Below are 72089 nucleotides of genomic sequence, written 5' to 3' on the forward strand. Positions count from 1 at the left end.
GTCGAACCCAATCGCATCATCGATCCGAGACGACGAATTAATCCAAAAGGACTTAATGAGTCAGCAGAGTTTTACGAATACAGACGTCGGATATCGAGCCTAGGGCGTCGAGACCGAGCGTCGCAAAATCACAAAGCGACAAATATGAACATAACCCTAGCACCACACTGGCCTAGCCATGTGGATGCTAGGCTAGTTCGAGTTAGCATGCACCTAGCATGGCTAGGCGCAAGCCTAAGCACACTAGGTGTGCTAGGCGCACCATCGCAACCCATCGCAGCCCAAGCAGCATCTCTAGGCGCACCATGCGTGCCCTAAGATGGCTGGGCACCATCGCAGCCTAGGCGCACTATCGCAAGCCCTAGCATCATGCCTAGGCGCTTTCGCAACCCTAGCATGATGCTTGGGCACCATCGCTGATCAGCACATGGCAGGGCCACACACACACACCAAGCACAGCCATCGCAGTGCTAGGCACTTGCGTGCATGTGCGTGTGTGTGCCTCGCACCAAGCACAGCCATAGCAGTGCTAGGCACTGGCGTGTGCTAGTGCAAGGATACTTGGCAGCATCGCCCAACACACATGCTAGGCCCTTGCGTGCGTAGGCTTGGCTAGCAATGCGTGTGGCGCATGTGCGTGGGGTGCAAGGCTGGTGCGTGTGCGAGAGGTGCAGCGAGGGATGCGAGTGCGATGCGTGGTGCGTGGGTACAAGGCTAGTGCATGGTGCGAGGCTGGTGCATGCTATGCGAGGCATATGCACCAGCCAGTGTGTGCGATAGCAAGGCAGCAGCACCACGCATGCATGTGCGTGTGTGTGCGATAGCAAGGCAACAACGCCCAACGCCCAGCACAAGGCGTGGCTCGCTGGCAGCACGCAAGTGCTGGGGTGGGTGATGCGTGCTGTGCGTGTTGTGCTAGCTAGGCATGCTAGGGTGGCTGTGCTTGCTGGCCAGCAAGGCAAGCAGCTAGCTCACCCAATTGCATTGTGGCGGTTACCCATTCATGATCCTCACCTAACCTTCTTTCCCTTTGACACTTATTGCATTGTGATTGAATTTAATTATTGATTTATTTTAAAAATAAATTAATTGGTGAATTATTCATTCTCCCACATTGGTTGGGGAATGATGTTCAAGGGATCATTTCCTTATAAATACCAAGCTTGGGTATTGGGAAATGAACAACCTTGAATGGAATTAAAAAAGCAACTCTAAGTAAGAGTAAACCTTTGATTCGTAAAACTCATAGTTATTTTATCCGAGTCTTGACTAACCTTCAAGACTTAGGACACTCGGGTCGGGTCGAGGGTACGATCCGTCGGAGATCTCATGTTTTCGGGATTTTGATGTAAGAGCTCTTTGGGAGCGAAGCACGCGACAAAGGTATAATTCTTGTTCTTAATCTTGTTTGATTAAGTTTAATATGCTTGTTAATTGTTTTAATTAAGGGGCGGGTCTTGGTGGGTTTCCTTCCGCGTAGTGTCGGGTCACTACGAAACCCTACAATATCATGATGCACATTATTGTAAATGAATAATAAAATAACGTAAAAAATATCACTATTATGCATTAGCTTAATTTTGGTTTTGATTTTGTAAAATATAATATTTGAAGTATCAAAGCACTGGTACTATACTAGTGTAATATGAAAAAACAGTAAAGCCGAGAGTGAGGGATAACTCAAGTGGTTAGAGCTTTCTCAATTTCAGGAGATCCTGGGATCGATTCTCATCACCCTCGCCTTGTAGCTCTCTAAACACCCACAAAAAAGAAAAAAAAACAAATTGAAAAAGTCATTAAACCCAAAATAAGTCAAAAGTTTCACCTATTGTAAAAGTGGGGTTAGTAAGTTTCACTGATTTACCCCACTTTGTTCTTTGGCCAACATCGACTTGTCCTCCTCTTTCTCACTCTCAGTCCCCATTGAAGCGCATTCCACGTTTTCCACTGAGGCGACGTCTGATATTTCTATCCTCTATTAAAGCAGCTTTTGAGGTGAGATGTTTCTTTTTGTAATTATCGAATATAAATTTACAATCTAGGGTTTATAGCATAATTGTCTATCAATTTAGTGTTCTTCTACAGTGGATTATTAAACTATTGTTTATAATTACTAAGGTTATAAAAAATCATAACCAACGATTTAATTGCTAATAAATAAAAAATTATGTGATTTTTCAAACTTAGTTTGATACTTGAATTTAATTTCCCTTGTATTTTGGGATAGAACTATGAAATTAATCTTACTTGAACCTGGTTTTCAGCATAAATTTATAGGGATGAATACTATCTTTGATTTTCTTTGTTGGGTATATAATTATATATAACAAAATTTCATGAAAATAGACTATGAAGTAGTTGATCTTTATGAGAATGAAAAGATACAAGTACAAAATTTCATGACTGAGGTGGAGGACAAGGGGAATGCGTGGGGTATTATATTGTCTTATAATGGAAGTTGAGATTTCAATGTGGGGACAAAAGAATAGAAAAGAGTGAAGTTGCCAAACAAAGCAACTATAAATTAAAATAATATTGCGATTTAATTATAATTATATCCTTAGGAGACTTTTTAACCTAATGCAGGATCATAAGAATCATAAACATTTTGATGGAATACATTGTTTAAGCTTTATTGATATCTTTAAGAGTAGCTTTATTGATATCATAAGTAAAGTTTGAATATTATGCTCTGTTACAGTATACTTTATTAAGGTAATTGTGATAAAATTGTGTATATCGTTTTAAAAAATTTAATAAATCAATTGGGTAAAAACATTCTAAAACCAACAAATAAATCCTCTCCCTCACCTTTCTTAAGAGCACTTTCAAAATTAAAACAACAAGATAAAAGTTTCTCATCATCCATTGAAAGCAATTTATCAGAATTGAACAAAAAGCCAAAGATATTCTCATACGATTCATATTGTTCTTCTAAATGATGCCTTAGGAGATAATAGTGTTTCATCACCATCTATTTCATCAAATTGTCTTTGAGGAAATATAATTTTTAAAAAAGGAAATTAGTACTTTAATCTCACTAATGGAATATCAATTAGCATATCCTGGGATTGTAATTGTTTACTAACAAAGTTTACAGCAAGTAAAAATTCAAAACTACCAAGCTCATTATTTGCTACTTTATGGTCATTGTCAGCATTAGCTACTTCCATTATCATATCCTTGTCCCTGATATCATCTATGTCAAGATCATGAGCTATTAACACATTTTCTAACACTTAAAAACAGTCCTAGACCGGTATATCATTAACTTTATAAGAATTTGAACATTTATCGACACACCTTAAAATTAAAGTCATCAGGTGTAGAATCCAACATCACAAAAGAATTTGAACATTGATTTTAGAAGCAAGTAAGAGTACCAATTCATTCTGATGAATAATTCCATTCTCAATACGATGACCAAGCTCAATAATTACAGGATCAAGACTCAGCCAACATTTCAATCAAACCTAAAACTACCCTCCATGAGGACCAATCAGTGTGTGACACAGTAAGCGTCGAATCAAAAGTCTTCACCAATGACAAAAGCGTCGATTGTTCAACTTCTGCTCTCACCCACAAGATTCAACAAAAAAAGTTAATAAAAATCAGAAAAATGCACTTAAATTAAACAACAGGAAAAAATTCGACATACCCAGATATTAAAATTTAACAAAAAGTCGTATCCAGTGTTGAATCCGAAGAGGTTTGTGATGAACTTTTTTCCGATTACTAGCTATAGCCTATACTCACAATACTTGCAAAGAATTTTGGAATAAAGATTATCTTAAAGATTACTTTTTATTTGTAAAATTGAAAGAGTGAATAAAATGCATATATAGGAAAATTTGGGAGATTAACAATGGTTTAATAATTAATTTCATCTTAAAATTGAAGATTTTAACGGTTGAAATTATGAATTAATATAGGAAAAATAATTTTGGCAGATGAAAAAATTTGAAAATTAATTGAATAATTGAAGAAAATGAAGATAATAATAAAAAGTAAATAAGAAAATATAGAGTTTTGGAAGATATAGAGTTTTTTTTGGGAATTAGAATGGTAGATTGAAAAAATTTTGGGAAGAAAGATATCTGAATTTTGGGAATTAGAATGGGTTTGCTGGTTTGGGCGGATGTTTCTAGAGGGTAGATACATTCAGGGGGCGTTTGGTTGGGGGTCTTAAGGAAAGGGAAAGGGAATGAAAATACCCCATTCTCTTCGATGTTGTTTGGTTCTCATTTTCAATGATTTCCTTTCCCCCATTTAAGTTTTAGGTTTACCCAAATGGTAAACCTCATTCCACACCTCCCCCGTCACTTTGCCATTCCATTCCCTCCCTCATTCAGCAACCTCTCCTCTCCAAACCCTACTAGCATACTGCCGCCATCGTTGTCATCTCCTTCCATTCCTCGCGCCTCGTTCATCACCCTCAAGTTCTCATCTCTTCCTCGCGCGTCCTTCCTCCTGCTGCTGCGCCATTTTTCTCACTCTCGATTTTGCTGCCGCCATTGTCAAATGTAAGTTACTTGCTGATTTGAATCTCCTTTCTCTTCACTCCTTTTCCTAATTTCTGCTACTATTGTGATGGATTGGAAATCGGATTCGTGTTCTTGTTGATTCTCTGTTGTACCGCCATTTTTTGATTTTGAATTTCTGTTCAATCTCTGTTCAATTTCTGTTCAATCTAGTTGATTCTCTGTTGAATCAGATTCGTGTTCTTGGGATTTAATGTTGGGTTGTACGCGTGAAAAGAATATCAGAAAGTAGCATTTTTGAACCAAAGTTTTGAAATCTGGGTTTTTGGATTTGCTTTGGATTTGGTTTTCATCTTTTGTATTTGTTGTTGTGATAATGTATGCTATTTGTTTTTGGATTTGGGTTTTTTTGTATGCTGTTTGTTTGGTTTTCAAGAATACATGGAAACAAGCTACTTGGTACTTCTTTGATGTTCTTATTGATGTTCATTTCTACAGAAAATTGCTAGCATTGATACTTCTTTAAAAAGGAAGAGAAATTGGGACTGTATTCGGTTCATAATTACTAAGATTAATTGTGTTGTGTTGCTACATTTGATGTTCTACTGGATGAGAAAAACTATATACGATTCCCATTATCTTAAGCTTGATAAAAAAACTAGGAGAAAAATGAGATTGCACAACTTGAATAGAATGATTAAAGAAAGTGACACTTTGTGTAGGAACTATCTTCGTATAAATCGATACACATTTGGTGTACTTTTAGAGATGGTTAGAGATATTGGTGGATTAAATGAAACAAGAAACACATGTTTGGAAGAGATGGTTGCGGGTTTATTATACACATTAGCTCACCATAAGAAAAATAGAATGATGGGTGCACATTTTTATAGAAGTGGTGAAACTATTAGTAGACAATTTGATTGAGAGATGTGATTGAGAGATGCTTTGGATTACTCAAGGGAAGATGGGGGATTCTTAGAAGTCCTTCTTGGTTTAGTTTACAAACACATGGTCGAATTGTACTTGCTTGTGCTTTATTACATAATTTGGTAAAGAGATACATGCTTGCAGAATTTGATGATGAGGACTTGTTTGGGGAAAATGATAGTGATGATAATGATGGTGATGATAATGAGGAAGATGATGTGGAGTACATAACCTCCATTGCTGTAATCGATCCATGGACGAATTTTCGAAATACAATGGCCCAATATATGTTCAATGATTGGACTTGTATTGAATATTTCTTTGTTTACTTGTATTGAATATTTCTTGGTTCATTCCATTTTTATATACATGCAATTTTGTTTACTATGATCAGTATGGTTCAATTTTGTTTACTTGTATTGAATGTTATAGAGGATGGATGAAAGTAGTGCTAGTGGAGGTGGAAGGGGAAAAAACATACGATTTTAGACTACCCAAGAAGATAAGGCTCTTGTGGAAGCATTGTCAGAGTTAGCTGTTGATCCTCACTAGAGGTGTGAAAATGGATTTAGAAGCGGCTACATGGTTCGCTTAGAGGAGCTCATAGGTAAGGCTCTTCCTGGTTGTGGTTTGAAGGCTCTGCCACACATTGATTCTCGACTTAAGACACTTGTAGCCAAGTTTAGGGCTATTTCTCAAATGTTAAATACAAGTGGATTCGTCTGGGATGATGAAAAAAAAATGATTTCTGTGGATCGGGCTGTTTATGACGAGTTTTGCAAGGTATGACAACCTTTGTAGGGTCATGCTGATGAAAAAAGATGAAGACTGAAAAAACTTCTAAAAGAAGTAAGAGAGGAAATGCTGGTGAAGGTAGTTCTAATGAATTGGCTAGCTTACAAGCATTCATGAAAGACATGAATGTTCATCTTTCAACTATGGCAAATGTGATGGCCCGCACTGATGATCGTGAGCAAAAAATAGTTGAACAGACTGAAAAAGTGTTAGAGGAACTACTCTCTTTTAATTTAGAAGGTTTAACTCCTAAGCAAGTTTTTGAAGTGGCTAACATTCTAACCTCACAACCAAACAAACTCCTGATATTTTCAAGTGTCCCGACGCTTTGAAATGTGCTTATGTTAAGAGTCTTCTTGAAGGAAATAGTAATGCTTAGATCTAATGTTGTGGTTCCATGAATGATTTTGAAAGGACTAGAACACTTTTCGTATGTATTTTGATCTACAAACAAGTGATTATATGTAATTAATCGAGCTACGTTGTTATTATTTAGAGTTATGTTTTTTTAAAAAATAAGTTTTTCAAGTTTATCATATAACAACTACTTATTTTTGGAAAAAATATAAAAGAATTTAAAAATTCAAATTTTGATTCTTTAACTTGAACCAAACAGTCACAAAGGGAATCATTGAGCAGTTCATTCCGTTTCCTGAACACAACCAAACGACTAGGCTAAATTAGGGTAATCCATCCCTTTCTCCTTCATTCCCTTTCCTCATTCCATTCTGATTCCCTTGTGCGAACCAAACGCCCCCTCAATATATTTGGAGGTTTCTAGAGGAATGGTACATTCAATGCTAGCTGTCAACTCTCAAAAAATTAAAAAATCGTATCAAGCATGGCTCGAACCCAAGATCTTGTATACACAGTATACTTCCCCTAACCACAAACTGTAATTTCATAATATTATACCAAATTACATATATCTAGCTTTTGGGGCCCCTCAAATTTAAGGGCCCTGTTCTGTCGACCACCTTGCTCCGGCCCAGAATCGCCCCTGATTTAAGTATTAAAGTAGAAGGTATAGATATAGTGATGGTTGTGGTTTCTAATTTTATAACTATATGATTATATCTAAAAAAAATACATGGTTAATCTTTTGGTTTAATTTTTCATTTGTTGTGTTTTAGGCTAGAAACATAACAAAGGGATCCAAAAATTCTCAAATGTAAATTAGTTTTAAAAAGCGCGCCTTAGGCGCAAGGCACAGTGAGCCTCGAGGGTTGGCGCCTTAGCTCTTTGAGGCTCAAAGACCTACAGAAGGCGCGCACCTTTGCGCCTTTTCTAGGCTGCTTCTTGTGTCTTTGTGAATTATTTTCCGCTTTATGTTTTAAAGCATCAATAGCTATTGTGTAAGCTTATTTTTCCTAAAGTATACCATGAGACTTTGTTATGGGCAGGTTTTCTTCAATTCTAGTGGAGAGGGAAATCTCATATCATGTAATTCGATATGAAGAATTCTTGTTATTGATCACATGGCCCTTTCACCTTTTATCATAATTTCATTTTTACACTTACTTAATAGAAATTATTATTTCTTTTCTATATGAATAAAGTGCGCCTCACCTACAAAATTTCACGCGCCTTTGCCTTGCGCCTAGGCTCCATGGACTTTTTGCGCCTTGCGCGGTTGCGCACTTTAAAATTAAGAATGTAATGGAGTTTTATGACTATAACTTTTCATAAAGAGAAAGTTGAGAAAGGCTTTTCAGTGGGCATTCAGTAATTGTAAAAACCAACTCACAAAATGTAATTCCCCAATATTGCAAGGCTCATTAATAAAAAAGAGCTCTAGTTGTTTTTAATAACCCTCTACGTTTTCTTCTCACCATACTGAAACAGCCCAAACCAGCGTAAACAATATATTATTATTGTCTACAAAGCACAGCGGAAGACTTATAGAAGTCTGGGCTGAATCCGACCTGTGGTTCGATAACCACAGCAACCAATATCAGAGTATTTAAAAACTTTACATAACTGTAATACAATTACTTACAACCCAGTTATAAACTAAATTAATACATTATAAAATATCTATTTTTTTTTATTAAAAGACATGGTTTGTCAAAATATCATTATAAGTTAACCTTCCGAAAACGATGTCCTCGCAATCGCAACACATGACACATAAACGAACAGCACATCCATCCGCACTAAAGATGGCAACCTGAAAGTGGATCTATCCCCTGTAAGAGATAGGTCCTAAAAAAAAAAAACTGTCAACAATTACATTGTTGAGTAATCCAACAAACTACTACATTTGTATACAAGTCATTAACAAACATTTCCAATCAAATTCATTTTTCACTTGGTAATCATTTATAATCAATATTTTATCCAAATCAAAACTCTTTCAAAAGTCCGTTTGGTATCGACATAAATACGGTTATGAACCTTTAGTTCATAACAAATCAAAACGCGGCTATAACTTTACAAGTTAATAGCGTAAATCAAAAGGCGGCTACTACTTTTCAAGTCAATAGCCAAACAATACGGCAAATGACAAATATGATATCATTTGCGAAACAAACAAAACTTTATGTACCAAACGTATTTATTCAAAACTCATATTAAATCAATAAATTTCACAGCACTTTAAAACGTGGGAATATATGGACCGTCAGGAAGTAGGCTTGATCTAAATCCTGAGAACACGGGTGATCGTCATCACCGAAAATACGGTTCTTGCAAGAACGAAACGGGATCGGGGGCTCGAGACCGATCCGAATAACCATTACCTATTATCAAGCTATAGGATTTCACAATAATCCGAATATAAATATCCGTTGCCAATTCCCAAAAACGGACATTTTTCAATGTCGAACATTTCAATATAACACAAAACAATAATTCAATTGATTTTCTTTGAAATCAACAATCATACCTCCTTTTCATAATACAATATTTCAAGACTCGTATTTTATAAATTAGTAACATACAAAACATGCTTTTGTAATCTCATTAAATAAATACAATATTTAAAAGCTCATATATAAAAACATTTGAACATTCAAATACTTGAATTTAATTTTAAAAGATAGGATAGTAGTTTGCTTGTGGATTACCTTCCTACACCATGAATAACAGTCACTAATTAAAATACCAATCAATTCATATGTTCCCAAATTTATACTTGAACCAAACACTCATATTATTCAATTAAGATCCATAACCCAACAATACCAATCCATAAAGGGAAAACAATAAACCTAAGTTAATCTCAATTACTCAATAAATAACCTTAAACCTCCAATTTAATTTATACTTCCTAATTCCACATAATAAATTCCATTTTAGTACCATAACAGTACACTTGTTAGTAATTTGATCATAACTCTCTCATACGAACTCATCTTGGGGTGATTCAAGTGCCTACGTGATCGCGACTCGAAGCTCTACAAATATCATGCAGACAACAGAACCCAAAAACAATCAAAACTATCCCAAAATAACCAAAACAGAAGGTTCTCATTGATTTCATGACAGCTTGCTGGTATGTCATTGTTTTGAACATAACTCTCTCACACAAACTCATTTTGGAGCGATTCAAGTGCCCACGTGTTCGCGACTCGAAGCTCTACAAATCTCATGAAGACACCACAACCCCAAAACGACTCTATTTCAAAAACAGCAATACAAATTCGGACAGAACAAACGGAACCTCATTGTCGATTTTATGACAGTCTACTAGTATTTTGAACATAACTTCCTCATACGAAATCATCTCGAGGCGATTCAAGTGCCCACACGACCGCGACTCAAAGCTCTACAAATCTCAAGCAGACATAAGAACCCAAAAACAATCACAACTAACTCGAAAATGGCCAAAACAGAATGCTCAGTTTTTGAGCTGAAATTTCAATATCCAATACTAAATTTTTATACTAGAAACCATATAACCCACATAACCAATTCTAATCAATACTAAACACAACTAAATTACTAATTAAACTCATATACTCTAATTAAATTCAAGTTCATACCCAAATTGAATCCACATACCAAATTGAATCCACATACCAAACTACTTTAAAACATTCAATTAATACTTAAATAGAGTAGTTTGTGGATTACCTCAATCACCATTGAAGGACCCTTCAACTTTCAATCTTGATGAACTTCAATTTGAGTCACAAAATTCCCAAATCAATTTACAAAATCCTAACATTTAAATTTGAAAACAAAACAACAAAAGAAGGAAAAGTGGTTACCAACAATAAAGGAAGGAGGAGAAGTAGTTGCTGTTGGTGGTGGAGCTCGTGGCTGAGCTTGGTTGTGCCGCCGCTGTGGGTGAGGGGAGTGGAACGTGAGAGAAGAGGGAAGGAGGCAGTGTTGAGAGATTGAAGGAATAAAAGATGAGGATGAAGAAAGAAATGGGGAAGGGGTGTAAGGTGTACTGATTTGGTGTTGTTTTAATATGAGGGAGTAAGGGTATGTCGGTTAGTTTGTGGTAAAATGGTTTTATTTTTAGCTTTGACCTATTAAATTCTATTAAAGTTGTCTCGTCGTAAGACAATTTTATATAAGACATGCTGTAAGGGTACAATAGACGATTTATGAAATAAGTAATTGGTAGTATAAATAAAGATTACATTTAGGAATTTATTTTTCAATACTTTATTTAAATTTATTTTTATAAAGATAAGATAGTAATCAATTAATAAATATAATCAAAATACACTTTTATCGAAGTATTCTTTGTACGAATCTTATACATTAAATAAAATATACCTCTTTCTTGAAAATGTTAACAAATGAAATACTCGAGTCAAGATTATCAAAATAATAATATTATTACTCGAATTAACATACTTAATAACCTCAATCAGCTTAATCACTTATAATTAAGCTTTATTAAATGTAGCCTATTTCATTCTCCCCAACTTAAAATAATTTCGTCCCCGAAATTATACATACACTTCTGATCATCCTTAGTCATAACATATAACTCAAATTTCGTGAAATGAGAACCAAATAAACTTTAGTTACTCCCTAGCTTTGATTCAAGACTTACTATATCTATAAATTTTCGATCATATGAGATGAATTACATATTGGTAACACAACTAACCTCAATTGAATTACTTCAAACCTTTAAATTTGAAACTTCAACCTCGATTTACTTTACGTGATCGTTCACATGTACTTTAAATCAACCACCTTATTTCAAAATCTTTTATACCTTTAATTACATATTTTGTCATTTCAACCTTTGAGATATTGAATCATCAACTTACTTGTTGTTTCCCAATTACAATTAAATTTCTTATTAAAACTCTTATAACTCCCGAGATACTTTGAGATGAATACCTAAAGTTATTTATTGAATCTCGTATTCATTAAAGATATCCACAATCATTTTTCTATCAACTTTTAATAACTAAAAACTCGATCATTGTCAACTTACTTCGAATTATAACATTTATAACCATACTCTTCATTTAACGCTTAAAACTTCAAATTCCATAACAAATTCATCCGAAATAACTTCAATAACCTTTTGACATTCAATTTCGTATTATTTATTTTTTCTAAACCATTATCCTATTATACTCACGTTTTACCATTAATAGTTTGATACAATCCCAAATTTTTTTCTTTAACCTTTAATAATCAAACATTTCCTCACTTACAAAGTCAAAGTTCTCACAATTTAAGTATTCTTTAAACTTCCAATTGATCACTTTTTCCTTAATTCACATTTTATCATCAATAAAACCTTTATAGAGTCCCAAAGTTATCATTCATTCATTAAAAACTGTTGAAAGCTTTCTCAATCATATCCTCAATACGTATAGGCCATTCAATCAAACTTACTACAACATAACTTTAAGTTACTATTAATTGCATTAACATTTGCTTCCTTTCGAAACTTTCTTTAATTAAAATATCTCATCCCATAATTGAACATGTCACAAATACTTTTTCTACATTCTTTATTCCTTTATAGATTTTCAGTCTTAACACACAATTAACGCATAACTTTCAATATTCCCAAAATGTTTCTTTTAAACTCTTTGCATCGAATCATTCTTGCACAATATCATCGCAACTCTCGATAAGTTTGGTCCTCAACTCCTTTTGCCAGTTATCCGAGTAAATATAATATCTTTTGTAAAACAATTTCAAGAATACTTGACTCGAGTATATATATATATATCAAGTTGAAATTTTGAGATCTTTTAAAAACAACTATTTTTTTTTAAACATGACATGTAAATAATCACACAATATTTCACATAAAATCAAGTAAATCCACCAATCAAGATTCAAACGAAAAATTCCTAGATTAACTTTAATATCCTTTAAAACTCCTTTCACCAAACTTCAAAGTTCTAAATTCATAATTCGGACTTAACTCTTGACCTTCGGCATGATTCTTACTAAAAAAGGATTCACAACACGTAAAGAAACTTCAAGATTTCCTTAGCCCATAAAAACGCTACACATCACACATATAACACATAGTCACATTAATACCATTTGATTCTCAAAAGATATACCCTAAGACACGACTACCGCACTCTCTCGAATTTTCGAATTTTCTTTTTTTTTTTTTTTTTTTTCCTTTTTAAAGTTTTGTACTCGAATATGAGGATTCGAGTACTCCAGAAACAACCAAGCTCTGATACCAATTGAAACAGCCCAAACCAGCGTAAACAATATATTATTATTGTCTACAAAGCACAGCGGAAGACTTATAGAAGTCTGGGCTGAATCCGACCTGTGGTTCGATAACCACAGCAACCAATATCAGAGTATTTAAAAACTTTACATAACTGTAATACAATTACTTACAACCCAGTTATAAACTAAATTAATACATTATAAAATATCTATTTTTTTTATTAAAAGACATGGTTTGTCAAAATATCATTATAAGTTAACCTTCCGAAAACGATGTCCTCGCAATCGCAACACATGACACATAAACGAGCAGCACATCCATCCGCACTAAAGATGGCAACCTGAAAGTGGATCTATCCCCTGTAAGAGATAGGTCCTAAAAAAAAACTGTCAACAATTGCATTGTTGAGTAATCCAACAAACTACTACATTTGTATACAAGTCATTAACAAACATTTCCAATCAAATTACTTTTTCACTTGGTAATCATTTATAATCAATATTTTATCCAAATCAAAACTCTTTCAAAAGTCCGTTTGGTATCGACATAAATACGGTTATGAACCTTTAGTTCATAACAAATCAAAACGCGGCTATAACTTTACAAGTTAATAGCGTAAATCAAAAGGCGGCTACTACTTTTCAAGTCAATAGCCAAACAATACGGCAAATGACAAATATGATATCATTTGCGAAACAAACAAAACTTTATGTACCAAACGTATTTATTCAAAACTCATATTAAATCAATAAATTTCACAGCACTTTAAAACGTGGGAATATATGGACCGTCAGGAAGTAGGCTTGATCTAAATCCTGAGAACACGGGTGATCGTCATCACCGAAAATACGGTTCTTGCAAGAACGAAACGGGATCGGGGGCTCGAGACCGATCCGAATAACCATTACCTATTATCAAGCTATAGGATTTCACAATAATCCGAATATAAATATCCGTTGCCAATTCCCAAAAACGGACATTTTTCAATGTCGAACATTTCAATATAACACAAAACAATAATTCAATTGATTTTCTTTGAAATCAACAATCATACCTCCTTTTCATAATACAATATTTCAAGACTCGTATTTTATAAATTAGTAACATACAAAACATGCTTTTGTAATCTCATTAAATAAATACAATATTTAAAAGCTCATATATAAAAACGTATGAACATTCAAATACTTGAATTTAATTTTAAAAGATAGGATAGTAGTTTGCTTGTGGATTACCTTCCTACACCATGAATAACAGTCACTAATTAAAATACCAATCAATTCATATGTTCCCAAATTTATACTTGAACCAAACACTCATATTATTCAATTAAGATCCATAACCCAACAATACCAATCCATAAAGAGAAAACAATAAACCTAAGTTAATCTCAATTACTCAATAAATAACCTTAAACCTCTAATTTAATTTATACTTCCTAATTCCACATAATAAATTCCATTTTAGTACCATAACAGGACACTTGTTAGTAATTTGATCATAACTCTCTCATACGAACTCATCTTGGGGTGATTCAAGTGCCTACGTGATCGCGACTCGAAGCTCTACAAATATCATGCAGACAACAGAACCCAAAAACAATCAAAACTATCCCAAAATAACCAAAACAGAAGGTTCTCATTGATTTCATGACAGCTTGCTGGTATGTCATTGTTTTGAACATAACTCTACACAAACTCATTTTGGAGCGATTCAAGTGCCCACGTGATCGCGACTCGAAGCTCTACAAATCTCATGAAGACACCACAACCCCAAAACGACTCTAACTATTTCAAAAACAGCAATACAAATTCGGACAGAACAAACGGAACCTCATTGTCGATTTTATGACAGTCTACTAGTATTTTGAACATAACTTCCTCATACAAAATCATCTCGAGGCGATTCAAGTGCCCACACGACCGCGACTCAAAGCTCTACAAATCTCAAGCAGACATAAGAACCCAAAAACAATCACAACTAACTCGAAAATGGCCAAAACAGAATGCTCAGTTTTTGAGCTGAAATTTCAATATCCAATACTAAATTTTTATACTAGAAACCATATAACCCACATAACCAATTCTAATCAATACTAAACACAACTCAATTACTAATTAAACTCATATACTCTAATTAAATTCAAGTTCATACCCAAATTGAATCCACATACCAAACTACTTTAAAACATTCAATTAATACTTAAATAGAGTAGTTTGTGGATTACCTCAATCACCATTGAAGGACCCTTCAACTTTCAATCTTGATGAACTTCAATTTGAGTCACAAAATTCCCAAATCAATTTACAAAATCCTAACATTTAAATTTGAAAACAAAACAACAAAAGAAGGAAAAGTGGTTACCAACAATAAAGGAAGGAGGAGAAGTAGTTGCTGTTGGTGGTGGAGCTCGTGGCTGAGCTTGGTTGTGCCGCCGCTGTGGGTGAGGGGAGTGGAACGTGAGAGAAGAGGGAAGGAGGCAGTGTTGAGAGATTGAAGGAATAAAAGATGAGGATGAAGAAAGAAATGGGGAAGGGGTGTAAGGTGTACTGATTTGGTGTTGTTTTAATATGAGGGAGTAAGGGTATGTCGGTTAGTTTGTGGTAAAATGGTTTTATTTTTAGCTTTGAACTATTAAATTCTATTAAAGTCGTCTCGTCGTAATACAATTTTATATAAGACATGCTGTAAGGGTACAATAGACGATTTATGAAATAAGTAATTGGTAGTATAAATAAAGATTACATTTAGGAATTTATTTTTCAATACTTTATTTAAATTTATTTTTATAAAGATAAGATAGTAATCAATTAATAAATATAATCAAAATACACTTTTATCGAAGTATTCTTTGTACGAATCTTATACATTAAATAAAATATACCTCTTTCTTGAAAATGTTAACAAATGAAATACTCGAGTCAAGATTATCAAAATAATAATATTATTACTCGAATTAACATACTTAATAACCTCAATCAGCTTAATCACTTATAATTAAACTTTATTAAATGTAGCCTATTTCACATACTGTTCTAATTTGATATATAAGGCTTTTGGCTAGAAAAAACTTTTATATTTCCTATCTCTTTTGCTTTAGCTGTTTTCACAACTTATGTTAACATAACCTTGGCTTGTATTATATTAACTGAACCCATGTGGTTTTGGCTAATTCATCAACAGTTGTAGTGAAAATTTTACATTAATCATGAGCAACATGCTTGTAGGTCCCAAAACTTCTATCTTCAACAATTGAAAAGGTCTTAAGTTTTAATAGAATTATAAGGAGAAAGTTTTGGTTTGTATAGAAATTTAACATATTCAGCAGTCATTTATTCATATAGGCAATAGGATTTGAGAATGAATTTCCAACCTTTAGGGTATGTGAACAAGTCTTAAATGCCAAAATTTGTTTCACGGTTTTAGTTAAGTTATGGTTGGTTCTGAAACAGCTTGTTAGTGGACAGTTATGAAAGTTGTTCCTCTTTTTCTATATTTATTAGTCTTGACTAAGCTTTCTTCTTGATGATTATGACACAAGGCTTTGTGCATAAAGTCCTATTTAAGGCAATCATATGCCTTCTCAAGGCCAATTTTTATGGCATTTAACCTTTCTTCCCCTTCTTATTTTTAATGAATGATGGATTTTAGAGGCCACACCATAATTACTAAGCTGTGTAGGCAAGAATTTTGGAGATGATCTTTTAAATGGAAGTGCAAAGACTATTTGCTTTGAATTGATTGATGGTGTAAGAAAACTTTTTTTTAAAAAAAAAATGAGTTTGATAATGGAGAAGGGTGATCTTATAGGTCCTCCTTATTGGTGTTCTAGTTTTATTTATTTTTTTTTTTATTTTTTAGAATAAAACTATGGAAACCATCCTAGCCAAGGCCTTTGAAAGGGCCTATGAAAAAGTTAGCCCTAGAAGGGCCTAAAAGAAATTTTAATCGAAAATTTTGGAGCTTATTTTACAATTTAGAGGTGAATAGGGTGGAGGAGGTAGTTAAGAAGGATTCACCTATTTTAGATAGGTGAATCAACTTTAGATGATTTTAAAGTGAACAATTTTGAGTTTTCATCTCCCCTCTTGCATGCAACTTTCCAACTAATAAAGCTCCTTTGGGATAAAATTGAGATATAGACTCCTCCAATCCCAAAGATATTGATTCTTCGGAATTCAATGTGGTTTGGAGGCAGTTTATTTTAGCTTTCAAAGATATTGTATTCTAGTAATCAACCTCTTCCTTTTTTGGAAAGATGTTTGAAGAAAAGTCTTTAGCTCATTGAGAGATATTAGAACCCAAATTGGATAATTTGATGTAGAAAGGGTTGGTGGAGGAGGCCTAACTATAGGACACCAAAGAGTGGAAGGAGTTAAGGTTTTAATTTGAAAGATTTTAGAAGAGAGGGAAGGATACGGCAATGGTCCTAAGAGGCCCTAAGAAGATTAGTGACATTAGTGTGAGGCCAAGATTTATCAAAGTGAATTTAATTTATTTAATTTTAAAATTCCACATCAACTAAAACCCTATTTATATTAGAGTACATGAAGCAAAGGTAATACATCAATGAGCTTTTATCAGAATACCACCAAACTTATGATCAAGATTTAAGTAAAATCTTTATTACTGACATACAATCAAATAATGCATGAAGATCTTCCCACATAGGACGCCTACTATGGAAATTAGTGCCAGCATAAATACCTGAAAAGAAATATCCGTTAATGGCATAAAAATGCTTGATGTGCAAGGAAAAATCAACCCTTGCTAAATCCCATAAGAAAACTAGGTATAAGAAGTTTTCCCCTTTTTTCTAGGATATTCTTCATATCTAGTGATAGCCATGGAGCTCTATATAGGTCTCATTTATTTTCTAGCAAAAGGGGGTTACATCCTGACTAAGAAGTTAGGCATTAAGGCTTGAATTTCCACTCTAATCTTTTTATAGATTGATAATTTGACTTGGTATTTCTGCTTTAATGATGTAATTGAGTAAAGATTCAATCAATCAATCAAAGCCTTAATCCCATAAGTGGGGTTGGCTACATGAACCAAATTTGATTATTCCATGTAATCATCAACACAGATCTTCCTCCTCCATCCCTTACGATCCAATGCCTCCTCCTCATGTAAATTCAAATACTTCATATCCTTCCTAACTCCTTCCAACCAAGTCATTTTCGGTCTCCCTCTTCCTCGTTTAACTCCTCCACGATCCTATTCCTCCACTTTTCTTACCAGTGCACCCTCTGGTCTCTGTCTTACCTGCGCAAACCAACGCAAAAGATTCTTCCTTAGTTTGTCTGCAATGCCTGCTACACCTACCTTCTTGCGAATAACCTTATTTTTGATTCTATCTCCCAATAATGATTAAAGTTTGATATTATATAAAACTTGCTAATGGTTTTTTTATTTATAGAAGTTAGTAGGTTTAGCCTACAAATCTCTAATTAGTGACTCGGGGTCACAACTCCCTAATTAGTGACTCGGGGTCACAATTCCCTAATTAGTGACTCGAGGTTACAACTCCCTAATTAGTGACTCCGGGTCACAACTCTCTAATTGTTACATGGACTCAGATAGAAGGATCTGACACTGGTACGGATCCTTGTCGGACACATTAATCTCGAAATTTTAGGACAAGGGGACGAGTTTTAGTGTCTGACACATTAATCTCGAAATTTTAGGACACGGGGACGAGTTTTGGATACGGGTATGGGGAGATGACATTAATGTATAATAACTTATAATTTTAATTTTTTTAGTGAAGGAAATTTAACAAAACATATTTAATTAGTTAACTAAAAATGAAATACTCTTACTTATATGATATATTACTTTGTAGTGTAATCCGACACAAGGAATACAAGTATTACAATAAGACTACATTAAAAATAGAAATTTGAAATGAGATATCGGAGTGTGGGTCCACACAATAAAAAAAAGAAAAAAAAAGTTATTTGGGGTCTAGTGTCAATTTGTCAAACATTTAATTTCGGCCATAATATTTTTATTCCTCTCTCCTATACCCCCTCTTTTCTCTTATAAAATTTGAACGGTCTTCATCTTCAAGCTGCTTCACTCTCTGCCATTTTTGATGCTTCAAGAACTTGAAGCTCAAGTTGTCAATTAAAACTGGAATACCCCGTATTTTATACGTATTTCTAATTTAAATAGAGTATTTCCTAAAGTATTTAAATAATTTTAAATGAATTATTTACGATTTTCATGAACTTAAAAAGAATGATTTTGATAAAAAGTATATTTTAATAATTAAATAATCTTGAAAATATTTTATTTCATGATTTAAAGATATTGGGGCATATCATTTCATAAAAGATAATTTTTAAAGTCAATGGTTTTTATGGAAAGTCAAAACTACAAGTTTGATTAGGAAAGGGATCATTAAGAATAGTAATGGAATTTTAAATAAGGAGGGATATTGAGAAGGGGTATAAATACCCATCATATGCCTAGGGTGGCGTGCACCAAAAGGGAAATTCTCTCTCTCCTCTTATTACCTTTTCTCCTTAATTTTTCCCCTTCCCCTTTATTTTTAATCACATTTTAATCAAGTTAAGATTCTAACTCGTCCGATTTTTACAAAAAAAATAGTGTTTTTCGTGTGTAAACAACGTTTTAATCAAAATTCACCACCTTTGGTAGTGTGCATTACCCTCTCATGGCAAAATTCAGCCTCTAAATATGATTTTCGAGCAGTTTTTGATTGTTAACAAAGGTTAATGATTTAATATAAATTTTCAGATTTAGTTTTTAATTAAAAAGCCCTAAATTGTAAACCCTAGGTTTCTAAATTAATGAATATTGATGGAATTGGATTGTGGGTTGTTTAAACTATTGAAATTTAATGTTTTTAAACATAATTACATCAATTTTCATGGTTTAACAAACCTGGAATTTTTATGGCTATAACTAGGGTTCTTGAAAGGATTTTTAATTACCCATTAATTGGGAATAAAAGTAAGGGTTTTAAATAGAATTTCAGATTATTTTAGAGGGTTTATGAGTGATTTAAAGAGGGTATATATTGCTGAAAATTTGTGTTGGAGAGGTATTAATACTTCTTTATAATTTTGGTTTGTAGGAGACTTCCAAGTGAGTGATTTTAATTAGTCGTGACGATTCTGAGATCATATTCAAGGTAGGTTCGCGTACTTGATAATGCTTAACTGTATGAAAGCATGCTAGGCTTTGTTTAATTAATTCCAAGTAGTATCATGATAGGTGTTGGAAGGAATGTGTTGATTGGATTGATGTTGGTGAGTGATTGTGATGTATGAATTGTTCATGATCAGTTGGTGATTAGAATTAATTATATTGACATGTTGGATATGAACCACACTTTTATTATTGTCATGTTAGAGAGCATGTTTAAATGTTTAATTTGGTTTGGAATATATTATACGAATTTATATTTGACCATAACTTTTACTGGGAGTACAGGACAGTGTAATTTCCTTTTTATTATTTATTATGCGCAGGACGTCCAGTCACTTCATGTGATATTTGCCTATCCAGTTAGCTCTCGGTGTAGTTTACCTCAATTTATTGAGGCAGGTAGTTGGTTGGAAACCCGTTCGATGCGTAATCAGATTAAATGAACATTAGTATTTGTCTAGGTGTTGAGTGTCTTGTATGCTTGTGAACAGGTGCAACAAGGTAAGTTGTGTGTTGATAGGATGAAAGCATGTAGTGTGTTTTATTACGCTTATGTACTCAGCATTGCTGATTGTGTGTTTGCATGTTAGTTTGGCCTTGTCTTTAGCTTGGCCCTACGACGACCCATTCTGAATGGCGAGTAATGGGGACAAGTAGAGAGGAGCTTTTCAAGTGATGAAGCATTTGCATGATGGGGATGAGTGAAGAGTGAATCATGCTTAGTTCCTATAGGAATGTGATGTGTTTAATTGTTTTGATTGTTATTTATTTTATTATACTCATGAGACTAACGCAAAGGTTTTAACATTTATTTGGTTTTAAGGGCCTACGATGGTTCCAAGTTATAGGATGACTTTGTTTGACTTTGTTTGATTTCGTTTGAATTTTTAAAAGTTGACTTGTTTTAAATGGTTTTTAAAAAGTAGTCTTCCGCTGTGTGTCTTCGATATTTTCCTTAGCCGTTTTCACGGTGGCGGTAATGTCTTAGATTTTCCTATTTCGTATTTTAAAAAGGGCAAAACAGGTATTTAAAGAAAAGGAATTTCTAGGGTGTTACAAAAAATCCTGTGTCTAAGTTCATTCAGGCGGGCCGTAGCTGGATTTTGTATCCGAGTCGGTGTCGTGTCGACACGAGTAAGTGACGATTTTTGCCAAGTCCATGTAACAGAGGTCATAACTCTCTAATTTCATGTCACAACTCGCTAATTAGTGAGGTGAGGTCACAACTCTCTAATTAGTGAGTAAGAGGTCACAACTTTGTACTCTCTAATTAGTGAGTTAGAGGTCACAACTCTAATTAGTGAGTAGGGGTCACAACTCTCTAATTAGTGAGTTAGAGGTCATAACTCTCTAATTAGTGAGTTAGAGGTCGCAACTCTCTAATTAGTGAGTCACTAACTCTAAAGGATTCACTCATGCGTACCTTCTTCATTCTTCCTTCTCTTTATTTATACTAAGGATAAAGATTATTAACCTAATAATACTAGATTTCCCAAATTGCCCCTTCTAAGGTTAGTCTAATACATTATCGGCCCCTAAAACTTCCACGTTGTCCTTAAGGTGGATTATATTGCACTTGTTTCTCAGCGACCACCTGATCTCTAAAAATTGAGAAAGGAAAAAAATTGGATTTAAAGAGTGGGCTTAAAAAATGATAAAAAATGTGGAAATTGGCTCTTAAAATTCAAGGCAGTATGGCTGAGTTTCATAATTGCTGTTAGATGCCTAACGTGGCCCCAAAATTAAAAGATAATTGGAATAAGATAAAATGGGCTTGAAGTTTGTTGGCTGATGAGTGGCGTTTACGCCCCCATTTCACCCTTTTTCACTAGTGAATTCCCCTTATTTGTCACTTGTTTGTACCTCTTCTTATCGTTTTTACCTTTAGTTTAGTTACTTTTGCTCTTTCTCGTGTTTTTGCTTTTCTTTTATCTTTTCTTTTGCTTTTTACCCTTTATTTGTTCGCTTTGATAGCTCCTAGCACTCGTGAACAGAATTGGAATTGCTAAGCAGAGCCGAAGTTGTTAGAGTTGCTTATTCTAAGGAAAGGAGATGCAAAAGGGGAGAGGGCGCGCTGCCATAGCAAGCCGCGGGTGCGGACAAGTGTGCTAAATTATAAGATTACAATTTAATTCCTCCAAATTATGTGCTCAATCCCTAAATTATAAACCATTATCATTGTCGCTCCCTCCATTGTTGCCATCGCGGCGTGCCCTCATCTCCGCCTATGGTCAAATGGGGTCATGTTGGAATTGTTGATTTAGGAAGAAGTCGAGGTCGAGGAAGAAGATTATGGTGGTGGTGGCAAAAAATCGAGCTTCGTTGAGGAGTTTGGTAAGGGAGAATGGCGGAGGTCAGATTGATGGTTAAGTGGTGGAGAAAGAAGCAGATTGTATGGTTGTGTTTAATTCAATTTAAATTAGGAGAAGATGAAGAACCAATGTTGGTTTTGGGAGAGATAAGGAATCGTGAGGAGATGGGGTACTGCAGAGGAGAGAGAGGGGGTTTCTTGTTTGAAGAAATGAAATCCTACTTTTGTTAACCCTACCCGAGACTTAATTATTTTAGTGGGTAAGGTACTCGACCCGAAAAATTATAAAATAATTTCCAAATACCTGTCGAGGAATTTTACGAGTCATCAGGTCAAGTGGGTCGGGTTTTTTTTTAACACCCTTATATTTCGGGATTGATTCTCCTGCCTAAATCGGAGTGTTGTATCTTTCATGAAAACTGATTGCACATTTTCCCATTGCGCCTCCACAAGTTGTAACCAAAGCGAACATTCAACATTAGGAGCATATTGCTTAGACAAGGGATATACCACCCTCTTTGGTGGATCCAGGCTTACCACTTTTGATAAGCTTTCCCCACTTCTTTACTTCAGACTTTTTTATCTGTTCAAACCACAAAGTGTCTACCAAGGACGTAATGCCTCTATTTTTCTATGGCAAACACAATGGCCATCATAAATAGGCTTACTTCGTGCTCTCATGCCTAATATTTTGCTAAATATGCCACTGTTTCGTTTTCTTGTATTCCCTCCATGTTTTAATAAGTGTTACACTTTGACCGACACATAGTTTTAGGCAATTAAATTGACTTAAATAAAATAAGAAGTAAGTGGGGGTAGTTGGGTATTAAAATATTGTAAAATAAAGGTAGTGGGGTTAATAGTTTATTGAAAAGTAATGAATATGAGAGGAAAGAAATAATAAAAAGTAATAGTGGGTTTTGGTGGGAACCATGAAAAGAGAGATATAATATTAAAATGTAGTTTTTTGCCAAAAAAAAGAAGTGTAACACTTATTAGAACACGGCCGCATTTGGGAAGTGTAACACTTATTAAAACACGAAGGGAGTAACAAAACTGCACCCAAGCTATGACCCTAAGGCATCGATTTCACCACAAAAGGAAGATAATAAACAAAACAGGCGTGGCGAAGATGAGAGCCTGACAATGGCTTACATCAGAGTTCATGTTGTTGTTTCGGTCCACCAATAGCAGTCCTTGCCTAACTCATGAGGTCAATGGTTGGAGTATAAGTCCGTACCCTACTAAGGCTCAGAAACTCGTTCAGCTTCTTAATGCTAGTGGGTGTAGGCATCCACTTCTACCTGAGCAACAGCGAAATCACATGCCCCAAGTATACTACTCTTTCTTTTCCCACTCGCATTGTTGAAGTAAACATATAGCTTAAGGGTAGCAAGTGTCTCCAAAACTTGCTTTAAATAAGTTTTATGCGATAATATTTGAAAATATAATCGAAGAGATGAAGAGTATAAGGTCAAATTTTAGTACGAAAAGTTGCGGGAACATTGGTAAGCCCAAAAGACATCAAAAACTCGTAATGTCCTTCATGCGTCCAGGATGACATAATTCCTCATGAGCCCAAGTTTGATAAAGATCGTCAACCACATAATTCATCCAACAATTAATTAACTACGAGGATGGGAAACTTATTAGGGATTGTATCCTTATTAAGTGTTGTATAGTCTACACATAAACACCAAGAGCGACCCTTCTTTTTTACCAAAAGTATCGGGCTAGAATATGCAATTGTGGAGGATTGAATGATATGTGGGTATTAGTATCGATACAACCTAAAGCTCACTCTTCAAAATTCTCCATATATGATTATATTTTTCTACAACTATTTCAATATGACCTATGAAATACAAGTTCTGCCTAGGTGAGGGTCTTCTCCCAAAGTCACTGTGTCACCACTTAATTGAAATTTTAGATTCTGGGTTTTCCAATTGGAAGTAATTGTTCCGAGTTTTCGAGGACCATATGCTCAATTAAGGAAGACAATGGGTCTGGGTCTTAAAATTTTAAACCTGATGGATTTGGGTCTAAGTGCAATGGATCGGGTCTGAGTTTCCACTACTACATTTTTTATCTTATCCAACGACAAATTTCGTTGTATTAGGTATTAAAAACCGTTGTATTAGACCTAATCAAACGCTTGTATACCGTTACATCAGCTGGCGTTGTATTAGGCCTAATACAACAGCTTATTGCATCTAATACAACGGCTGCCAATATGTCATTGAATTAGGTACATGCCATTGTATTAGCTTGATACCTAATCCAACGACATTTTGGTTGCCGTTGTATTAGATGAATATACAACAAAATCATGATCTATAGACCTAATCCAACGACAAAGCTAATGCAACGGTATTTTCCACCTACTACAACGGTATATGTCACCTAATACAACAGTATGTGTCACATAATACAACGGTATAGGTCACCTAATACAATGGTATATTTTCACCTAATGCAACGGTGGTACATGAAATATACTACGTATTATATTTTTTTGAGGGAATACATATGTATTTTGTTAGTTAGTTTAAATTTAAAAGGTAATAATAAATATAAAATATATCAATATATTTATAACAATAAACGAAGTATATATAATATGTATGTTACATTTCAAAATATTGTTTCCATATATATGTTACACTACCGATACTAACAAATAATAAATAATAAAAGTTTACTAATTAAAAATCGTCCAAAATACAAATCCTAATCTTCAGAAGCTCGAACTAAAAAAAATTAGTCACCGACGTGTACGCTCCATTTGTTGGATGACAATATATAATCATTGTACTTCATTCATCTCCATTTAGCTCGCCATGCACCTACATGTAAAAATAAAAGAAATTAATACTTGAATATAAACGATAAGAATAAGGTACTGTAAATTAATTAAGAAGCATAGCTGGATACTAAAAGATACTTAAACCCCAAGAAAACCCAAATAACCGTCAAAATCCACGTGAAAATAAGACAAAATGCAATAACCGTCAAAAGCGATGAGTCGTCTCCAGTGACCAACGACTCATTGCAAAAAGCGGCGAGTCGTCCCCAAAAAATCCATGACTCGTGGGAAACATTCTGACCCAAAAACACCAAATTTCACCCACACCTTGATAAAGTATTATGGCTCATGCACTGATGAATCATTATGAATATAACAATGGTAAAGCTCAAGAAAAAAACAAAACATGTTATTAGATTCCCCTTGTATTGTTTACTTAGGTAATGAGAATACACTTGGAATTACTAAACCATTCAGAATTACCCAGCCCAGTCCCATGTTATACTCTAAAGTGGGCATTGGGTTACATTCAAACCCTATTACCTTACACCATTTTAGAGGGATCCACTTTCAAGGCCATTACTTCATTTTTTGCTAAGCAGCTCTCTAAGGTGCCACAAGTGAAGCCAATAGCACCATTTGGGCTGTGCTACGAGTCGAAATATTTCACTTCAACTCTGTTAGGGCCTGGAGTTCCCAGCATCGACCTCGAGCTAGAGGGTCAGGATGCAGTTTGGTCCATTTTTGGCCTGAACTCTATGGTGGAGGCCAAACCTAGAATGTTATGCCTAGCATTTGTGAATGGTGGGATTGACTACAGAGCTAATATCAACATTGGGCTATATCAAATACAGGATATACAAATGAAATTTGACCTAGAAAGTCAGTGTTGGGCTTCGGTGGCCCACTCAGCAAAATTCGGACTCATTGCTCAAACTTCAACTTCACTGTTGTTGCTTAATATCCCCAAAACAATCATGGTCGATCTCCCCTTTGGTGAATTGAACTAATAGGTATTCAGGGTCATGGGTAATACTCATTGTGAGTAGTTTGATTCTGAAATACATAGCAAACTAGAGCATTTGCCAGTAGTTTTTCCCCCCTCTTTTTTGGACTGAATCAAGTGTAATGTAGGCTAAACGCTTTATTTGAAAATAATAATCATGTGTACTATTTCCAAATTACTATTAACATTTTTACACTTCCTAACATAACATTGGATTGAGAATTTGGGATAGACTTCTAAGAGTCCTAACCATTCCTAACCATACCCCTCCCCCCCCCCCCCCCCCCCCCCCCCCCCACACACACACACACAAACATAATTCAATTAAGGGTGGGAGAGATGACAATAGAGAAAAAATAAATACTTAATCAAGAATGATTATGAAACTTAGCACAATCTGACACTTAAGCCAAACAAGAATACAGCTCTAATAGTATGATGTTCTATCACTCTAATGGTACATGCAAAGAAAAACATGTTAGAGTTAGAAATTAAGTATCAGATTTCTGAACACAAATTTTATACAACTATAACTTGAAGCAAACAATCAACTAGGTCTTGCAGGTTACGTAAATTACCCAACTCTAGAGGGATGCTGCCTTCTATTTTGTTGCTTTACAAAAACAGATTAGTTAGACTTCTGCAGCGGCCTATTTCAGGTGGTATATTTCCTGTAAGTTTATTCTCCATGAGATGTAGGGTTTGTATGTTTATCAAGTTTCCTATGCTGGGAGGAATCATTCCAGATAACTGATTTCCACTAAGGTCTAATGCAGTCAATGCTTTTAACTTCCCAATAGTTTCAGGTATCGAACCTTCTAATTTGTTGGAATAAGCAAAGAAAATTTGGAGGGTAAGCTAAATTTCCTATCTTAGATGATATTTTTCCAGTAAGATTATTATAAATGAGTGAAAGTTGTTCCAAAGATGTGCAGTTGAAAAAATTTCCAAAGATGTGCAGCCGATTTGGAAGATTGGCCACTATGGTTACTGATTTGATTTGGTGCACTGGATGCACCATTCGGAGTCGATTGCAGCAGAACATCAGGAATCACAATATTAATCCCAGGGTTAGCCTCAACTGCAGTGGTAACACTTGATATATATGAATTCCTCTGGGAATATGAAATCGGGCTTATTCACTTTCTTCTTCAAATCTGTCTTTTTCACACCCGATCCATACAAATGCACACGACTTTTGCGTTTAGCAGTAGGAATCACTTCGTAGTAAGGGTCGTTGCAGTTATTACCATCTTCATGTTGGGAAGACTCCGCACCATCCATTTTGGCCTCTTAGGTAAATATAGTATTTTAATAGCAATTATCGAATAAAATACACACAAATACAAACTATATCTAAGATGCTAACTCACAATGTTCTCCTTTGCTTTTCCACGGCTAGTTTTGTATGTCCTTCCAGAACTTCTTTTTCTCGATTCCTTATAAACCTTTGCTTGGGAAGGCTCTTGCTTATTATCTGGATCTTATTGCCGCTATAAATGTTAAATAAAAAGGGTAAATCCTCATATATATAGGACAAGTGATGAATATGAAATTGATCATGTAATTGTCTATAATTAGATAAAAGTATTTACCAATTCATGGCGTAAAATGGCAAATGACTTACGACCCAAAGTGTGCATATCATCTAACATTAGACGATTGTCTTTGTTGTTGTGACTGATTTTCTATAAATATTACAATCCAACAATAATTCAATTAAATATATATATATATATATATATATATATATATATATATATATATATATATATGTATATATGTGTGATTAAAATAAACAACGATAATAGATTAAAATCCATTTATACAATACCTTAGCCTCATCGGTATTCCAATATAGCAAAAGATCTCTAAACTGAAGATTTGAAATTGTATCAGGCTTATCTTTCCACCTTATGAAACAGTCGTATTATTAATGAGATTTCATTTGTCGTTTTTAGCGTCTAATTTTTTTTATACATTTTTTTTTTCATCACTAATTAAAATTTAATTAGTGATGGTAGTAATTTGAAAAACTTCTATGATGATTAGAATCTTGTTAATTCGTAACGTGATTATGAATCGTAACAAGTAGTGTAAACTTTGGAGGTAAAACTTAAAGTTGAGCAACTACCTATAACAGTTCGAGAAAATTTTAATTAATACCCAAGCATATTATATAACCATAATGGGAGTAAATTAAATATTTCAAACATATACAAGTGATTTTTAAACATGAAATACAAGTTACATAACTTGTTACATGTACAACTATTTTTACCCAAACCTTAAACTATCTTAGATAAACCTTTCCTACACTATAATAGATCAAATGATGGACAAAAATCACCAAAAAAAAAACAACCCCAACCAGCCATACTAAAGTTGTTCTACTCCCCCTTATAGTCCTTTGTATACTTACATACACAAGCTAAAAACTCGACCCAAGAACCCCTTTTGTTCTACCCAAAGCTTGTGCATCATTACAAGCATGCAAGAGGCAAATATTTGAAGCAAAAATACTCTATTTTCTGAATAATTATTCAGCCATAAACCCCAACACATTGCTCCTAAGTTCATCCATAAACAAACACTAGAATCCTTCAAACTTTCAATAACTAAAACACCTTCTTTTCTCATCAAATCTTCTTCAAAAACCCATCTAAAACTTTTGAAAATTTATGTTTATAAACTCAAATCTCCCATAAAAATAATCTTCATCTTAAGAGCTTTCCATAGACACCAAACTTGAAGAAATCCACCAAGTATAGAGTAAGTTATGTTCATTTCTTTATTCCACTAGTTTTTGTTAAAACTTGTTCATGTAAAACATTTTTTTACATGAATCTTTCTATAAACTAAGATCATTATAAAATGAGTATTTTATCTCTACACTAAGAAAATCATCACTTATGAATCTTATAAAAAAAATCGGCCATAATATAAAGTGAAAAGATGTATTTCCACAAACATATAAATTTTGTTACTTAAAAGATTCAAAAAAAATTATGGGACTTAACTAAGTATGTTGCTCAACATAATAAGTATACTCCAAATATGTTAAAATCATCACAAGTATTAGTTTAACAACTCGAACTAGGGAAAGTTAAGTGCATGTTAGAAATCCAAAATTATTATTGATTTTTGGATGAATGCAATATGTTTAGTTGAAGAGTCGGAGTTGAGACTTGAAGGACAAGGACCCGAAGTTAGAACCACTTCTAAGAACGCGTAGGAGCTTACGTAGGAGCTTACGGAATAATTATATAGGCTTGAAGTCGAGGTATGTCACATTGAGTGATTTTTAAAGGATTTAAGAATAAGTTGGGAAAGTTTGTGTATAAACTTATTTTTTTTAAAAAAATAAAATTCCCAAAGAGAAGTTCTTAAATCTTGAAAAATGATGTCAAAATGATAAATTTGAGTATGGAATAATTTATTACATGTATTATTATTGTGGGTATCATGCATGTTGATTTTATAAATTATTGTATGTTTAAAATCATGTTTAACACTACTTTGTGAAAGTTATTGTGATGGAAATGATTATATGAATTTGAAATATTTGAAATTTATTTTAAAAGAAATTTCCAGTAGCTATATGTTAAGAAAATTTCTTGGATACTTTTTGTTGAGATTATTCGTTAAATTAATATTTTAATGGATTTTAAGGTGTTAAATACTCTTATAATAAAACATGGTATTAGATGAACTCTTCATCATCAAAAGTAATTAATAAAAACGTATTATAATGTCTCCAACAAGATTTGGCCAGAATATATTTAGTTTGGAATTTTTTATGATTTTTGAATAATTGTTAAATTGTTTAACGGTACATTGTAAAATGGTAAAATCTAAAATAATTACCAAATAATGACATATGGACTCGAAATTTTTATCACATACTCATATGGACAGTAGGTAAAATTGATAAAAGTTTGGGAAGGTTTCGTTGACATTTAACGACCTTAATAATTCTTACTCGATTATTAATAATCGGTAAGTTTGAAAACGGTAAAATATAAAATAAATACTAAATGACGTTTTTTGGACATGAAAATTTTATGAGACACTTATATAAATAGTAGATACATGTTCAAAAATTTATATGGATTTTGGTGACCATATATAGACTTAAATAAATTTTATTCGGTTCATCGGTAAAATAAAGATATTAATTATTAAAAATACTCCACATGATTTTTAATGGTTATTTACAATTTTATACCCCTTAAAATAGCATCTGGAATATCATATAATTTTTATAATATTTTATTCGGACTCAAATAATTTTAAACCTATTTTATTCTATTTATCGATAAAATGTCTATACAAACTAATAAAACGTCATACATGACTTTTATAAGTTCAAATGGCCTAATAAACATGTTATATGACTTCTGGAACTTTGGTATAATTTTATAAAATAAATTATTAATTATTTACTAAATTATCAAAATAATAGAAAATGTTTATTTATTAAAAGGTGTAATACTGTTAATTAAATTTAGGTAAAAATAGACCTATATCAAAAATTTATAATTATACTAATAACCTACTGCCTCATAGTATAAAGTAAGTAATTTAAATAACGGTAAATACCCAAATTGTCGAAAATAATTGTAAGATCGTTATAAATTCGCATAACCAATTATAATCTGATCGGACAACCTTAAATTCATTTTAAACAAGGTATTATAATGACTTGATTAATTTGGGTCTTGTTGGAGAATTAATATGTATTTTGTAAATCAATTATCGATTTTATTACCGGCAAAACTATCTCGTATTTAAGAAAATATTATTTTATGAAATCTTCTGTCATAATAATTTTATAGACTTATAAATTATATTCTAGTTGTTTTGAATGAATTTCAAAACCCTTTCAAGTTATATTTACTTTAAGAAGGATTGAAACGAAACATTTTAGTGGTTTCCTTAAAAAGAAAATCGTATTGAACTTTAATCACTTTTTGTTACGATGCATTTTCATACATGCTAGTGATGCCCCAATATAATACAAAGGTTATGTTTAATGATATGATTATGCTAAGCATGTTTTACCCATGTGGGAAATATAATTATTTGATTTTGCTAAGTTGTAAATAAAGTATGTTTTGCTATGTACAAATAAAAGATGTTTACCATATGGAAAAAGTTAATATTTTTGACTTTCAAATGCTATTAAAATTACAAGATATATATATTATGTACAAAAAAATGTTTTAGCCTAAATGGCGGGTACATATGCCACAACAAATGTTGTGTGCATGATTAAACGGCTCACCAATGCTGAGCGCGTATTGTTCACAATACCATTGTGTTGCCGGACATGTCGCGGACGGTAGACCGACTACCAAACGAGTCACATGATGACTCATAGAGTACCCATGTAAACTTATGATATGAGTTTGAAATTGATTTGGATCCATTGAGATCTTATGATTTATGATGAAAAATGAGAATTTGAAATGACTATAGAGCCATTGTGTTTATACTCAGCCTTTTTGCTGAGATCTTATGATTTATCAAATGAAAAAAAAACATATTTCAAAATGAATTTTCTCAAATAAAAAAAAAGGGTTTTAATAACTTGTTTGACGGACACCAGTGTGTTTATACTCAGCCTTTTTGCTGATACTATGCTTGTATGTTTTTCCAATGGTTTTGTTTTTAGAGTAAACCCCTATGGCACCTCGACGGAGAATGGATTTGCGAGCGGAAGATGAACCCGAGTTGGAGTATGACTCCCCTTTTGTTTAGATCTCTTTATTGTATTTGAGAGACTATTACTTTAAATTTAGACTATTTTGAGAATGTAATTTGAACTTTGGACTTATTTCGATTTGGTTGTAATTTTCCTATATTTTGGACAGTTAAGACTTCCGTTATATTGCTTTGGTTTGGTTCAAGTATTATACTTGGATATTGGTTTGACCTTTAAGTAACCCCTTAATTGTGTTGGCAAAAGTAAGCTTCCGCTTAATTAATACTAAATTCCAGTTAGTGTTTGCCTTCATAATTCGAGGCGGTTACACCTTAAAGTGTCATTATCATATGCATAGAAGTGTTTTTTCTTGATCTAGCATTTATGATACCTCCAACAGTTGTTCACGGCATCCATCACCTAAATCATTGAAAGATTGAAAAAAATAAGGTGTTGCAAGTACCCACTATAACCCCAGTCGAAATTCCCAAAATAACCCCAGCCTTTCAAATTCCCAAAATACCCTCCATGCCACCCGCACTTATAATTACCAGAAATCACCCCAAAACACTTTCCCATTCCCAAAACAAAATCCCCAGCAACACCTCCCCATCAACCGAAAACCACCCAGCCACGAAAATACCAGACGACTTTCCGATCGAGAATTCCAGGAGAAAAAAGAGCGTGGGCTTTGTTTTCGTTGCGATGAAAAATGGCGAATCGGTCACATATGTAAAAAAAGAGATCTTAGTGTGCTCATTGTGGGCGACGAAGATGAGATGCTAGAGTCGCCGGAGGAAGAATGGGCGGATGCCGAGGATGGGGGCCCGGTGGGCAATGGCCGCAGTAGTGTATCCCTCAACTCGGTAGTCGGCATTAATAGTCCGAGAACTATGAAGCTACGAGGTAAAATCGGCGGTGAGGCCGTGATAGTTATGGTGGATCCAGGAGCCACACATAATTTTATCTCATCAACAGCAGTTTCAAAACTTCGCCTAGTTCTTTCGGAGACCGAGGAATTTTCAGTTACTTTAGGGACGGGAGAAATTCGCAAAAGCAGCGGCATATGCAAGGAAGTCGATCTCGATTTGGGTGCCCTTATCATCTCTGAAAACTTCTTATCGTTAGAATTGGGTCACGCTGATGTTATTTTAGGACTGGAATGGTTAGCTAAACTGGGGACTATAGCTTCAAATTCGAAGATACCCATGATGCAGTTTAGTTGGCAAGGAACTAAGGTGATATTAAGGGGAGACCCTTCTTTAGACCGGTCCCAGATTACTCTTAAATCCATGTTGAAGACAATCCACAAAAATAAGGGGGGGATTCTGGTTGAATTGCAGCGTCTAGATAGAATCTCAATAGAGCATACACCGACCATTAGTCTTAATGGGGTACCCGATGAGTTGAAGGGGATACTTCAGCAGTGTTTGCGGGTTTTTCACATGCCCTCAGGCTTGCCTCCTCTCAGGCAGAGACAACATCACATTACCTTGAAAGAAGGCAGTAACCCGGTCAGTGTACGGTCGTACCGTTACCCACAAATTCAAAAGGAGGAGATCGAGAAACTAGTGGTCGAGATGCTACAGGCAGGTATTATCCAACCTTCCCATAGTCCTTTTTCAAGCCCCGTGTTATTAGTAAAGAAAAAAGATGGGTCGTGGCGTTTTTGCGTCGACTATAGGGCCTTGAATAAAGAAACAGTGGCGGATAAATACCCTATTCCGGTGATTGAGGAGCTCCTTGATGAACTCCATGGCGCCCAGGTCTTCTCCTAACTTGACCTGAAATCTGGGTACCATCAAATTCGTGTTCAACAGGAGGATATTCCCAAGACCGCTTTCCGTACCCACGAGGGTCACTATGAGTTTCTTGTCGTGCCGTTTGGCTTGACAAATGCCCCGGCTACATTTCAAGCACTCATGAATGACGTTTTCAAACCGTATCTTCGTCGATTTGTCTTGGTCTTTTTTGACGACATACTGATTTATAGTGTTTCAATGCATGACCACTTACAACATTTGGCTACTATTTTGAATGTTCTAGACGAACATCAATTATATGCAAACTTCAAGAAATGCAGCTTTGGCCGCCCGGAGGTGGCTTATTTGGGTCACATAGTCTCAAGCAAAGGCATTGCTGTGGATCCTGATAAAATTCAGACTATGATGGATTGGTCCTCTCCCCGGAATTTGAAAGAATTGCGTGGGTTCTTGGGTTTAACCGGCTACTATCGGAGGTTCATTAATCAGTATGCTCACATTGCCTCCCCCTTGACGCACCAGTTACGCATAGATTGTTTCGCTTGGAATGAAACAGCCGAGAGTGCATTCCAACAGCTCAAACAGGCATTGTTGAATGCCCCCGTTTTAGGTATTCCTAATTTCTCTTTACCCTTTGTAGTTGAAGCTGATGCTTCGGGGCGAGGGCTTGGTGCTGTTTTGTCTCAAGAAAAGCATCCTATCGCTTTCTTTAGCAAAGCCTTAGGAGTTTGGGGTCAGGCCAAATCCATTTATGAGAAGGAGTTAATGGCGATCGTTCTTGCTATTCAAAAATGGCGCCATTATCTCATTGGCCGCCATTTCCTTGTATGGACTGACCAACAAAGTCTCAAGTTCATCCTCGAGCAGAGGGCGATTGGTGTGGAATACCAGAAGTGGGTTTATAAATTACTGGGGTATGATTTTGAGGTCAAATTCAGACCTGGCAGTTCCAACAGCGCTGCTGATGCTCTCTCTCGCCATCCTAACTTAGCCCTTATTCACTTCACCGCTCTTCTTACTCACGCCACCATTGATTGGCAAGTCTTGAAGGATGAAATATCCAAAGACACCCACATACAGCAGCTCCATTCGGACCTTACTACTGGCAAAGTTGGGAATGGTTTTTCCTTTCACCATGGCCAATTGCTGTACAAAGGGCGCCTTGTCATTCCCTCCAATTCCACCTTGATTCCCAAACTTCTGTTTGAATTCCATGACTCGGCTATGGGTGGTCATAATGGGGAGCATAAAACCTATTTACGCATCGCCGAGGATTGGTATTGGAATGGTATGCGTCGCCAAATCGCTCAATATGTTCGTAACTGTCTCATCTTCCAACAACAGAAGGCATCCCATCAAAAGCCCCAAGGCCTTCTACAGCCCTTGCCCATGCCTGCTTAAATATAGGAAGAACTCACTATGGACTTTGTGGAAGCCTTGCCTCGTTCAGGTGGTTGGGATACAATTTTGGTTGTGGTTGACCGCTTGTCGAAGTATGCTCATTTCATCGGTCTTAAACATCCTTTTACGGCTCACACAGTAGCTTCTCTTTTTATCAAGGAAATTGTGCGCCTCCATGGGTTTCCCTTATCTATTGTCTCCGATCGCGACAAAGTGTTCATGAGCATCTTTTGGCGTGAAATTTTTCGCTTGCAAGGCACCCAGCTTTTACGTAGTTCGACATATTACCCCCAAACCGATGGCCAAACTGAGATCGTTAATCAAGCTCTTGAGACTTACGTTGTTTTGCCAATGGGCAACCCAAGGCATGGGCCAAATGGTTACATTGGGCCAAATTTTGCTACAATACCTCCCCTCACATGTCCACTAACATGTCCCCTTTTATGGCTGTGTATGGGCGGCCTCCTCCCTCCCTTCATCGCATGGGAAATAATTCAACACTCGTAGACAGCTTGGACTCGTGGTTGAAAGAGCGCAATGCTATGTTGGATGATCTACGTTTTCATTTCTTACGAGCTCAACACCGTATGAAACAGTGGGCTGACCTTAAGCGCAAACCCGAGTCATTTGAGCTTGGTGACTTGGTCTTTTTGAAGTTACAACCTTATCGGCAATCCTCTATTGCTCGTCGCCCGTGCGACAAATTAGCTGCCCGGTTCTATGGTCCTTTTGAAATCATTGGTAAGGTTGGTGAGGTGGCTTATCGTTTGCAACTGCCAGACACTAGTCGAATCCACCCAGTATTCCACATTTCCCAACTCAAGAGAGCTCATGGGGCTGCCTTCAATCCAACTCCCATTCCTGCCCACCTCTCTTCCTCTTTAGAGTTAACAGCCAATCCTGAGGAGGTCCTGGGCATACGCGCTGATCCTCTTAATCCTGCCCATGTTTTAGAAGTTCTCATTCAGTGGCACGGGCTGCCACTCTCTGATGCTACCTGGGAGCCGTTCTCAACCATCAAAACTGCTTTTCCTGCCTTCCACCTTGAGGACAAGGTGAGTTCAATTGGGGTGGGTAATGTCATGGATCCGGATTATGCTAGGCCATCCATTACTCAAGTATATTCTAGAAGGAATAGAGCACTTGCATAACAGAATTGAAAAGCTGGCAGTAAATTGGTTATGCAAGAATATTTCTGTTATTCATCATATGCTGAGCTGTAGTTAAGGGTATTCTAGAACATAGTACAACACTATATAATGTAGAGGGGAAGGGTAGATTTCGGCAGGCTTGTAGTACAAATTGGAGTGTATTTACACTAAGGAGTTACTGAGTCACTCTAAGAACTCAGGGGAGTATACTGCTCTCTTATACATAATACAAGCATTTCATCTCTATTTTTCTTATTCTACTTCTCGTCCTATTCTTTTTCTTGCTAATCTTCTTCTGTGTCTTTGAAACTTTTATAACTGAGTACAACAATCTTGTGCTCACTATGAAATATAAAAAGATTATATTATTATCACTACAAATAAAACACATTAATAACCAAGAGAAAAAGAAAGAAAAAACTACATTTTGGTTGGTAATCTAACCTGATATATTTCTCAACTTCCTCACAATCACAATTGAACAAGACATAATGATGCGCTTGTGCCCATGTAATGCGATCAATTATGTGTTCATGTTTTTTTTCTTTGAGGTCCTTCCTTTCCCCTTTATTGGACGTCCTACCTTAGGAAAAAATGATTGTGATTTACCACGAACCATTAACCTTAGGTATGGTCGTGGCTTGATCGTTTCAAAAATCTAGCTACAAAGACAATACATTCTTTGGCTTGATATCCTTCTGCCATTGAGCCTTCTAGACGAGCTTTATTTCGAACATCTTGCTTCAGTCCATGAAGATACCTCTCAATTCCATACATACACCTTGAACTTACAGGCCCACCCAACTTAATTTGGCCCACCAAGTGTATAGGTAAATGTACCATTATATCAAAAAAGGCAGGTGGAAAAATCCTCTCAAGTAAGCATAAAGTTTCAACTATCTCAGATTGCATTTTTTTCAAGATGTTGAGGATTAAAAGTTTCACTCCATATACTTTTAAAAAAAGCACAAAGTCTTGTCAAAGGAGTAGCAACATCTTTGGGTAATGTTGTCTTCACTGCAACTGGGAGCAAATAATTCATCATAAAATGAGCATCATGGCTTTTGTAGCCTGCAATTTTCCTTTCTCCAACTTGCACACATCGACCAATGTTAAAAGCATAGCCTTGAGGAAGCTTGACATTTTTAAAGACCTGGTTGCGTTTTTGCTCCAATGACATCCAAGCGAGATCTTGAAAATTCCTCCGCACCATCTTCCATTTCGATTGGTTGAAGTTCTGGCATCAAATTAAGCTCTACCAAATCTCGACGAGCACTCACATGATCCTTGGTCTTTTGAGAAATGTCTAACAATGTCCCAATGACACTATCAAACACATTTTTCTCAATGTGCATTACATCAAGATTATGACGAATAAGACAATGCTTCCAATATGGTAACTAAAAAAAAAATGGGTATCTTTCCCACGGATTCGGATCATCCTCAACATGCCTTGGTTTCTTTTGCTTCTTTCCAAATTCATTTGGAAAATCTCGCAACATATTCTCAATATCAATTCCAGTCAATGGAGTAGGTTGCTGTCTTTCCTCAAGTTTCCCATCAAAATTCCTCTTATCACGACGCTAAGGGAGAAATGGATCAAAAAATTTACGATTTACCACTGTACACATTCTTACCATTATAAGGCAACCAATCAGAATCTGTTTCATAATGACACTTAGGGCATGCTAAGTATCCTTTTGTGCTCCACCCAGATAACATTACATAAGCGGGAAAATCACTCACAGTAGTCATCAATGCTACATGCATGTCAAACCTCTGATTACTGGAAGCATCATAAGTTTCCAATCCAAACTCCCACAAATCCTTCAAGTCCTTCATTAGTGGCTGCAAATATATGTCAATGTCATTGCCTGGGGAAGAAGGACCCGGAATTAGTAATGCTAACATCAAAAACTCAGGCTTCATAATCATCTAAGGAGGCAAGTTATAATTGATCAACATAACTGGCCAGGTACTATGTACAATGGTCATTGAGTTGAACGGGTTAAAGCCATTTGTGGCTAACCCTAGCCTCACATTGCGCGGATCAGCAAACTCTTTATATAAGGAATCAAATTCCTTCCAAGCTGGACCGTCAGCAGGATGATGTAAGAAATGATCACTTTCACGCCCATTGGCATGCCAATCATGTATCTCGCCGTCTCTTGACACATAAACGGTCGTTGAAGCCTTTTCTTTATCAGAAAGTACCTAAGAATCTTTTGAGGAATCCTATAGGTCTTTCCATTATCATTTTGTATCTCATTCTCCTTGTCCTTTGATTTCCATCTTGGCGTTTTACAAACATGGCAGCTTGTTGCATTTTCATGCTCTTCCCAATATATCATGCAATCATTTGGACATGCATCGATCTTTGTATAATCCAACCCCAACACTTTCAAAACACTTTTCGCTTTGTTAAAAGAACTAGGCAACTTTGCATCAGGCAACACCTCCCTTATAAGCTCCAATATATCTCCAAATGCAGCATTGGTTAGCTTATGATCACACTTCAAAACAAAATGGCGAATCATAAAGGAAAGTTTTGAATGATTTTTGGAACCAGGATACAATTCTTCTTAACCTTCTTCAACTAACCTCAAAAACTTTTTTGCCTCATCATTTGGCCCCTCTCTAAAAGCATCACGTGCATCATGCAACAACCCTACTATGTCATCGTCAGACTCATTTGGGTTTGACCCTTCATCGCTATCCAAAATAGTTTCTTCTCTTTGGATATTGATCCCTAAATCTGATAACTTATCCGTTCTTGGAAAAAAACCATTACAAATTAGGTGATCTCTCAACACCTTCTTCACGCTAAAAACAATAATTGACAAAGTGAACAAGGACAACATATTTGATTTCTTTGAGACTTAGTAGCAAAAGCCTTTTTGACATATTCGTCTACTCCCCGTTCATATTCATCACTCTATTTGGTAAACATCCACCAATTCTTAGTTCCACCATCCATTCTTTCGGGTTCGAATTCAGAGAGTTATTTTATCTAAGTCACAAAAACTAAAATGAAAAAAAAAGTTAAATTAAAAGAATGACAAACATATCACTCTATTTCAGTTCGTATTTCAGACAAACACAACAACTAACCTTCACTACTGACGTATCAATGCAAATGTGAACAGAGAAAGAGGGGGGATGCCATTTTTTTGTAAAATAGCGAGCAGGGTGGAAACTAGCATGTCGAAATGAAGTGAGAAGAAAAAGGATAGTTCCTATAAACAGCAGAGAGGCTAGAATTCATACTTTGAAGCCTCACTAAATTATGAGTTGTAATATGTAATTCTATTAGGTACGCCTACTATAGAATGGAACAAAGAAAGCTAAAAAGACAGCAACAGAAGCCATAAAACACAAACAAATAGTTAAAACAACAGAATAAGCTAACCAAAACAATTAAAACCGTTTATTCCAAGATCTGCAGCAACTCATGACAGTTTCAAACTTTCAACATTGATATTAATTTTCCCATAGGATGTATGAGATGAAAGGATGAAACCCTGAAAGTCCATTGTTCTCGAGGTGACAGGTTAGTAAAAACAAGACAACCAACAGATAAGTATCCTCTACTTACGCTACCAAATCAATAAAACATTCTAAGCACAGTTCATGAAGGGTATACCATCATTTTAGAAAATGCAAAGTTTTTATTCTACAAGAGCTATAGGATTGGGTTTTGATCAGCTAGTTGCCCAGTTCAATCGCCTTTCCAAACCCTACGATAAACATATTAAAGCAACTGAAAATATCATATTCAACTTAAAAACATGTACTTACAGTTGCACCTTTAAAAAGACAAAAGAAAAAGACAATTTTACTCGCTAATAAACTCGAGTTTCATTTCTTTTTACATTTTCATTTTGATGCCCTGTGATTTTGTACTTTCAATTCAGCCTAAGAACAACTTTATTTCTTCAGCCTAAGAACAACTTTATTTCTCTCTTTGTATTTCTCTCTTTTTCTGCAACCGAATTAGAACCTAACAATAGTAGACCATTGTAAAGTCATTTTTCGCTCTTAGTATCAACATGTATTAAACCTCTAGCCTCTCAAGATGGTTTGACTCTTTCAGAAAGATTTATGTTGTCTAATAGTCACATTTGAATATTATTTTGTGCAGGAAGCTAAGAATTGAAGATGGAGGTGAATGAATTGCAATACTATCCCATTCAGATGCTCTATCGTGTGGCACAGAGGCTGATATGCTTGAAGCACTCTAATCATGATGAAGATTCGATAAGAGAAGCACTTCAGACTCTCAAAGAGAATTACCTTAGTGGCAGATTGTAGAGTGCTTACGAACTGACGCACTTGAACTCTCTCTTCATAGGATATTTTTTGGGAAATACAAAGACTGTTGTTGAGCTCTTACATTATAAAACTTTGCTGGACAAACTTCTTCTATCTACATTCTACAGCTCTACATGCTAGGAACTTCAACTAAATCACTATTTTCCCTCGAGGGGGTAGTCCAAAGAAATTAAATTCAAGATTGTTGAACATAAATTAACCCAGCAATGATGTGCCTTTGAGATTGAAGAGATAGATTGTACAATTTATAGCTGTCAAAAAATTCATTTCAAATTCAATATTTTCATCAAGTAACATCCCAAATAAAAACTAACTCGTTTCACCTCTTTATTAAAAAATTTATGAAACCAATTTCAAGTTTATTCAACCTTGCTATGGTACGCTCCATTTCAAGTTGAAGACAACATAACACAAATGCATATTACAATTATTTCAATCCAACATAACATAAGGCATAATACAATTATACTGTACAAAAATTCGAACCCAGAAGAATTGAAACCCAGAAAATTTCAAACCCAGATTATATACTCCTTTGTGTATTCTTTGACATAAACCCGAAAATATTAAAACCAAACCATTCACCGGCATAAACACAAAGACAAAATTCAAATAACACAAACCCTAAACACAAAGACACAAGAGATTCGAGCAAATTAAGGTATACCTTAAAAGATCCGAGGAAATTTGTGACATGCAAGAGTCGAGCAATCAGCCACCACCACCGCTACCGCCAGCACCTTCCTTTGCCTGATCTACTGGTGAACAAAGCTGGGCGAATCGTGAATTGGGAAAAAAATGTGAATTTGTGAACAAAGCTGGGCGAAATTAAATGTAAAGATGAATGATTCGTGAAAGCAGAGCTAAAAATGATTAACGGTGAAGACTGATTGAAGGGCGTTAACGGTGAAGGCAGAGCTCAAAATGAGAATTAGGGAACAATATGGATGGCCTGTGTATCGCGCGTAAGGAGAGGAATATTTGGGGAAAATTGAGGAGGGAAGTTAATAAATGAATATTTCGTTTTGGCGCCTATATAAAAACGGTGTCGTTGCATTAGCCATTTTGCCGTTGGATTAGCCTAGGAGGGCGTAGGATTAGAATGTGCCGTTGGATTAGCTGGCCTAATGCAACGGTTTTTTAAAACTGTTGTATTCGCCCACTTTTTGATATAACTAACATGATGCCGTTGTATTAGCCTTGTCTAATACAACGTTAATAGATGAGCCGTTATATTAGCTCTGTCTTTACCGTTGCATTCGGTCAAAAATGTAGTAGTTTATAGAATTAGATAAAAGGAATACCAAAAGTATTAGGGTAGAATATGCACTTGTGGAGGATTGAATGATACTTGCCTGTAGCAAATCCTTGATCTCATCTTTGTGGGGTTGTGGGTATCGATACAACCTAACACTCACTCTTCAAAATTCTCCATATATTATATTCCGGTAATTACCCCTGACCCTCTTTCTACAACGATTTAACATGGCCTTCTATGAAATACAAATTCTGCCAAGGTAAGGGTCACCTCCCAAAGTCATGGTGTCACCACTCAATAAGAATTTTAGGGTCTGAGTTTTCCAATTAGTGGTACTTGTGCAGAGTTTCTCGAGGACTATATGCCCAATTAAAAAAGCGCATGCCATTCATTGGTTATTTGGGGCAGCCCAAACATGTCCGGGTGGAAATATAGCTTTCAAATTAAGTTCTGAATTAGTGGATGCTCCCAAAGGGAGTGGCGATGCCATACGCAAAAAAAAAAAAAAGACTCATAGAATGGCAGAGGCAAATAGAGCTTTTGCACATTTTCTTTAATCCATGAATATAACAGTATCTATATAGACACCTAGATCCATGAATCCATATATCTCGATCAGAAAATGATTAATAAAAAAATAAAGAATTGGAAATGATCGATGGGTCTTAAAATTTTAAACCCGTTTGATCTGGGTCTAAGTGCAATGAGTCGAGTTTGAGTTTTGATCTCAATAGACCTAAAGATATTTTTTTAAAAAAATAATTAAATAAGTCACAAGTTATTTAATCTTAAGAATCAAATAAAAAAAATACGTAAAGAATCTAACTCCAACCTACAACAGTCACTCCTCCAAGGGCTCTAAGTCAAACGACTCCTAGCACCTACTCTTGTCAAGTCGATTGTCGTATATGTTTAGTAGTATTTTTTTAATGTCTCTTTTCTTATATGAAGTTTATTTTGATATGCACTATTCAACATGACACTATGCCAAAAAAGCCTATTTATAGCTGTTGAAAATAACTTTTTATAGTTGTTATGAATGGCTATAGAAAATACTTCCAACAACAATAAATCACTCAGGCTATAAATAGTCTTTCATGCTTTCTATAGCGGTTTATGAATGGCTATAAGTTACTGTCACTTCTATAGCTTTTATAACCGCTATAAATAATGTAACCTTTTATAGCATTTACAACAACGATAATATTAGTTATATTTATGCAATTACAACATCTATAGATAATAGCTATAACTGTAAACGATAATGATTATTTTTTAATTCCATAACTTAACGATAATGAACAACAGCTATTGAAAGCAGAGTTGATTCCTATCAGTTCTCCCTCCTTTAATTACTTGTCATAACCATTATAAATTGATACCATAATGATCAGTCCAGAAATAAACCAAAAAACCAAAATCATAATAAATATATCCAAAGTATTAATTAAAATCAAATATCATACATTTCAAAATTCTTTGATAACTAATGATATTACAATTTGTAACAAAATATAAAAATCTATCATAGGTAAGGCAACAAGTGGTTCACCCATTCAACTCTCACTTCATCTATTAGCTCCTTAGTATAAGTTGGATAAATATGTCCTGCATAATACTGTAAAAATGAAAAAAAAAATGAATGTCATAAGTAAAACATAAATATAATAGGCTAGTCGTAAAGTCATAATAAACGAATCAATATAAAGAGCTACTATAACAATCCAAATTATTGAATATCAAATAAGTATTTTCATATAATATAACTTATCAGTCACTTCAACTAAAAAATACTTTTTTATTCAATCACTAAAGCTAATTTCCATGTATCCAACCTAAGTACTTCATCATAATCTCAAATTGAAACGTGATTCGCTTACAATGGATCGTTGAAGTCCATCGGATTATAAGAACACTAATTCAATCAATGATAGAACAATGTAAAATTCACCTATAGACTTTAGCATTGATTTGCAAATAAAAAGATCAACCAAACAAACAGCATAACACATAGTTGATCAAAACAGAGCAAATTCCATTGAAATTCCTCTACAAACATCCACCACTTTATACAAATACATCCCCAAATGACAATTACAACATCAATATTCAATAATCAAAAATCAATGCAAGAAAGCATAACAAGCAGTAGAAATATAAACCAAAAGAGCAGAAGTAACAAGAATAACCAAAGCAGCAACATCATGTTTAGTAGATTTCCTACAACTCGAAAATCCCATCTAATTTTAGTCACATTCACCATTGACAACATCAAAAACAAGCAACTCATTACACTTTTAACAGCAGAAACCAACATCCCAACTCTTAATACCTTTGTGTTGATATGAGCTCTTAATTCCAAAAGTAACAAGAATATGAAACCTATACATTACAACGTTGTACTTTCCAACTCAACCTATGCCAAGGTAAAAGTAAAGCAAAACAAATGTTAAAAAATACTTACAGTTTCTGGAATTTTGGTTTCTTTGTGGTCAATTATCTCTTTGATGTATCTCATTACATAATAGCCACAATCAATATAGTTTGATTGGTTAGGACACTAGATCACAAATACAAAAACACAAAAGAATAATTACGCTTCTAATCACAAGTATCATAAAAATTTATCATCTATTAATTAAATGCAAACCTGTATTTTTATCCATTTAGTGGTCTGTTTCATCTTTTTGGAAATCTCTTTTTGGCTTCGAAATAAGAGAAGTGCCCTAAAAAATAAAACTCATTAAAAAAAATAAAACAACCATTTTCTCAAAATTAAAAGGCAACACTCAAAAACTTACGTTTCAACCACTTCAAGTAAATCTACTCGTGTAATTGGGCTTTGTTGTAATGAGTCAAGATAATATACCACATCATCATATGGATCAATCACACACAATATCCAATGAAGCCTATAAAATTAAAGGATTTATTATGCATGTAATAATTTTTACGAACTTCAAGATAATAAAAATATTTATACTGAAAATTTACCCGACATTATAAGGTGCCAAGAAGACCTTCCCTTTGTTTGCTTCAAGGTTTAATACATTTAAAATGTATTCTGAGCGAGTCCTTTGGTTGTGTTGAGTCATTTTGAAGTCTTTAAACTTCGTTGTAACAAGGGAGATTCTTGATGGACATAAAAACCCAAATTGATGGACGTTTTTATATTTAAGCTCTTGGTTTTTCAATCTGTTATTTTCAATATGAAAGGAAAACATCATTATACAAAAACAAAGATAATAAAAACAAGAATAATTGAATGGATAACGTTTTAGTACTTACGACATATAAATCAAGATATGTACGACAACAATCTTTTCTTGAGCTAAGAATTGAAGAAATTGTTCCTTGCGAATATGACATTCTCCAAGCGTATTTCGTAATTCTATGTTAATCGGTATCATTACTTGTTGATCACTCGACATTCTAGAGACATATCTATAGAAGAGTTGAAGGATTGAAGGGAGCATTTCTACATTAAGAGCTTCTTTATTTGGATAGCCATTAGAAGAGTTTTGAGGTGAAACAACTGAAGATGACCCTACTTCCTCCAATGGCTTCAACGGAACCTCTAACGTTTTCACTTTTAAAGAAGCAACTTTTCCACTCTTCTTGCTAGTCAAATCAATTTCTTCATTATTACATTGGATATTTGATGAATTTTCTAATTCAACAACTTTATCCTTTTTCTTGGATAAATCAACCTGATTGTATGCATATACAATGTGTAAACAAAATTGTAAGACACATAAGTATTAAAATTTGATCAATAATATGAATTTAGATTTTTACCGATTGATCAAGAATGATAAGTTCTTTGGATAAGACAAAAGTTTGTTTTGCTTCACTAATTACAGTTGCTTCACCTGGAATAGGTACGGGAAGGGTTGTGCATTCTTCAACAGAATTTATAACCATTACTCTCACATATCCTGGCCGTAATTGTTGTGTGTGCATGGTTGTACCGATATTATGCACTTGTCCAGTAGCAACAATCCGATAACTAGGTTCGGACAAGGCCAATTGACAATTTGTAATACCCTAACACAAAAAGAAATTAACTATGAATCATCGATGAATGTATGGAGAAAAAGTGGAAAGAATATGAGATGGTGTTTCACGAGATTGTGCAAATGTGCAAGTGCTGCAGAATCTGATATGTGCATTCATAACCATTACTCTTAGCTTATTATCTATAAGTTCCTAATTTTCTTAAAAAAAACATGAAGTAAAAAATTAGTTTACCTCAGGAATTTCAGTTTCACCATTATTCGGCTCTAATTCAGTAGTATTGTTGTGTGTAGAAGGTTCTACATTCCCTTGTTGTTTCTTTTTCCATTCCTGAATTTCAAGCTCCATGGCTTTGATACAAGATTCCATGGCTTTTGAAAGCTCCGAGCAATCCATCTTAGTAGCCCATTTTCCGAAACATGTTGAAATTCTCGACCCTCCACCGACACCTCTGACGCGACCACCATGCTCTTCCTTATTTAACGCCTTTTTTAGTATATCATCACGACCAGAAATCTCTATTTCTCCTTGAGATGATTGATTTTTAAGGTTGCCCTGTAACATGAGAAGCAAAGTTATTGAATTGGATAACATGAGAATAAACTCAATGTGCAAATGAAAATCATGGAAACATACAATAAGACCAATAACTTCTTTTGCTTGTTCGTCGATGACATTCTCATCTTCATCGCACCTCATAAATTTCCATAAGGTTGCGCGATCTAATTCAGTGATGAAAATACCTTTCTTTTCCAACCGTTTAATCTAAAAAAAACAATGCCACAAATTTCTTATGTATTTCAATATTAAATTATATTTTTCGCACTAATATTACAAGGTCACATGCATTTCAAACTACGTACCACATCAACTTCAAGTCGTGCATAACCCAATCAAGAGTACTTTTGAGGGTATAGATTAGTTTTTGTTGCGCGCTTTCGATTAGCTTCCCTTAACTCCTATAATTAACAAACTATTATTTACTTACCTTAAGAAAGAAATTAGAAATAAATTTTTGCTAAGCAAATATTATTGTCACATACCTGGAACTTTGGATCGAGGCGACTTTTTACAAATTCTCTCCAATCTGATTTATCAATGAAGCAAAATTTTTTGGGGGGGATTTCACGTAGTTGTTTTTCAGGATCATATAACCAATTTCTAGTTAGCTCTGACTTAAAGTTCTTCCAACTATAATCTCCAGCCTCTATAAAATATCCCTTCCTATTATGCTCTACAGTGAATGTTATCTACCAAAAAGAGTGACATATGTACATGATTTAATGTTAAGGTACATCAAACTAAAAGTAGATACAACAAGCGCTCCAAAAGAACTAATTTAGAAAAATGAAGCTCACCATAAGCTCTTCAAATAATGCATCTGTTAGACGTTGAGGTACTTCAGGCCACTTATTGTAAGTGATTGGAACATTTTGCTTCACAATTGAACCCCAATAACTCATCATCTTTTTGCTATTAGGTCCAATCGGTTGTCCTTTAGTATTCCATTGAACTTCTTGTACTTTACCCTTATTCCTTCCACGTATCACTCTACTCAATACAGTTGGACCTCGACCCGAATCAGATTTCCCTGCATAAAGCACACCTGGCATACGAGGCTCATAAACATTTTTCTTTTTAGGCTTTTTTGAAGGTCTCATAATCTGCGTGATAAGATTCAAAATCTATTTAAGTGGTTTGAACATCAATAGATTAGCACAATAACAGCAGTAGGTTCAGATTAGATTAATATAGGGTGTGCAATAAGCAGAACAGCTGCAGTTCTGGTTCAAAACAAATTCACGCAGCTGGTTTCATCACATTTTATTGTGTTCTTTGATTTCTGTTCAGTTGAAGACTCATTTGGCTTGTTCATAATGAAACTTCAATTTGGCTTGTTCATAAGTAGTATTGCCAACTATTTATATACCATCTCCCCTAATTAATCACAAACAGGGCTATTTGGTATAAATTTGCCAAGTACTAGAGTTTATTCAAATAGACACATCAATGAGTAACCAAACTCCAACACTTACAAAATTTTCATTTTAAATTTCTAGTTTTAATAGCTACTTGAATTTTGGTTCATTGAGGTACTTTAGAATTTCAAAGCCTTTTTATTTATAGAATTAGCATGTTCTTTGAAAACAATAAACTATGTCTACTTGAATACTTCCATATACCAAAGACAAAGACACATACACTCACTCGCTCATTTTACCAGACTGTGGGGCAGAACACAGATAAAGAAACAAGAGCTAAATTACAACAATGGAGTAACTTGCTATTATAATATTTGAACTAATTCAATGAAAGTTAATTCCTTTGAATCTATCTATAAAAATTATCAATGAGTCTATACTAAGTATAACAACCAATTCAATGAAAGTTAATTCCACAGCAATCAACGAATTATCTTAGAACCCTAAATATTTATGCAATTGAAAGTTTATTCCATAAAACAAAAAAAAAGGTCTATGAAATTCAAATAAATATATATCACTAAATACATAAACAAATTGAAAACAATAAACTGTAAATATTACCTCAATTTGTTAGGAAAGGCAAACAAAAATTGTAATTAAACTTGACTTCTTCAATTTGATGTATTGAAATACCCTAAATTTAAGGAAAATCAAGTAGAAGGAAATAACCAAACTTAATTAGGAAAAGATTGGTTTTGCAAGGGAAATTCAGAAATTTTAGAGTTGTGGCTTATGGGCTATGGCGGTTGAAGCATAAAAATACAAGAAGAATTGAGTTTGAGGGCTACTGAAAATAAAAGAAGGAGGTAGTGGGAAAATGTAAAGCTGACTACCCGCGGGTTTTTTCAAGTACTTCCTTTGTTTTTTCACTTTCAACATTTTTTATTTTCACACCTTTCAATTAGCGCTGAATAGAGTTTGGTCTAATCCGTAAATTAAATTGGACCAAATCGTAATTTTAATATTTGCTCTGGTCTACGGTCCAAACGGTCTGGTCTGTTTTTTTTCAAAAAAATCCGGTTCACAGTCTGGTCTGTTTTTTTTCAAAAAAAACCGGTTTACGGTCTGGTCCCTATTTTAACTTATAGATTATAAGCCGACTAGCGTTCTGTTTTTGTCATAGTAAAAGTCGAGTCTATCTTTACTATTCTAAAATGTAAAACTTTTATCTAAAACCAAATAAATGTTCATAAATTATAAAAACATTATACAAAATCCATTTACTATTCTCTAATCCACTACATAGATAATAAAAATGAAAAAAGAAATATATATATATATATATATATAGGTGCTTAGTTATAAAAATTCTTACCAATTAGTTTTTTTCTTTTTTCTTTAACATTGTTTATGGGTATCATCTGATGGTTCAACATTTATTCCTTCAGAATGAACAAATCGTCGATACAAACATCATCTCCTAGAACTATATCATTTGTGGCTAGCGCTTCAAAAGGTAGAGAGAATGAAGCCTCCTCCATTTCATCTATATCATCGTCAAACGGACATTTTTTATTTGATGACAGTACAACTGACCAACTATTAGAAGCAGGGTCATTTACATAAAAAACTTGTTTCGCTTGAGTTGCTAATATAAATGGCTCATTCTTATAACCAATTTTTCTAAGATCAACGAGAGTAAATCCAGAGTCTATCTACTTTCATGCCATTATTGTTATCTACCCACGTACAGCGAAAAATAGGAAGCCTAAAGCCAATGTAATCTAACTCCCATATGTCATTGATCACTCCATAATATGACATTTTTGCATAAATTGGATTTTTGTCTTTTGCACTCGACATATGCAAAGCTTCAGCTTCTTGACATACACCACTATTTTGCATTGTAGACTCATTATCTTTGTCCTTTGTGTAGAATGTATAGCCATTAATTTGGTAAGATGTATATGATAAGACAGTTGTCGAAGGACCTCGAGATAGCCATTTCAATCTATCGGAAATTTTTGAAGGAGAATAACCTAATTCTTCTGAAATTTGAGTTTGGAACCTATCAATAAAGGTACGGTTGTGTTCTTCAATTCTCCACTTCTCACTCTTATGTGGGTATTGTTTTTTTAGATAATCCAAATGTAACTTCTCATATGGCCTAACTTCCAAACTATTATGCAATACACATAGATGAACTTGATTCACTATAGCACGAGGCATGGACAAATCCTTACATGCAGATATTCCCTTCCCTTTTAAGCCACCAGAATGCCTAGGTTTTGGAATCCCAATAGCATCAACATTAGCCAGGTACTTAATACAATATTCCATGGATTCTTCAATTAGAGCTCGTTCAACTATGCAACCTTCTGGATGACTTCGATTGTTAACATACCCTTTTAAAATTTTCATATATCTCTCAATAGGGTACATATATCTTATGCTGGTCCACATAACTGTATCTCTCTTACTAAATGTACAACAAGATGAACCATAATATCGAAGAAGGAAGGCGGAAAATACATCTCCAACTGACATAGAGTGATAATAATTTCATCTTGCAAATTTTTCAATTTCACCGGATCAATAACTTTGTTACATATCTCACTGAAAAACATGCAAATTTTAGTGATAGTATATCGAACATGTTCCGGAAAAATAGACCGAATAGCTACAGGAAGAAGATGTTCCATAAGAATATGATAGTCATGGGACTTCATGTGAATCAAATTTAAATCAGCCATTGACACACAACTGCTGATTTTGGAAGAATATCCCTCTAGAACTTTTACTCCAATTAAAAACTCACAAAATTTTCTTTTATCTTTAGTAGACAATGTGTAACATGCTGTCGGTAGATATGTATTACCATTATCATTCTCAACTGGTTGTAACTCTGACCTAATATTCATGTCAACGTAGTCTAATCTAGAATTAATACCATCTTTTGTCTTCCCAGTTATGTGAAGCAAAGTACCAACAACACTTTCACAAACATTTTTTTCTATGTGCATTACATCAAGAAAGTGTCTTATATACAAGTCTTTCCAATATGGAAGTTCAAAAAATATCGACCTCTTCTTGTACCCTCTAGTTGGAAGACTCTTCGCACAAAGTTTTCCATGCTTTACTTTTAAACCTTCAACCTTTTCAAGTATTTGTTCCCCTGTTAATGGAATCGGAGCTTTCTCTATCTCAGCTTTGCCATCAAAAGCTGTTTTCAATTTTCGATAATGATGAACATTAGGTAAAAATCTACGATGCCTTAAGTACACAACTTTTTTTGAATTTTTTAACCTCTTTGAGGCCATTTCTTTATCACATATGGGGCATGCCTCATGCCCTTTGACACTGTAACCCAACAAATTCCCATAGGCTGGAAAATCATTAATCGTGCCAAATAGCATTGCTTTCAATTTAAAATTCTCATTACGATGTGCATCAAACACTTCGACACCTGATTCCCACATCATCTTTAGATCTTCTATCAGTGGTGCTAGATAGATATCTATATCGTTCCCAGGTTGTCTTGGTCCAGATATTAACATCGAAAGCATTAGATACTTTCTTTTCATGCACAAATCCGGAGAAAGGTTATAGATGCATAATATAACAGGCCACGTACTGTGAGAAGAGCTTTGGTTTCCAAAAGGATTCATGCCATCTGATGCAAGGGCAAGGCGTAAGTTCCTAGGTTCACATTTAAACTCATGAAACTTATTATCAATTTTAATCCACTGTGGGGAATCAGCTGGATGTCTAAGTTTTCCATCCCTTTTTTTTTCCCTATCTACATGCCAAGTTAAGTTCTATGCATCTTCTGCAACGCCATAAAGCCGCCTTAATCTTGGTATTATTGGAAAATACCACACAACTTTTGATGGAACATTTTCTTTCTGATATCATGAAGCTTCACAAATTGGGCAACAATTTAGTGATGCATATTCCTTCCTATACAAAATGCAATCATTAGGACATGCATGTATTCTTTTACAACTCATTCCTATTGAGTTTAGCATTTTTTTTGGCTTCATATATGCGATGGAAGTACATTTTCATCTGGAAGCATGTCTTTAAAGGCCTCAAGTAAGGACGTAAAACTCAAATCAGATATTAAGCCACGTGCCTTTATAGCATATAATCTTAATAATGCAGATAGTTTACTATATTTAGAACAACCTTTGTACAATGGTATGTTTGCATCATTGCAGAGAGTTTGAAACATTTCCGGAAAATCTTGTAAGTTTTCCCCAATAATTTGTGTCAATTCATCTAAAGAGTCAACATCAAGGCTGTCCTTAAACATCACATCATCAGAGTTATCTCGATCTTGTGTATCATCATTACATCTCTTAGAAAGTCCCCCTGTAGTCTCTTTACCACTATGGTCAAGAGGTATACTATTAATACTTTCACCGTGTTTTATCCAAAATTTATATGCTTGATTTATTCCATTTGTTGCCAAATGAGCCCGTACCCCATCCACGTTACTTTGAACAGTATTGTTGCAATCTACACAAGGGCACAAAATATTATTTGGATCTTCTACATGTTTAAGTGCAAATGATAAGAACATTTCCATTCCTTGTGCATACTCAAGGGAGTCTCGCCTGGCATACATCCATCTATGATCCATACTTGCTACAATGTTAAAACAATTATTTTGATAAAAAGATGGTATAAGTTTATAACATTCTTCCATAATCTCCAACAATCATTACATAATAAATCCTCATATTTATAAATATATAGCTCTAAAATATGACAAAATTTTGGTAAAATAAATAGTACATAAATAATATTAATAATAATATTATAGCACTATTGCATGAAGACACAAATTAAATACATAAAGAAGCGTATGTAAGATGTTAATATGGGAATAACATAAATAATATAAAAGTGCATATAGTTGCAAAACTTTTATTAGCATGATAGTTGTGTGCAATTAAGAAATAATATTTAAGGTGCAAACTTAAGAAATCTTTTTAATTTATCGTTAGGTGAACTTAATTCAATTTTTATTAAACTATTTTTAAACAAAATTTAAATCTAAATAAGCATCATAATTCTCCTACATTTAACACAATTAAGCCAAAAAAGTATTTCATATATAATTCAAAAATAATCAATATGCTATTTCATTCATATGTCATGGTGTAATGTAAAAATTTACAATCAATTATGGTATATTACCTTAAATTTCAGTAGAACTTTTAATGATTGATCTTGAATTTCACATCCAAATGATATTATTAATCTTGATTTGGTAAAAAGAGTTAATGAAATAAACGAGTATGTTTGTTTGTTGTTTCTTTAAATAAAGTAATTATGCAAATGATACAGCACGTTGTTTGAAACCTTTTTTGGAATCGCAATCTATAGCTGTTAAAACGATAATAAATAAGGAACCTTATTTATAGCCGTTGTAACAGCTATAAATGAGGATCCAATTTTATTGCAGTTCAGACGGCTGTAAATAAGGAGTCCGTACTAACGCGGTTTGAATGGCTATAAATAAGCGTTCTATTTTTAGTGCGGTGTGAACGGCTATAATTCATATTCTTTTATAGCATTTGAAAGAAACTGCTATAGATCAAGCGCCAAATATAAGTGCTTTTGGCGTAATGTGATTGTTTAATGTATCTATGTTTATAGTCACACAAGTAATAGGATAGTTGTAATATATGAATAAGTGCTTTAAAAAAATAAAAAATCATAGTTAAACCCATTTTATCACTTTGGCTCATGTCATGGAGAGCGGCCATGGGAGTGTTTTGTGACCAAAGCATTACCTTACAATTGAAGGGGAGATTCTACGGGAGTGCCATAAGACAAAGACCGAAGGTGTGTCGATACGAACAGTGAAAGAGTGGGACCATGGAAGGGTCATACAAGAGAGTGGGAGGCTAAAAGTGACTTGGTTGGAAGGAGTTAAGAAAGATATGAAGTATATGGATTTGCATGAAATGAGGCATTTGATCGTAAGGGATGAAAAAGGAAGATTTTTGTGGATAATTACATGGAAAAATCACGTTTGGTTCATGTAGGCGACCCCACTTATGAGATTAAGAGTTTGATTGATTAATTAATAGTAATAAAACCCATTAGGCCCGAGGCCTACTAGACCTAGTGGGTCTTGGTCTAATTTATTTAGACGTAGTGGATTTGGGTCGGATCTGAATCCACCTCTTAATCCGAGTCTCGTCTAGGTTTGCGTGTAGCATATTGTCATCCCTATGCCCAATATGATGTCTGGGTTCCCTAAAGCAAGTATTAGATAATCCCATAAAATAGTAAACTCCTTGGACGTTCAATATCACTCCACTACAAACGCCTTCCCCTTGCACTACTTCACTAGTGCCTAAAGTGACCCCGAAATACTTCGATTTAGTTATCAGAATTTTTAAATGTTGCGTGGATGTTGTGGAAATAAAATTATGAGTGGCTCCATGGTCTACCATTACCACCACTTCACCGCCGTCAATTGCATTGACTAATCTTATGGTCTTTCAAATTATTAAGCCTATCACTGAACTCGGGTTAAGTCTCAAAGTTGGGTCGAATGCCATAGGTGGATCTGGGTTGTTTAAACAACTACGGGCTCCCACAAATCTTCCCAATCATTTCATCATCATCACAGTAAGTAGCACAATAAGTTCGCGGCTTGTACTGTGGTGGTTAAGATTCCACTTCTCATCACAACGGAAGCATAACCCTAATTCCCTCATTTGTTGGAGCTCTCCCTTACTCGGTCGTCGAATTTTGCCTAAGGTGAGGTGGTTTGGGGTGGTTGTGTTTCGGTTTTTGGTGGTGGTGTTATTTGGGTCAGCTACCACAGGTGGATTTAGGCTAGTTTAAACCACTCTGAGTATCACAATAGGCTCTCGGCATGTACAACGTGGTTAAGATTCCACTTCTCATCTCAACAGAAGCATAACCATAATTCCCTCTTTTGTTGCAGCTCTTCCTCACTTGGTCGTCAAATTTTACTGAAGGTACGGTGTTTTGGGGTGGTTGTGTTTCGGTTCATGGTGGTGTTGTTATGTGGGTTCGGGTTAGGTTTGTGTGTGTTATTTGGGCTCGGTTTAGATTTGTGTGTGTTATTTTGGGTTCGAGTTAGGTTTGTGTGTATTAGAGGCACCAAGGACCATCTCCGAAAAATTATAAACTCAGTAGATGATGAACAAACGTTTACCAAGGTTGTCATTACTGAGAAGGACTGGGGCAAGGCCCACCGGCAACTCGTTTGACATAATTAGTTCAACCAAAGTAGCATGCATGAGGTTTCACACCCTTTGGTTGGTTTTGGCCAGTTGGCCGAATCGATTACCCATCTAGGAGAGAAGGGAAAGGGGCGAAATCTGGTCATTCAGTTCTTGGTTGTTAAGCACTTAACGACCTACAACCTCATCATAGGTTGTCCAACCTTCAATGCCTCCAAGGCCATCGTAATCCCCTCCCTCGCGCTGATGAAGTTTGAAAAGGATGATGGCAGCCTCGGTTCTCTTTATGGAGACTAGAATGCTACCTCTCAAACGTCATGCCTACTGCAATGATGTTGATGAGTTGAAGGAGGCTGAATCTGTCTTACCTGCAGGCAGCAAGAAGAGGAAAGCCGACCAATTGGTGACTGTTAAAAAAGGGAAACAATAGCAACTGCTGACCGGGGAGCAGTCGGATAAATTCCATCCCAAGCCGACTGGAGAGCATATTGATATCGTTCTGGATGACACACGTCCGAACGTACTATAAAGATGGGGACGGTTGCTTTTGCTAAATTGGGGCAAACTTACGAAATTTAATGAAATAATTCAAGGACATTATTGCCTTTGAAGTGGAAGAGATGTCCGGCATAAGTTCGGATCTTGCTGCCCAAAAATTCGCCGTTAACCGGAAGAAACTGCCAAAGCCTGTTAGGCAAAAGAGAAGGAATCACAGCGAGGAGAGAAGTCAGGCGATAGCTGCCAAAGTTAAAAAGTTGTTGGATGCTAGGTTCATTCGGCATTGCTTTTATCCCTATTGGGTTGCTTATGTTGTATTGTTCAAAACGTCGAATGAAACCTAACGCATGTGTGTTGATTACATACAAGCATGTCTAGAGCTGTTAATTCGGGTAAACAAGTCGAATTTGAGTCGGGTCAACTCGGGTCGGGTCATTTCGGGTTAATGTCATAACCTATAAAGGTCGGGTTCGGGTTGGGTCATACTTGAGTCGGTTAACGTCGGGTCATACACTAGTGGAAAAAATCTCATTTGCTGCGGTTTTTGTTTATTCGCAGCAATAAATCGGAAAAAGGAATTATAAAAAAAAAAGAACACTTAATTGCTGCGGTTTTTGATTGTGACCGCAGCAAATAATCATTAAAAATGCTTAATTGCTGCGGTTATGTATGGGGCCCGCAGCAAATAACTTTACAGCAAATAACTACAGCTAAATAACAATATGGAAAGCATTTATTGCTGCGGTTTTCTTCCTTGACCGCAGCAAATATCCCTTGTTTATTTAATTTTTTTTTTCAAAACCCGCCTTTTTATTATAACGTTTCATTCTCTTGTCTTCTTCATCGAAAACTGCATACACACTGTACCATTGTCTTCTTCAACTTCTTCTTCTTCAAGTTCCATTCCTCTTCAATTTCGCATACACGAAAAACCCACACGGTTCTTCAAGTTCGTAAATTACATTCTTCTTCAACTTCCTTCTTCTTGTTCAAGTAAGTTCTTTAAACCTATTTCAATATAAACCCACGAAATTTCAATATAAACACACGAAATTTCAACGAATTGTTGAGTTTTGTTGTTTTAATCTATTACATTTCAACCACCATTGTTGCTTTTCCTTTAAAAACTCACAAAACCCACGAATTTAGGGCTAACTCTTCACGAAACCCACGAAACCCACGCTGCTGCTACTGTTGGAAATTCATCTTTGGTCTTGTTCATCTTCAAAACCCACGAAATTAAGGTATTTTTTCTCATTTTAATTTGTTTTGCATTTAAGTTTTGCAAGATATTCATGAAAACAATCGAAAATTATGGCAACTGTGTGTATATTTTTAAGTTTTGGTCTCTGTTTTCGTTGTATTTATTATATTTATTTTACTAATTTGCATTATTCAAGTTTTTCATATATATGTTTTACATTATTTGAATATATATGTGTAATCTCTATCTTTTGCCTATATTGCTGTGTTCATCTTCATTTTCATTCACAAACCCAGAAATCAAACTGTTGTTCACAAACCGTTGTTCTACTGTGTTCATTCAAAAACCGTTGTTCACAAACGTTTGCTGTTGTTGTGACCTTTTAATTGTATAATTCAATATTTATTTATGTTTCTTGATTTTTTTAGCAATATGTAATATGTAATTGTATAATTCAAAAAATGTGCTCTTATACTTATATCAAATGTCGTGTTATATAATTGAAGGTGTTTTTTTTTTCACTTGAGTTTCACATTATAGCTATATAAAGAGTATAAACAAACTTAGGAGTATTAAAGCTAATTTAGTGTTAGTTATTTTACTGTGTATTGAATAGATTGTATTATTTTAAGATAATTCTATTTTCTATTAAAATTTACTCTATTTGTTCTCTTTATTTATGGAGTTTTGTAAGGGTTTATTATATATATATATGTGTGTGTGTGTGTGTGTGTGTGTGTGTGTGTGGGGCTATGACAAAAACTTGTACATTACACAAGCTTCTATATATACTAGTTATCACTAATTTTCTATTTTCATTGTATCGTGTTTCTCTTCATAAGTAAAAGGTTTTAGAAAAAACATGCAATTAAAACAACAACCTTAAATGATTTAATTTTATTATTTATATTTTGAATGTTATATTTCTAAGGTTATACAATGTTAATTATTCAAAGTATATATTTTTAGGAATGTGGTTTGTTGTTTATTATTTATATTGTGGTTTGTGGTTTGTTAATTAATTATTTGCATATTTAGTAAATATGTTTGTTATAAATAAGTATATATGTTTAAAAGTTGTGTATTAATTTTGTTTTGAATCAATTAATCACACTAATTAGGATGACAAACGATCGTTCTTGGATGTATGGAAGCATTGAATCGTCGGAATTTATTGATGGCATATTAGAATTTTGTAGTATTGCGGTTGAACATCAAGTTAGGACGGGGGGAGTTGGTTTTTATTGCCCATGTGTCAGTTGTGGCAATGTATCAAAGGTAGATAGTGTTGAAATGGTTTGTTATGCACGAAACTTGTGTGTGTTGAAATGGTCCTGGATGCATAGGTTTGGTCTCCACGTGTCGTGCAAGGTGGACTGGTCACTAGTTTGCTGCTGTCAATTTCACGTTTTTGTCAATTTCGCGCGTAAAGTAGGTCAAACATGGTTTGTTATGCACGAAACTTGGCACACAACACTATTTGGCATATATTATTGTGTTGAAATGGTTAGAATTGATAATAATAGTCATATGCTAGAAATTAGAAGTTAAGTTGCGATTTTATGCGTTTTTAAGCGTTTTTGTCAATTTCGCGCGTAAAGTAGGTCAAACATGGTTTGTTATGCACGAAACTTGGCACACAACACTATTTGGCATATATTATTGTGTTGAAATGGTTAGAATTGATAATAATAGTCATATGCTAGAAATTACAAGTTAAGTTGCGATTTTATGCGTTTTTAAGCGTTTTTGTCAATTTCGCGCGTAAAGTAGGTCAAACATGGTTATTTATGCACGAAACTTGGCACACAACACTATTTGTCATATATTATTGTGTTGAAATGGTTAGAATTGAAAATAATAGTCATATGCTAGAAATTAGGTGTTAAGTTGCGATTTTAAGGGTTTTTAAGCGTTTTTGTCAATTTCGCGCGTAAAGTAGCTCAAACTTTGTTTGTTTTGCACGAAACTTGGCACACAACACTATTTGGTATATATTATTGTGTAGAAGTTGTTAGAATTGAAAATCATAGTCATATTCTAGAATTTATGTGTTAAGTTGCGATTTTATGCGTTTTTAAGCGTTTTTGTCAATTTCGCGCGTAAAGTACTCAAACTTGGTTTTGATGCGAAACCGGGGCTGATTAAGGCCTTGGTTATGCAAGGATTAATGTTGTGCATAAGCTTTGATTAATGACACAGTCAAAAACTACATATGATCATGAAAAGAACACGAAACAACCACAAACACTTAAACAAAATTCTGATCTAGCAAATTGTCGACCAGCCCTCCTTCGGCTCAGCTTCTAGGAGTCCACGGGGATTGTTAGAATGGTTTTAGGACCTTGATAGCTAGATCCAAGTACCAAGATTCCATTTCCACTTTAGCCTAGGTCCTGGATGCATAGGTTTGGTCTCCACGTGTCGTGCAAGGTGGACTGGTCACTAGTTTGCTGCTGTCAATTTCGCGTTTTTGTCAATTTCGCGCGTAAAGTAGGTCAAACATGGTTTGTTATGCACGAAACTTGGCACACAACACTACTTGGCATAAATTATTGTATTTAAATGGTTAGACTTGATAATAATAGTCATATGCTAGAAATTAGAAGTTAAGTTGCGATTTTATGCGTTTTTAAGCGTTTTTGTCAATTTCACTCGTAAAGTAGGTCAAACATGGTTTGTTATGCACGAAACTTGGCACACAACACTATTTGGCATATATTATTGTTTTGAAATGGTTAGAATTGATAATAATAGTCATATGCTAGAAATTAGAAGTTAAGTTGCGATTTTATGCGTTTTTAAGCGTTTTTGTCAATTTCGCGCGTAAAGTAGGTCAAACATGGTTTGTTATGCACGAAACTTGACACACAACACTATTTGGCATATATTATTGTGTTTAAATGGTTAGAATTGATAATAATAGTCATATGCTATAAATTAGAAGTTAAGTTGCGATTTTATGCGTTTTTAAGCGTTTTTATCAATTTCGCGCGTAAAGTAGCTCAAACTTTGTTTGTTATGCACGAAACTTGGCACACAACACTATTTGGCATATATTATTGTGTTGAAATGGTTAGAATTGATAATAATAGTCATATGCTAGAAATTATGTGTTAAGTTGCGATTTTATGCGTTTTTAAGCGTTTTTGTCAATTTCGCGCGTAAAGTACTCAAACTTGGTTTTGATGCGAAACCGGGGCTGATTAAGGCCTTGGTTATGCAAGGATTAATGCTGTGCGTAAGCTTTGATTAATGACACAGTCAAAAACTACAAATGATCATGAAAAGAACACGAAACAACCACAAACACTTAAACAAAATTCTGATCTAGCAAATTGTCGACCAGCCCTCCTTCGGCTCAGCTTCTAGGAGTCCACGGGGATTGTTAGAATGGTTTTAGGACCTTGATAGCTAGATACAAGTACCAAGATTCCATTTCCACTTTAGCCTAGGTCCTGGATGCATAGGTTTGGTCTCCACGTGTCGTGCAAGGTGGACTGGTCACTAGTTTGCTGCTGTCAATTTCGCGTTTTTGTCAATTTCGCGCGTAAAGTAGGTCAAACATGGTTTGTTATGCACGAAACATGGCACACAACACTATTTGGCATAAATTATTGTGTTGAAATGGTTAGACTTGATAATAATAGTCATATGCTAGAAATTAGAAGTTAAGTTGCGATTTTATGCGTTTTTAAGCGTTTTTGTCAATTTCGCGCGTAAAGTAGGTCAAACTTGGTTTGTTATGCACGAAACTTGGCACACAACACTATTTGACATATATTATTGTGTTGAAATGGTTAGAATTGATAATAATAGTCATATGCTAGAAATTAGAAGTTAAGTTGCGATTTTATGCGTTTTTAAGCGTTTTTGTCAATTTCGCGCGTAAAGTAGGTCAAACATGGTTTGTTATGCACGAAACTTGACACACAACACTATTTGGCATATATTATTGTGTTTAAATGGTTAGAATTGATAATAATAGTCATATGCTATAAATTAGAAGTTAAGTTGCGATTTTATGCGTTTTTAAGCGTTTTTATCAATTTCGCGCGTAAAGTAGCTCAAACTTTGTTTGTTATGCACGAAACTTGGCACACAACACTATTTGGCATATATTATTGTGTTGAAATGGTTAGAATTGATAATAATAGTCATATGCTAGAAATTATGTGTTAAGTTGCGATTTTATGCGTTTTTAAGCGTTTTTGTCAATTTCGCGCGTAAAGTACTCAAACTTGGTTTTGATGCGAAACCGGGGCTGATTAAGGCCTTGGTTATGCAAGGATTAATGCTGTGCGTAAGCTTTGATTAATGACACAGTCAAAAACTACAAATGATCATGAAAAGAACACGAAACAACCACAAACACTTAAACAAAATTCTGATCTAGCAAATTGTCGACCAGCCCTCCTTCGGCTCAGCTTCTAGGAGTCCACGGGGATTGTTAGAATGGTTTTAGGACCTTGATAGCTAGATACAAGTACCAAGATTCCATTTCCACTTTAGCCTAGGTCCTGGATGCATAGGTTTGGTCTCCACGTGTCGTGCAAGGTGGACTGGTCACTAGTTTGCTGCTGTCAATTTCGCGTTTTTGTCAATTTCGCGCGTAAAGTAGGTCAAACATGGTTTGTTATGCACGAAACTTGGCACACAACACTATTTGGCATAAATTATTGTGTTGAAATGGTTAGACTTGATAATAATAGTCATATGCTAGAAATTAGAAGTTAAGTTGCGATTTTATGCGTTTTAAAGCGTTTTTGTCAATTTCGCGCGTAAAGTAGGTCAAACTTGGTTTGTTATGCACGAAACTTGGCACACAACACTATTTGACATATATTATTGTGTTGAAATGGTTAGAATTGATAATAATAGTCATATGCTAGAAATTAGAAGTTAAGTTGCGATTTTATGCGTTTTTAAGCGTTTTTGTCAATTTCGCGCGTAAAGTAGGTCAAACATGGTTTGTTATGCACGAAACTTGACACACAACACTATTTGGCATATATTATTGTGTTTAAATGGTTAGAATTGATAATAATAGTCATATGCTATAAATTAGAAGTTAAGTTGCGATTTTATGCGTTTTTAAGCGTTTTTATCAATTTCGCGCGTAAAGTAGCTCAAACTTTGTTTGTTATGCACGAAACTTGGCACACAACAATATTTGGCATATATTATTGTGTTGAAATGGTTAGAATTGATAATAATAGTCATATGCTAGAAATTATGTGTTAAGTTGCGATTTTATGCGTTTTTAAGCGTTTTTGTCAATTTCGCGCGTAAAGTACTCAAACTTGGTTTTGATGTGAAACCGGGGCTGATTAAGGCCTTGGTTATGCAAGGATTAATGCTGTGCGTAAGCTTTGATTAATGACACAGTCAAAAACTACAAATGATCATGAAAAGAACACGAAACAACCACAAACACTTAAACAAAATTCTGATCTAGCAAATTGTCGACCAGCCCTCCTTCGGCTCAGCTTCTAGGAGTCCACGGGGATTGTTAGAATGGTTTTAGGACCTTGATAGCTAGATACAAGTACCAAGATTCCATTTCCACTTTAGCCTAGGTCCTGGATGCATAGGTTTGGTCTCCACGTGTCGTGCAAGGTGGACTGGTCACTAGTTTGCTGCTGTCAATTTCGCGTTTTTGTCAATTTCGCGCGTAAAGTAGGTCAAACATGGTTTGTTATGCACGAAACATGGCACACAACACTATTTGGCATAAATTATTGTGTTGAAATGGTTAGACTTGATAATAATAGTCATATGCTAGAAATTAGAAGTTAAGTTGCGATTTTATGCGTTTTTAAGCGTTTTTGTCAATTTCGCGCGTAAAGTAGGTCAAACTTGGTTTGTTATGCACGAAACTTGGCACACAACACTATTTGACATATATTATTGTGTTGAAATGGTTAGAATTGATAATAATAGTCATATGCTAGAAATTAGAAGTTAAGTTGCGATTTTATGCGTTTTTAAGCGTTTTTGTCAATTTCGCGCGTAAAGTAGGTCAAACATGGTTTGTTATGCACGAAACTTGACACACAACACTATTTGGCATATATTATTGTGTTTAAATGGTTAGAATTGATAATAATAGTCATATGCTATAAATTAGAAGTTAAGTTGCGATTTTATGCGTTTTTAAGCGTTTTTATCAATTTCGCGCGTAAAGTAGCTCAAACTTTGTTTGTTATGCACGAAACTTGGCACACAACACTATTTGGCATATATTATTGTGTTGAAATGGTTAGAATTGATAATAATAGTCATATGCTAGAAATTATGTGTTAAGTTGCGATTTTATGCGTTTTTAAGCGTTTTTGTCAATTTCGCGCGTAAAGTACTCAAACTTGGTTTTGATGCGAAACCGGGGCTGATTAAGGCCTTGGTTATGCAAGGATTAATGCTGTGCGTAAGCTTTGATTAATGACACAGTCAAAAACTACAAATGATCATGAAAAGAACACGAAACAACCACAAACACTTAAACAAAATTCTGATCTAGCAAATTGTCGACCAGCCCTCCTTCGGCTCAGCTTCTAGGAGTCCACGGGGATTGTTAGAATGGCTTTAGGACCTTGATAGCTAGATACAAGTACCAAGATTCCATTTCCACTTTAGCCTAGGTCCTGGATGCATAGGTTTGGTCTCCACGTGTCGTGCAAGGTGGACTGGTCACTAGTTTGCTGCTGTCAATTTCGCGTTTTTGTCAATTTCGCGCGTAAAGTAGGTCAAACATGGTTTGTTATGCACGAAACTTGGCACACAACACTATTTGGCATAAATTATTGTGTTGAAATGGTTAGACTTGATAATAATAGTCATATGCTAGAAATTAGAAGTTAAGTTGCGATTTTATGCGTTTTTAAGCGTTTTTGTCAATTTCGCGCGTAAAGTAGGTCAAACTTGGTTTGTTATGCACGAAACTTGGCACACAACACTATTTGACATATATTATTGTGTTGAAATGGTTAGAATTGATAATAATAGTCATATGCTAGAAATTAGAAGTTAAGTTGCGATTTTATGCGTTTTTAAGCGTTTTTGTCAATTTCGCGCGTAAAGTAGGTCAAACATGGTTTGTTATGCACGAAACTTGACACACAACACTATTTGGCATATATTATTGTGTTTAAATGGTTAGAATTGATAATAATAGTCATATGCTATAAATTAGAAGTTAAGTTGCGATTTTATGCGTTTTTAAGCGTTTTTATCAATTTCGCGCGTAAAGTAGCTCAAACTTTGTTTGTTATGCACGAAACTTGGCACACAACACTATTTGGCATATATTATTGTGTTGAAATGGTTAGAATTGATAATAATAGTCATATGCTAGAAATTAGAAGTTAAGTTGCGATTTTATGCGTTTTTGTCAATTTCGCGCGTAAAGTAGGTCAAACATGGTTTGTTATGCACGAAACTTGGCACACAACACTATTTGGGATATATTATTGTGTTGAAATGGTTAGAATTGAAAATAATAGTCATATGCTAGAAATTAGGTGTTAAGTTGCGATTTTTAGGGTTTTTAAGCGTTTTTGTCAATTTCGCGCGTAAAGTAGCTCAAACTTTGTTTGTTTTGCACGAAACTTGGCACACAACACTATTTGGTATATATTATTGTGTAGAAGTTGTTAGAATTGAAAATCATAGTCATATTCTAGAATTTATGTGTTAAGTTGCGATTTTATGCGTTTTTAACCGTTTTTGACACTAACTTCTATTTTCTCTTAGTGCTTTCAACAAGCTCCTTCTTCCTTTGACTGCGGCTACTACGCGCTGAAGTTTATGGACGATATTATAAATTCCGTGAAGGAATTTAGAGTCGAAAATATAGATGCCGTAAGTATTTGTTACGTTCTTAATTAAATATATTATTGGTAAAATCTAATGTTAATTTCTATATTAATAGCTTTTATTTTAATATTATAATATAGGTTTTAAACGACATTCCGAGGGAAACACGCGCTTTGAGAAGTGAAGAGATGCGCGAATTAAAAGACAAGATTGCCGTGTATCTTGCTAATATTTGTCCTTGATAAATTGTAATTAGTATAGATTATTTTTTATAGTTTATTTAATGTATATATATATATATATATATATATATATATATATATATATATATATATATATATATATATATATATATATATATATATATATACATATTATATTATATATATACGAGCGAGAGTTTATTATTACAAAGAGATTAATGTTGATTATCTGTGATTATCATTGGATTAATCATTGTTATTACATTGTAATATTATTATTGCATTATTATAAGGATTAAACGGAAAAAGAAAAAAAAAAAAGAGACTTATTGCTGCGGTTTTGCCCATGACCGCAGCAAATAAGGGGTGTTATTTGCTACGGTTTTTGCCCCTGACCGCAGCAAATAACACCCTTTATTTGCTGCGGTTTTTGCCTATGACCGCAGCAAATAATACCCTTATTTGTTGCGGTTTTGAACCGCAGCATTTAAAGTAGGACATTTGCTGCTATCACTATTGCTGGGGGCCAAAACCGCAGCAAATAATGGCAAAAAAACCGCAGCAAACGAGGTTTTTTCCACTAGTGATACATCTTATCGATTTTGGGTCGGGTTTAGGTCGGGTTAATAACAGGTCGGGTTACATTTGGGTCGGGTGAATAATAGGTCGGGTTTAATTCGGGTTTTCACGGGTTAAAACGGGTTAGTTACATTCTCGGGTTCGAGTTGGTTCGGTTCAAGTCAATAATTTGCGGGTTATAATCAGTTCGGGTCATTCTCGGGTTTGAGTCGGGTTCGAATCAAGTCAGTAATTTGTGGGTTATAATTAGGTTGGATCATTTCCAAGTCGGGTCATTTTTGGATTCAAGTCGGGTTCGGTTCAAGTCAATTATTTGCGAGTTACAATCAAGTCGGGTCAATTACGAGTCGGGTCATGTTCGGGTTCAAGTCGGGTTTGGTTCAAGTCAAAAAATTGCAGGTTATAATCAGGTCGGATCATTTCCAAGTCGGGTCATGTTCGGGTTCAGGTCTCAAATATTGGGTTAATCTGGGTATTGGGTTGATTTCAGGTCGGGTCATATCAAGTTCGGGTATAATTTTTTGGGTCTGTTTGTTAATAGTTCATATAATGACCTTCACATTTAATCATTACCAATTACTTCATTTATTGTAAGAGAAATAATTTCAGATAAGTTTAAATTCGAGGTAATAAGTTCTAATAAATTTAGATAAGATCTACAAAATAAGTTCATATTAATTCCAATAAGTTAGGTTTAGTTTAGATTTTTAGAAGATAAGTTCAAACCCTATTCTAATCTATTCACATTGATTCCACTCATTTTAGGGATAACAATTTCAGATAAGTTCATATTCGAGATGACATATTTAGATAAAATACAATAAGTTCATATAAATTCGGATAAAATAGGTTTAGTTTAGATAAGTTAAAATACAATAATTTTTTTTTCTAAACTTATTTTATTTGAAATTATCTAAACTTGTTTATTTTTTATAAGTTATATTCGAGTTCACATTTTTTTTTAATGGCGTTTTTTTTTTAAAACATTTAAATGGCATTATTCAAAACATTTAAATAAGATTAAATACGCATATAAATAATAAAATTAGAAAAATAAAAGACTAATAAAAGCCTTTTAACAGCTCTAGTTCGGGTCAACACTTTCTCGAGTCCAGACAAGTCAAGTCATGATCGGGTAGAGGTAAATTATTTGGGTCAGATTATCATTGGGTCCATATACTCATGCTCGAATTCAATCATTATCACGTTCAATTCAATCATTATCCGAAATTATTATTTTTTTAACTTTTTTTTATTTGAATTTTTTTTAAATATAAGATAAAACAAACAAGCCTAAGGTCAAATAGTATTTGTAAGCCGTAATTGACTACATTAATGCACATGCACCTACAAAGTAATAGTATTCGTAAACCATAATTGCTTAATTGAAATATAGAATGAACTTGCACCTAAAAAGTAAAAGTATTCTTAAATCGTTATTACTAAATTTAAATAAAGAATGTACATGCATCCAAAAAGTAGTGGTATTCATAAATTTTTATAGGTTTTTTTGAGACATATAAATTGTAATACATTTGATAATAGAGAATTTTATTGAAAATATTTGAATAAGCTTTAGGAAAATAACTCATAGAATTAGGGGAACAAAAAAGATATGACGTAATCCTAGATTGCTAGTTAATTTCGGGTCAATAACAAGTCGGGTTGATTTTGGGTCGGGTTAGTAATAGGCCGAGTTTAAATTCGGGCCGGGTTAGTAATAGGTCGAGTTAAATTCGGGTCGGATTAGGAATAGGTCGGGTTGAATTCAGGTTGGGTTAAATTCGGGTTTTGACGGGTTAAAATGGGTTTGGGTCAATTTCAGTTCAGGTCGGGTTCGGTTCAAGTCAATATTTTACGGGTTATATTCGGGTCGGGTCATCTCTAGGTCGGTTCATGTTCAGGTTCGGGTTTCAAATACTCGGGTTAACTCGGGTTTAGGGTTGGTTTCAGGTCGGGTCATATCGGATTCGGGTCATCATTTTTCCGGGTTTAGACGGGTCGGTTAATAATTGGGTTTGGGTCGGTATTTCGGGTCGGGTCAGCTTTTCACAGCTTTAAGCATGTCCGAAGGATAGTTACCTGCTTCCAAAGATCGATAGTCTGGTCGATTCTACAGCCACACATGCCATGATGAGTTTTATGGACGCCTATTCAGCCTTGTCGAAAAAAGATCAAGAAAAGACGGCATTAGTCACTGGTTAAGGGTTATTCTGTTATACGGTGATACCGTTTAGCTCTGTAACATTCCAACGCATGATAAATGCGGTTTTCATTAACCACATTGGCAGGAGGCGTACAATGATGACATGATAGTAAAATCCTAAAGAGTGTGTCATTGTTGTTGAGTCTAGGAAGTTTGTTAGATATTTCATTGATCAAAGTGGGATAGAGGCAAACCCATAGAAGGTATTTGCGGTCATCGACATGAAATCACCCCGCATTGTAAGAGAAGTACAGAAGCTAACCGATTGTCTTGTGGAATTGGGGAGATTCCTTAGTCGGTCAGGCAACAAATGCCTCTATTTTTTCCAAGATATCACAAAGAAAACCATGTTTGAATGGGGAGATGACGCTGAGGCAACATTTCAAAAATTGAAAGAACTTTTACATTTCTTGCTGAGGCTTGTAAGCCCCTTGCCAAAGGAGACGATTTACATGTATCTGGCCGTCTCAAATCATGCTCTTAGTGTTGTTCCCCTTGCTGAGAGAGATGACAATCATCTTTCGGTTTATTTTGATAGCCACATTCTTTGAAATGCAGAGGTTCGGTACTCTACAGTTGAAAAGTTTGGCCTTGCACTAATCAAAGCGGTTAAGAAGTTGAAGCCATACTTCCTAGCACATCGGTGGTAGGTCACACGGGCGAACCACCCAAGTAGCCAATGACAACCTTAGAGTCGTCTGGCCAAATGATCTAATGGGCTATTGAAATTTAAATCTTGAAATCACCTTCAAACCAAGAAAGGCGGTGAAGGGTTAGGCGTTTGCTGACTTCATCGTCAAAATGACACGTCTGGTAGAGCTAGAAAACTTCGATCAGGTTTGGAAGGTATACGTAGACAAGAGCTCTACCATGAATTGCTGTGGTGCTGGAATTATATGTCAGGCTACAATTCAACTTCCAGGTTTCAAACAATGAAGCTGAATATGAAGCCCTGCTAGCTAGCATCCGCATGTGTAAGGCCGGCAGGGGCAATGAAAATTGACGGTTACTCTGATTCTCAGTTGGTCAGAAGCCAACACCATGGTGACTATGAGGCCACCCATCCAGCTATGATCAAATATCTTTGGGTGGTCAAATTTGAGGCTGGGACACTTGATGAATTTCATATAAGTCAAGTGCTCCGATCGGAGAACAATCAGGAGGATGCCCTGTTAATATTGGCATCATTACAATTGGCACCATGGTCAGTCTTTTGGGAAGTTATGAAAAAGCAAAGTATTAAAGAAGATCCCATTAGTGTACTCGATCGAAGCTTGACGTGGATGGACGGCATCCGAGCCTAACTGCTAGATGGCACCCTACGGGATACTTATCCTGAAATGGTTGCCAGGATAAAACGGGCTGGCAATTTCGAAATTCACAAAGGAGAGCTGTTGAAGAACAACTTCCTCAAGCCTCTTTTGAAATCTAGAAAAGGGGGCATGAGATTCTGGATGATAAACATCAAGCATCAAGCTTATGTGGCTCACATTTAGGCGCCACAGCTCTAGTAGGGAAAGCCACTCAACAAGGCTACTTTTGGCCGACTATGGAAGCAGACGCCATGAAAATGGTGAAAAAATGTGACAAATGTCAATGGTTCAGCAAACTTATCCACCGTCCAAATGGGGCATGGATGTCTTGGGTCCGTATACATTTTAGTGGCTGTTGACTACTTTACCAAATGGGTTGAAGTCGAGGCATTCAAAGGCATAAAGACAAAGGATGTCATGTCTTTCATTTGGAAGGATATCATCACCCGATATAAAAGGTCCTAATATCTATGGTCTTTGATAATGGCCCTCAATTTGAGACACCTAACATTAAAAAAATTGGTTAAGAGATAAAGGAATTTCCCACTGCTTTGCATCGGTCGGTCGGCCTCAAGCAAACGGCCACGTTGAAGCTTTCAACATACTCATCTCAGACGGTATAAAGAAGAAAATAAAGAGTCGGGGGTTTGAAGAGTTGATTCATGTACTTTGGTCTATCAGAACGACGAGAGTCGGTGGGTCTCTTCGCCAGATGGGCTAATAATAGAGACGGTTTGGATAGAACCGGTCCTCCTTGCTTTGGAAGACTGGTTGTCTCCCTAACCGGCTTCCTTTTCAAGATCTTCTACATCGATCTCGCTTATCTCGGTGGCGGCCTGGTGTCACCTTCCTATAAAATTAAGCCAATATTAAAACAAAGCCATAAGGCTAAAAGGAGAAGGATTAGCACAGCCGGTTGAATTAACAAAGATAGGTTCAAAACTTACATGCTCTTTCTAAGACTGTCGATGAAGAGCCAATTTTGCCTCTACTGCTTCCTTGCAGATTTGGTAGCAGATTTCTGAGGTGTCTTGTCAACAGGCAGCATCTTGAATCTATAGCCGAGTGTAAGGCGCACTAATGACAAAACAACCAAGATGAAGGCATGCAACAACTAAACTAGAGGTGATCAAAGCTGGCCCGGCCCGATTTTGGGCAGAATTTTTCGGCCCGAAATTTTTTTTTGGGCAGGTTTGGGAATGCATTTTTATGCAATATTTAGTTGATATTTTTGGCTCAGCCCGAAAATGGCCCAAAAAGCCCGCCCGACCCGACCATTTTGGGCGTGTTTAGGCACAAAAATTTCAGCCCGAAGCTTGGCCCGGCCTGAAAAATGGGCATAGTTTTTTTGCTTCGGCCCAGCCCGACAATGATCACCTCTAAACTAAACTATGTCGAATGGTTTTAACTACCCACGTCGGTCCATCAAGGTACTTAGACAGAAGACATTGTCTATCAGCCATTCATGTTTAGGTACCCAAATTTTGGGCACAATGATCTCTGACATCCATCATTGTGCCAAAGAAGTTAGGTTCGAGGATCTCGTCCAAACCTATGGGACGGACGAAAGATGTGCCTTTTCACCTAACAAGTAAGGCCGCCTGTTCCATTTGTTAAACGTAACATTTTCTCGCCTGTTGGGGGAGGAGATGAGGTAGAACCTGTTCCTCCAATCTCTCCAATTTGAATTCTTATCCAAAGTCATCACAAGTGGTGAGGGTGTATCAAGTCTAATCATTGTTGGGGTCCCTACCTTAAAGCCAGGCGTAATATTCTGCATCTCGCAGGCGGCAACGTACCCCAGGATATTTACCCAAGAGTTAGGGGCAAGTTGCCACATGCCCAAGTTGTAACCCCTCGAGATTGCCTTCACTACATCATGAAGGGGAAAGCAAAGGCTGGCATAAATTGTCGATTCATAACATCCGAAATAGCGGTTGACATTCTCTACGGCATCCTCCTAGACAACATGGATCGCATACGGGTCATATTTACCGGATATGGAGGCAACCTCGGCCTCTTCTTCCTCATCCTTTGCCAACCCCTCGGCATCCTCATCCTCGCTTGGCATCAGAAGCCGCCTGTGATGAGCTGTGTAAGTCCTCTTGGGAGCCGTTTACTATAGAACTGGATTCTTTACCGGGCTCTAGTAATATTAAATCACACGGTGTACTTGGAGGGCCGGGGTAGGTAATCCGAGATCTCATCAATCGACACTTCAATTATGCCATCCCCTTCAGTAATGGGCCCTTGGCCCGTTCGTTTCGTGGGAGCTATAGTGTCATGCATAGTCACAGAGACAAACAGATTCAAAGACGAGCAAGTGGGAAAGTCCAAGTGAGGAGAAGCGGCACCCCTAGCTCTAAAATGTCCTAGGCCCTGCCGTGTATGCTTGTGAAACATTTGAAAAATGCAAGAAACAAGCGACACAAATGTAAAACAAAATGATAAAAGAGGAGTAGAGAGAGATACGGTTACCTCTGAAATTTTTTAGGAAAGGTTTATGAAAGGTGGCGATCGGCTGCTAGCAAGCTGTAATGTTAGACGGGAGAAAGTCATAATTCTCTCTCTATAAATCTCTCAACTTCTCTCTCTCTAGACTTTTTGAAAAATGTCAAAAATGAGGGGAGGGGTAAAACCTCTATTTACGGAGGGGTAAAAGCAAGGGCATCCTTGTAATTCCAAAGGGAAGGTGAACGATTAAAATAACTGTTACATTCTGAGCGCATGACAAGTATCACAGGCGCCATGTGGCATGCCACTGCACCCCTGTGAGGGGAAAATGTTTAGAGTAAAAATACCGTAGACACGTGAACCAATTAGGTCTTGACACATGTCGCCCTAGGAGGCGCTCAAAATGAGCCAACTAGGATAAGAAACGTGGCAAACCAATCATAAGGGAAATGACAGCCTTTATGGCCTCAAATCCCGAAGTGCCATAAAAATGACGCAACCTAATTACTTAGGTTACATGACCTAAGGAAGGGCATTTAGTCCCATGCTCTATAGATAGGACATTTATTACCTTAGGGAAAATTACATCACATGAATTTTAGACACTATTAATCTGTTATTAAAACGGCCAAATCTCCTAGATCTCAGGATTCGAGAAGAGCAACCTTTATTTTTTGCACTTATTTCTCTCCGTCCGGTACTAACTTGATCGTAGAAGGTGGAACTCCGAACAAACAAAAGGTGCCAGCAGATCCAGTCTTGGAGTTGTAACTTGTAACACCCCAATAATTCTCTCTTAAAAACCTGTAAATACCTTTAACAACTTGCAAGAGAATTACTAACATGCTATCGCCACGTGTTCAAACGCTAAGGCTAATTCAGATTT

The 72089-nt window shown here is 35.2% G+C and overlaps 1 protein-coding gene and 2 long non-coding RNA genes across 9 annotated transcripts; all 3 read right to left on the reverse strand.

Moving 5' to 3' along the window:
* Positions 1-8058: 8058 nt before the first annotated feature.
* LOC130827104 (uncharacterized) lies at positions 8059-15460 on the reverse strand. The gene is made up of 5 exons (XR_009047159.1): positions 15202-15460; positions 15065-15108; positions 10421-13212; positions 10284-10327; positions 8059-8411 (listed from the first exon to the last, which is right to left on the reverse strand). It is a non-coding gene; the product is annotated as an uncharacterized LOC130827104 (long non-coding RNA).
* A 9396-nt stretch (positions 15461-24856) lies between these two features.
* On the reverse strand, positions 24857-41496 carry LOC130827105 (uncharacterized). Of its 3 annotated transcripts, none has more exons than XR_009047161.1 (5): positions 41164-41496; positions 27977-28055; positions 27738-27830; positions 27516-27635; positions 24857-25176 (listed from the first exon to the last, which is right to left on the reverse strand). It is a non-coding gene; the product is annotated as an uncharacterized LOC130827105 (long non-coding RNA). The 3 variants fall into 3 exon arrangements; XR_009047162.1 differs by lacking the exon at positions 24857-25176 and adding an exon at positions 26481-27434 and having other exon boundaries at positions 27977-28018; XR_009047160.1 differs by lacking the exon at positions 24857-25176 and adding an exon at positions 26481-27434.
* A 1526-nt stretch (positions 41497-43022) lies between these two features.
* On the reverse strand, positions 43023-48586 carry LOC130827106 (uncharacterized). 5 transcript variants are annotated; one of them, XM_057692725.1, is made up of 13 exons: positions 48318-48571; positions 47130-47377; positions 46815-47021; positions 46635-46730; positions 46408-46536; positions 46006-46326; positions 45553-45801; positions 45043-45464; positions 44749-44949; positions 44556-44666; positions 44405-44480; positions 44219-44314; positions 43028-43372 (listed from the first exon to the last, which is right to left on the reverse strand). In XM_057692725.1, exons 5-13 carry the CDS (start codon positions 46468-46470, stop codon positions 43280-43282), a joined length of 1632 nt encoding a protein of 543 aa, XP_057548708.1. In that variant the 5' UTR covers positions 46471-46536; positions 46635-46730; positions 46815-47021; positions 47130-47377; positions 48318-48571; the 3' UTR covers positions 43028-43279. The 5 variants fall into 5 exon arrangements, with proteins under 5 accessions (XP_057548707.1, XP_057548706.1, XP_057548708.1 ...); XM_057692726.1 differs by having other exon boundaries at positions 46815-47435; positions 48318-48586; XM_057692724.1 differs by lacking the exons at positions 46408-46536; positions 46635-46730; positions 46815-47021 and having other exon boundaries at positions 43023-43372.
* Positions 48587-72089: the final 23503 nt, after the last annotated feature.

The sequence above is a fragment of the Amaranthus tricolor genome, chromosome 11, assembly GCF_026212465.1.
Source record: "Amaranthus tricolor cultivar Red isolate AtriRed21 chromosome 11, ASM2621246v1, whole genome shotgun sequence".
NCBI lineage: Eukaryota > Viridiplantae > Streptophyta > Magnoliopsida > Caryophyllales > Amaranthaceae > Amaranthus > Amaranthus tricolor.

What these genes read in the sequence shown, in the direction of transcription:
- LOC130827106 (XM_057692723.1), bottom strand. Translation starts at nt 47,432, where the DNA reads ATGAGACCTTCAAAAAAGCCTAAAAAGAAAAATGTTTATGAGCCTCGT. An exon ending in GTGAAACTGAAATTCCTGAG is followed by an intron (nt 45,802 to 46,005) that starts GTAAACTAATTT and finishes TTTTTGTGTTAG; the next exon opens with GGTATTACAAATTGTCAATT. An exon ending in AAACCAAAATTCCAGAAACT is followed by an intron (nt 43,373 to 44,218) that starts GTAAGTATTTTT and finishes TCATTTTTACAG; the next exon opens with TATTATGCAGGACATATTTA.